General features: G+C 44.2%; 1 protein-coding gene across 1 annotated transcript; it reads right to left on the bottom strand.

The window, feature by feature from the left end:
* Positions 1 to 17,030: 17,030 nt before the first annotated feature.
* Positions 17,031 to 45,259, bottom strand: LOC120916521 (galactoside alpha-(1,2)-fucosyltransferase 2-like). The gene is made up of 2 exons (XM_040327536.1): positions 45,123 to 45,259; positions 17,031 to 18,315 (listed from the first exon to the last, which is right to left on the bottom strand). The coding sequence occupies exons 1-2, from the start codon at positions 45,145 to 45,147 to the stop codon at positions 17,225 to 17,227; spliced, it is 1,116 nt and encodes a 371-aa protein (XP_040183470.1). The 5' UTR covers positions 45,148 to 45,259; the 3' UTR covers positions 17,031 to 17,224.
* Positions 45,260 to 72,089: the final 26,830 nt, after the last annotated feature.

Here is a 72,089-nt window from a genome sequence, read left to right on the forward strand (position 1 = left end):
AGTTGGAAAAACTTCGTTTTTTGGACATGCTGAAAAACGTTGTTTTTTTCCATGCCGAAAAACGATTGTGTGTACGCGGCATTATTCCTCACTATCACGTATAGACCTATGCTTTTGCTCGTTTGCAGCTGACCTATTTATTTTGGAGGTTACTTATGCCCTCAGAAGTATATCAGACCACTCCCCATTAGTGTACAATTGAAGGCCCACAATCCTTCCACTGTGGCCAGGGCTACCTGGAAGTTAAATGCCTTCTGGCTTCATCTCTTCCCTTCCCATGAGCAAATTGTGTATTAAATTCTGGCATAATTATGTTGATGGTGGGAGCGCAGGTGCCTGGGAAGCCTTTAAGGCTGTGCTTAGAGGAATCTTTATTAGAGAGATTCAAGCTATCAAGCTGAACACGGGTGCTCAGAGGGAGGGAAAAGAACGGTTGGCAGGAGACTTGAAGGCAGAATTTATTGCCAATTGCCAATCTAATGGATAATAATAGGGAGGCATGGCTGTCAGCACAGGAGGCTCTTTATTATACCACTGCGGAGCAGAAAATATATTTTAATAGATTGGCCTTTTACGAGGAGGGGAGCAAACTGATCACAACCCTCTTTATCCCCAATACCCAACCAATCTCCCGTACTTAGTATTAACTGAGACTACACCAAAATTGGGGAAAATATATAGGCCGTAGCAGCCTTCCTTTATTAACAACTTTTAAATTAACATAAATATTAAAACTCTGTTATCCATTCCACCTCGTGTTGATCTCTGCAGGAGCCTATTCCATATATCTATAACTATGCATTGCCCTCTCTAACTCAAACTGGTTGGCTCAGAGACAAAACTGGTGACCGCAGGGCACCGAACCAATATTTTTGTGATAACCTCTTCTCTCTGGAACTCCCAATATCCAGACCAATCTCACCGACAGGTCCTAACTTCTGTTACAAGGGAACCAATCCTCACCCGCACAGACCAAACACCCGCTGCCACGACAACTCTCCATCGATTCCTGTGCAGTAAAACAAAGCAGACACAAACTACACCGAAGACACACGCACACACAAAAAACATAACCATAGGGGAGGGTGGGCGGGAACTTCTCCTACTCCGTGTGGTCACGAGGGCGTGCTCCTCCCCCTTTTATGACCTCCCCTTTTCCCCCCACCTACTCCCAACCAATCCTGCTGTTTGTAACAAAACAGCTAACTCAAACCCCAGGAAAACACCATCCCATCCTGCTGCTTGTAACAAAGCAGCACAGCTCACCAGGGAAAACACTGTTCCAGTTAACCCCGGCATGCCAGCCCTTCACCTATTACACTGTGTTTCATTTCTCCGGGCTTTTCTTTCTCAGCAAGTATCCCCTTCCATTGGTGCGCACACATACCGGACTAGTGACAAACTCCCCAGACCAGATTATGTCAGAACTAGTAGATTATTACTCCTCCATATATGTGTCCAAACAAACATATTTCTTAGAATCTCTGAATGAATATCTTGACACTGTTCAACTGTCCGGGATGTCTGCCTCCTCCAGCAGGCAATTGGATGCCCTCTGACTTTGGAGGAATTACAGTTGGTGACCAGTTTGTTCCCCAATTCTAAGGCCCCAGGAGATGATGGGATACCCATCGGTGTACAAACAATATGCAGATAGCATACTACCTAAACTGTTGAGATTGTTTAATGAGGAGATAGTAGCTGCCTTCCCCTCAGTGGCGGTGCGTCTATAGGGGGCGCTGGAGCGCCGCCCCCTCTGGCTCTCGCACTGCCACTGATAATAACATAGATTCATGCATTGCATGAATCTATGTTATTGTTGCCGGTTGCTGCCGACTATTCAGATGGCCGGACGGCGAGCGCCGGCCACCTGAATAACGGCAGCTGGTTGACTGTGTGGAAGTGCCTATCAGAGCCAGCTTTCCGAGTACAGCCCTCCGGCTCCCGGAAACGTATCTATGGGACGTACGGGTGGTGCATTCCTTAGATAAGACTGACAGGCATCTCAGCCAATCAGGTTCACCGGTTCTGGTTACTGTTAACCTGATTGGCTGAAGCGACATTGAGGGCGGGACTAGGGAGAAGACATTGATGGAGCGTGGAGGGAGGATGGCTGACCCGAGAAAGGTAAGTTCTGGGAGACAGGGGGGGGGGAAGCAATCTGGCAGTTTTTAAGGGGGCACAATGGCATGGTACAGTGGCGACAATGGCATAGCACAGTGGCGACAATTAATTGGCACAGTGGCTGCGTTTGGCATGGCACAGTGGCAACAATGGCATGGCACAGTGGCGACAATGGCATGGCACAGTGGCTGCGTTTGGCATGGCACAGTGGCGACAATGGCATGGCACAGTGGCGACAATTGATGGGCACAGTGGCGACAATGGCATGGTACAGTGGCTGCGTTTGGCATGGCACAGTGGTGACAATTAATGGCTCAGTGGCTGCATTTGGCATGGCACAGTGGCGACAATTGATGGGCATAGTGGCGACAATGGCATGGCACAGTGGTGACAATTAAAGGCACAGTGGCTGCGTTTGATGGCATGGCACAGTGGCCACAATTGATGGCACAGTGGCTGCGTTTGATAGCATGGCACAGTGGCGACAATTTTATGGCACAGTGGCCACGTTTGATGGGCACAGTGGCGGCAATTGATGGGTACAGTGAGGCTGCAATTGATGTTTTTTTTTTTCATTTGTTTGCACCCCCCCAAAAATTTTGAGCACCAGCCGCCACTGCTTCCCCTGTCTTTGACTAGGACCAATATCCTATTGATATTGAAGCTAAATAAAGATCCCCTTGATCCAGGTTCTTATATCCCTCCTGCAAAATTACGTAAAGATGTTGGCAAAGGTTTTGACAGCTAGCATTTTCAGAGGCATCTTCCATATTTCTCTTTCAGAAGGTTCCATCTAAAAATGTAACTACTTAAAACTGCTGATCTCATAAAAAAAGTTTTAGGAAAATTGCATTCATGGAAAAATAATGAAAAATATCTATTAAAAAAAAGGATCCTCACAATTTTTTGTTTCATAACTAGATGTAAATCAATATTGGAAAAAAAAATGTTTTCCTAGAAAACTCACTGACCTTGGAAGCAGCAGCTGCACATTAGTTTCCTTTTCTATCCACTGATTTAATTAAAACATGCAATTGCATCTATTTCCAGAATTTCAGTTGGCAATGTTCAAAGTCTTAAGCCTCGTACACACCCACGGTTTTCTCAGCAAGAAAGCTGCTGGGGGAGCTTTTTGCTGATAAAACCGTGCGTATGTATGGTTTCTCGTCGTTAAAACTGCCGGGAATCTCGACGAGAAATATAGAGAACCTGCTCTCTATTTTTCTGGTTGGGATTCTCGTCAGTGTTTTCCTTATGCCTGTATCGTGTATGCTTACCTGGCCCCGGTAAGCCCGCGCATGCTCGATGAGACTTCGACGCATGTGCGGTAGCTTACAAGGCATAGTGTAGGGTGTAGCAAGATAGCGGCGACGGCATCGAATGTGACAATCGCATGCTCGTCGTAGTCAATGACGTCACTGCGTTCTTACCATTCAAAAGAATGGCGGTTCTTTTGAATGTTGTGTGTGTACACTCAGCGAGCAAGAAAGCTTGCCAGGAATCTCGCCAGGAAAACCAAAGTTTTTCTCCTGACGAGATTACCGGCCGTGTGTACAGGGCTTTACAGCTGCTTTGAATCTATACAGAAAAGCTGCATGGAGTAAACAGTATTTACCACAACTTGCTCTCTGTCTTTTGTACCCAATTAGGCCCAATTGGCCATGGTCACAAATTTCAATTACAGTAATCCCCTTTTATAATATACAGTATATTCAACTTGGTGTAGTTATTCATTTTCAGGTCATTACAGAGGACAAGGGGATACTATTTACAGCTGGAGGAAAAGAGATTTAACTTCCACATACAGAAATGTTTCTTTACAGTAAGAGCTGTGAAAATATGTAATAGACTCCTTCAAGAACTACTTCTGCCCCCCTCAGCATTCCTGGATGCATTCCCAAATGCACAAAATATTACTTGATACTAACATTTATATGTAATAACACTTTTTGATTCATGCAATATACTGTATAATTGGCGCCTGGAGGATCAGATATTTTTTTTTCTCCTGCTGGAGCAACTTGGATCATACTTCATAGTGTTTTTTTTTTGCCTTCCCCTCGATCAACTGTGGGTATAGGATTGTGTACATGGAGGTAACTGTTCTGAACAAATTGTAGTTTGTTTAATGAATAGGAGGGTCTGTGTATATTATGCTCTCTAGGGCAAAGTCAGCATCTGTGTTACCTTAGTAGTGAACAAGTCAAGGATATTGACCTGAAGGTCTGTTGACTTCCACCATGTAATCATGTGCGAGTAAAAACACTGTTTTTTTTTTTTGTGTGTAATTGGTATTGTTTCCCACATTTAACAAGCTATGAGAAAATTCTCTTTCAAAGTTAACAGCCTATTTGTTCTTAGTAAATCATTGCCATGGTTTTCAGCTTGTATACACACACAAAACATTGAACTTGATGGACTGGTGACTTTATTCAATCTTACCAACTATGGGCCAGATTCAGGTAGAATCGCCCTACTCTGCGGCGGCGTAACGCATTACATTACGTTACACCGCCGCAAGTTTTACGGGCAAGTGCTTGATTCACAAAGCACTTGCCTGTAAACTTGCGGCGGCGTAGCGTAAATCCGCCCGGCGCAAGCCCGCCTAATTCAAATGGGGCGGGGACCATTTAAATTAGGCGTGTTCCCGCGCCGAACGTACTGCGCATGCTCCGTTCCTAAAATTTCCTGACGTGCATTGCGCTAAATGACGTCGCAAGGACGTCATTGGTTTCGACGTTAACGTAAATGGCGTCCAGCGACATTCACGGACGACTTACGCAAACGACGTTAAATTTCAAATTTCGACGCGGGAACGACGGCCATACTTAACATTGGCTAGACCATCTAGAGGGCAGGTTTATCTTTACGCCGCGTATCTCTACGGAAACGACGTAAATTTACAGCGACGGGCAAAGCGTACGTTGGTGAATCGGCGTAACTAGTCATTTGCATATTCTACGCCGACCGCAATGGAATCGCCACCTAGCGGCCGGCCTAGAATTGCAGCCTAAGATCCGACGGTGTAAGTCACTTCCACCTGTCCGATCTTAGGGAGATCTATGCGTAACCTGATTCTATGAATCAGGCGCATAGATACAACAGTCGTATCTCAGAGATACGATGGCGTATCAGGAGATACGCCGTCGTATCTCTTTTATGAATCTGGCCCTATGTACCTATGTATAGGATCAGGAAGTACAACAAACTTCTACGAAGCATACATTCATTTGTGAACTTTGGTAAAAGCTTTATACGGCCACAATGTGGCTCTTAATTGCCGGGAGGCCGTCTATATACGGCCTCCAGCCACTGGGGGGCACGCGAGCGACACCGGCGGCGCTCACGCACGCCCGCCGCGTCAGTCAGGTGCCGATGTGCGTGCCTGGCGGCCGCGATGTCCGCCAGGCACCCGCGATCGGCAGTCACGGAGACAGGGACGTGGAGCTCTGTGTGTAAACACAGAGCTCCACGTCCTGTCAAGGAGAGGAGACCGATGGTGTGTCCCTTGTACATAGGGACAACCATCGGTCACCTCCCCCAGTCACTCCCCTCCCCCCACAGTAAGAATCACTAGGGAATAAATTAACCCCTTCCTCGCCCCCTAGTGTTAACCCCTTCCCTGCCAGTCACATTTATACAGTAATCAGTGCATATTTATAGCATTGTTCGCTGTATAAATGTGAATGGTCCCAAAAATGTGTCAAAAGTGTCCGATGTGTCCGCCGCAATATCGCAGTCCTGACAAAAATCGCAGATCGCCGCCATTACTAGTAAAAAAAAACAAATAATAATAAAAAAAAATGTCATAATTCTATCCCCTATTTTTTATACGCTATAAAGTTTGCGCAAACCAATCACTATACGCTTATTGCAATTTTTATTTTTACCAAAAATATGTAAAATAATACGTACCGGCCTAAACTGGGAAAAAAATAGATAATTTTTTTATTGGATATTTATTATAGCAAAAAGTAAAAAATATGGTGGTTTTTTTTCAAAATTGTCGCTCTATTTTTGTTTATAGCGCAAAAAATTAAAACCGCAGAGATGATCAAATACCACCAAAAAAAAGCTCTATTTGTGGGAAAAAAAAGGACGTAAATTTTGTTTGGGAGCCACGTTGCACGACCGCGCAATTGTCATTCAAAGCATGACAGTGCTGAAAGCTGAAATTTCACCAGGAAGGGGGTATATGGATGGGAATCATGTGGGGACAAGGGTACAGAGGAGCCAATGAGGCAACCAAATTAAACCCCGTCGGATACCCACTTATACGACAGATGTCCGAGCCAAAAGAGAAATAGATAAGAGTTTATTTAAAGAAAGAATACACAAGGATATTAAACATATTGGGTAAAGATGATTTATAAATACATCAAGGTAATAAATACTGAAAATAACATAATAAACATCAAAAAATATATTTTTCTTATCAACAAGAAAGTCTAATGAGCCCCACTACGGGGCAGGTCAGTATATTGGCCAAAACATAGTGTACCCCAAAGCTAGAAAAACGGGGTAATATTTGGATACCAGAAAACCAATCAATGGTCATCATAGGTAGGGAAGAGGACACGGTGGAAAGTCAGTGAGAGGGAGAAATTACTATACCATCAGCTCACACCAGGTGGAGTCAGTTAAGTAGTAAATCAAATTTATAAAAAGGATTTAAAGCTTATATATTCGTTCAAGCCCGGAAATTTCACAGCATCTAGTAAATGTATCCACTTGGTTTCGAGCTGTAAAAGAGTCTTATCAATGCAACCACCTCGAGCATGCTCCAAGGCCGCAAAACTGATGGAGTTGGTATCAAAGTCGTGTAAACATCCTACATGTCTGTTTAAGGCCGTGGTCATCAAGCGCTTAAATAGGGGATTAACGTGATCTTTGATGCACTTAAAAAAAATCATTTTCACTTTCCTTCCTTCAGTATTTGGCTTTTCATTTTAAGCCCATACAACCTATTACTGGCTGCTTGCTGTTCTTAATTCTTATTAATTTTTAATTGTCTGATTTCAATTTTTATACAGATACATACACCTGTACTAGAAACCAGTGCAGCGTCCCTGCCCTCTCTTTATTTAATTGCAAGCCCCACTTGGTATGCCTTCATAAATTACTAATGCTGTGCTATATATAACTATTTGAATAATTTGTCTGTACAATGATTGTTAGAGGGCTTTTTTTCCCCTAATGTTGAACTTTTTCATTATATAGCCACAACCAGAGGGCTCCCGGATCTGAATTTGCTCTCAGGCGATTTGGGTTTCCTAATTGGTTCACTGGGCAGCTTCGGGTAGGTTTCTAACTTTTCTTCTTACCCTCCAGGGTTTTTAGTGCTTGACTGCACTATGTAGGGTTTTCTGTGGGGGTTTGGGATTCTTTGGGGTCTGTATTTGGGTACCTTGACTTTCACTGCTCCGCCACATTTCCCAGCCAAACTATTTATATTAAAAACCATGAAAAATATTATATTGATGTATTTAATGAAGAAATTGATAAACAATTTTTGTTTCATCTCTTCAGAGCAACTCATTGTGATGGTCACGTCATAAATCCCCTGATGAAGCCAAAGGATTGGCGAAACTAGTTGGGAAGACCTGACCACTGGCTTGTATCCTAATGTTCTGCTCCCACATTATTAATGTATTGCCCATATGTTTGAACTGATCTTTTATCCTTGTGTAATCAATAAACCTTTTTTATTTTCATATATCTGCTTTGTTTGGTTTCTATTTTGGCACCGCAATAATCCCATACTCCTCCATTCCCTCTTTTTACTCAATTAAGGGATGAGGTGCTGTATCTTTATTTGGACTATCGACCACTAATTACCCATTTCTCCAAGTGGTGAAGACAGCCGCACGAAGGCCATCTACTGTCTGGAACTGTTGTCCATTTTTGTAAACTTCCCTTGCCATCAGGGGCGGACTGACAACTCATGGGGCCCCCGGGCAATAGAAGATTATGGGGCCCCTGGGCTTACAGATGGCCACCACGCCAGGAGGCAGTGCAGAGGCGGGGCAGCTAAAATCTCGGTATTTTCACAATAAAAGCATGTCGGTTTCGGACATATCAGGGACAGATGTAAAAAAAAACAGATTTTTACATACTGTCCCTGGTTTTACTGAGCCTGGCAACCCTGATGGGGCCCCCTAGTGGCATGGGGCCCTCGGGCAGTTCCCCGAGTGACTCAATGGTCAGTCCGCCCCTGCTTGCCATTCATCCCCAAAGGTTCTCAATAGGATTTAGATCAGGGGAACACGCAGGATGGGCCAAAAGAGTGATGTTATTCTCCTGGAAGAAGTCCCTTGTCCTGCGGGCATTGTGTACTGTAGCATTGTCCTGTTGAAAAACCCAGTCGTTACCACACAGACGAGGGCCCTCAGTCATGAGGAATGCTGTCTGCAACATCTGGACATAGCCAGCGGTCGTTTAACGCCCCTGCACTTCCTGAAGCTCCATTTTTCCACTGAAGGAAAAAGCACCCCAGACCATTATGGCACCCCTCCACTGTGGCGCATAGAAAACATCTCAGATGGGATCTGCTTGTCATGCCAGTAACGTTGGAAACCAGCAGGACCATCAAGGCAGGGCCGGCCATATGATGGGACCGGGTGGTACCATGGGTACCAGGCGGCACTTTTAGGGGGGCGTCATATGCCCGCCAGCCAGCCCGTTCAGCCTGCTCCACTGCCTGTGAGGAGCGCGGCGCCGGGCTGCCTGAGAGGACACTCGCAGAAGAGGGGGGAAGCAGTGAGTGGCGCAGACGCCGCTGCCTGGAAGGGAGCCCGGCGCCCTTGCTATCAGCGTTGACATGAGCGAGCAAGCAGAACACTGAACGGCGGGGGGGGAGGGGCTGAGGAGCAGTCAGCAAGTGAGCGGCAGGGGAGCAGAGAGATAATGTCATCTCTCACTGCCCGCGCTGCATCACGGCAGTTCTGCCCTCACTGTGTACTGCAGCTGCAGGCAGCAGAGAGATTACAACATCTCTCTGCTGCCTACCTTTATTCTGGGACACAGCAAGTGTGGCAGGTGGCAATCCGCAACGTGTGGCAGATGGTGATCCGCAACGTGTGGCAAGTGATGTGGCACATGACCATCCGCAGCGTGTGGCAGGTGGCAATCCGCAGCTTGTGGCAGGTGGCAATCGGCAGCGTGTGGCAGGTGACGTTGTGGCAAGTGGCAATCCGCAACATGTGGCATGTGATGTGGCAAATGACAACCTGCAACGTGTGGCAGGTGACGTAAGTGACCATCCCCAACATGTGGCAAGTGACAATCCACGTGTGGCAGGTGACAATACGCAACGTGTGGCAGGTGACAACCCGCAACGTGTGGCATGTGATGTGGCAAATGACAACCCACAACGTGTGGCAGGTGATGTAAGTGACCATCCGCAACATGTGGCAGGTGACAATCCGCATCGTGTGGCAGGTGACAATCCGCAACGTGTGGCAGGTGACAACCCGCATCTGGTGGTGGAGTCTGAAGCAAAACTGTAAGTACACATCACACATCACAAGTTGTATGAGACATGAGAGCCTGAGAGGGACTTGCCTTGCCCAGCCCTGATTAACCACTTAAGGACAGGAAGGATTAGCCCACTTAATGACCGGGCCATTTTTTGCGATATGGCACTGTGTCGCTTAAACTAACTATTGCGCGGCCGTGCGGCATTGTACCCAAATAAAATTAATGTCCTTTTTTTTCCCCCACAAATAGAGCTTTCTTTTGGTGATATTTGATCACCTCTGCGGTTTTTATTTTGTGTGCGCTATAAACAACAAAAAAACGACAATTTAAAAAAATATATATTTTTATTTTTTATTTTTGCTATAATAAATATCCCCAAAATGTATAAAAAAAAAAACAATTTTCTTCAGTTTAGGCCGATATGTATTTTTGGTACAAAAAAACCCCACAATTAGCGTACATTAATTAGTTTGCGCAAAAGACATTGTGGCCACCGGCAAATTTATACTCCTGGATACATATATAGCCCTGACAGGTCCTTTTATACGGCTATATGCATGTATAGAGCCATGACAGGCCCTCGTTATACTCCTTTATACATGTATAGAGCCATGACAGGCCCTCGTTATACTCCTTTATACATGTATAGAGCCATGACAGGTACTCTTTATACTCCTATATACATTTATAGAGCCATGACGGGTCCCCTTTAGTTATCATGATATAAAATAATGAATGTGGGGGCCTTTTGGTTGGTGTGATTTTTTTGGGGGGGGAGGGGGGGCAACATTTCATTCTTGGTCCCAGGCAGCACAATGTCTTGGGCCGGCACTGCATCAAGGTTACATTTTTTCTCATCAGAGAATAAAACTTTCTTCCACCTTTGAATGTCCCATGTTTGGTGCTCTCTTGCAAAGTCCAAATGAGCAGTTCTGTGGCATTCAAGAAAACAAGGTTTTTGAAGACGTTTTTTGTTTTTGAAGCCCTTCAGTCTCAGATGCCGTCTGATGGTTATGGGGCTGCAGTCAGCACCAGTAAGGGCCTTGATTTGGGTCGAGGATCGTCCAGTCCAAACGACAAAAAAAAAATTCGAACATGCTGCATTTTTTAATGTCGTTTTTCAAAATGTCGTTTTTCGTGTTGTAAAAAATGATTGTGTGTGGGCAAAAATAACGTTTTAAACCCGCGCATGCCCAGAAGCAAGTTATGAGACGGGAGCGCTCGTTCTGGTAAAACTACCATTCATGTATGTAACAAACAAGGAACATTACTACATAGTCTTTCAATAAGCTATGAGTTATTAGTGTGATCGGGAGGTTGCCCTCTGAGGTGCGTTCAGGAATGGGAAAGGGAATTGGAGAAGTCCTTCAGTTCGGAACAGCGACAATGCATATACAGGCGAACACACGAAACATCAATATGTGTGAGAATACAAGAGACAAACTATAAGATCTTCACAAGATGGTATAGGACACCAGAAAAGTTAAGCAAAATTTTTGCAGAGGTATCAGATACATGCTGGAGGTGCCAGGGAAGCAAAGGAACGATGCTACATATATTCTGGGAGTGCCCAATGCTAAGGAGTTTTTGGGCAGAGATTAAAAGTGCTTTACAGTTTTGCTCAGATTATGAGATTCCGGAAGATCCGGAATTCTATCTTCTGCATTTAAACCAAATACCAGAAAAAGCCTATAGGGAAATGATTATATGCCATCTATTAGATGCAGCTAAGGCCTGTATAATGAAGAGGTGGAAGTCACCAGTTCCACCAACAGCGGAGATGTGGATATGTAAAGTTAGGGAAATAAGCAAATTAGAAGAGTTAGTCCTGACAACACAATATAAAAGGGAAAAATATTTAAGAACTTGGACTCCCTGGAAGTCCTATATGGACCACAGGGGGGAAGGTTAAGGGGGATAAGGCTGAATGGTATAGAAGGAGCCCGGGAACTTGGATTGGGTATATGTGGGATTTAATGAGAAACCACAGGAATATGGAGAAGGGTCGGAGGAGAGGGAAGTAGGGTGGGTTGTTTTTTTTTTTTTTTTTCCTTTCTTCTTCTTTCTCTCTCAGGGATGTTTGGGAAGGGGAGAGATACGTAAGACAACAAGGTTAAAGGGGATGTATAATAATAAGATGGACTGTGACTGTTGTTTTGTAATAATGTTCTGTTATGTATTTTTTTTTTATATATATATATGTGTTGTACTGATTTGTTTTAAAATAAAAAAAGAATTATAATCTAAAAACAAAAACAAAAAAACTACCATTCATAATGGAGTAAGCACATTCATCACGCTGTAACAGACAAAAAAGCACGAATCGTCTTTTACTAACGAGGAATCAGCTAAAAGCAGCCCAAAGGCGAATAGAACTTCCCCTTTAGAGTGCCGTTGTACGTGTTGTACGTCACCGCGCTTTGTTCATCATTTTTCAAAAACGATGGTGTGTGGGCATCGTCGTTTTTAATGATGAAGTTGGAAAAACATCGTTTTTTGGACATGCTGAAAAATTAAATTTTTCTTCATGCCGAAAAACGATCGTGTGTACGCGGCATAATGCCCTGTACACACAATAGGTTAGTCTGATGAAAACGGTCTGATGGATTTTTCCATCAGTTACCCGATGAAGCTGACTGATGATCAGTCGTGCCTATACACCATCAGTTAAAAAACCGATCGTGTCAGAACGCGGTGACGTAAAACACAACGACGTGCTGAAAAAAATGAAGTTCAATGCTTCCAAGCATGCGTCGACTTGATTCTGAGCATGCGTAGATTTTTAACCGATGGATGTACCCACAGACGATCGTTTTTTTCTATAGGTTTTTTATCCATCAGATCATTTTAAAACAAGTTCCTATTTTTTTAACCTATGGATAATAAACCGATGGGGCCCACACATGATCGGTTTGGTCTGATGAAAACGGCGCATCAGACCGTTTTCATCAGACTAACCTATCATGTGTACGCAGCATTACAGTTGTCAACAAAACAAGAACGATATGTTTGCAATAGGGACATGGGTTCTGGTATTAACTGTCTAAAATAAAAAATCCCCTCAGTTTTTAGGGATATAACATTTTTGGGTGAAACTGGTTTATAGATCTGTTTAACAAGGAATACAAGCTTAAAGCGGAGTTCTACCCAACAATGGAACTTCCGCTTTAACACTCCTGACCCCATCACATGCTACATTTGGCATGTCATTATTTTTTTGTGGGGGGGAGCATGTACCTAGTTTTGACAGGTACCCAGCTCCCACTTCCGCCCATGGTGCCGCACAGTATCCCCCCCCCCCCCCCGCAATCTTCTGGGACTTGCCACAGGTCCCAGCATGCGTCGACTTGATTCTGAGCATGCGTAGATTTTTAACCGATGGACCTAAACTCAAAAAGTGAAGATTTACTAGGTTTTATGAAACATCTATGTTAAAGTGTTCGTTTAGCTAAAATGTTCCTTTGGGATTAGAACCCCATCAAGTTTTTATTGCTGGCTGTGTCCCTGCTGGGTAGAGTCACTGTATTTGTCCTGGCTGGTAACCATTGTCACAGACAGCAAGTGATAGAAAATACAACATTTCAGAGTTGTCCCCAGAACAAGAAGCAAGTGGAGATCTTTCAATGAGAACATGTGTTCTAGAATAACATTGAAAACTAAAGATTTTTGTAGAAATTTCCTCTAATTTCCTGTTGCATCTTTAGGGCGGCATGTGAAAAGAAAGCTCCCCAACTTGATACAGACAGCAAAAAGTAGGGCTATTATTGATTACAATTTTCGTTTTCGATTAATCTGATTTTTTTTAATCGATTAATCGACTAATTTCGCACATACATTTTTCGGATCACCACCATACATAGTCCCCACTGTAATATCCACAGACATCTCCCCCACTGTAATATCCACAGACATCTCCCCCCACTGTACTATCCACAGACATCTCCCTTACTGTAATATCCACAGACATCTCCCCCCACTGTACTATCCACAGACATCTCCCTTACTGTAATATCCACAGACATCTCCCCCCACTGTACTATCCACAGACATCTCCCCCACTGTAATATCCACAGACATCTCCCCCCCACTGTAATATCCACAGACATCTCCCCCCACTGTAATATCCACAGACATCTCCCCACTGTAATACCCACAGACATCCCCCCACTGTAATATCCACAGACATCTCCCCCACTGTAATCCACAGACATCTCCCCCCACTGTAATATCCACAGACATCTCCCCCCACTGTAATATCCACAGACATCTCCCCCCACTGTAATATCCACAGACATCTCCCCCACTGTAATATCCACAGACATCTCCCCCCACTGTAATATCAACAGACATCTCCCCCCACTGTAATATCCACAGACATCTCCCCCACTGTAATATCCACAGACATCTCCCCCCACTGTAATATCCACAGACATCTCCCCCCACTGTAATATCCACAGACATCTCCCCCCACTGTAATATCCACAGACATCTCCCCCCACTGTAATATCCACAGACATCTCCCCCACTGTAATATCCACAGACATCTCCCCCCACTGTAATACCCACAGACATCTCCCCACTGTAATACACACAGCAATCTCCCCACTGTAATATCCACAGACATCTCCTCACTGTAATATCCACAGACATCTAACCCACTGTAATATCCTCAACCTCCCCCACTGTAATATCCACAATCACCCCCACTGTAATATCCACAGACATCTCCCCCACTGTAATATCCACAGACATCTCACAACTGTAATATCAACAGACATCTCCCCCACTGTAATATTCACAGACATCTTCCTCCACTGCAATATCCACAGACATCTCCCCCACTGTAATCCACAGACATCTCCCCACTGTAATCCACAGACATCTCCCCACTGTAATATGGTCCACATCTCCCCCACTGCATAGGAAGATTAGTGCTAGCTTTGTCTTACCAGAGAAACTGGCCAAACACATGCAGTTGAGGCCGGGTGATGACGTCAGCGCGCGGCTCTAGGCTCACCTAGGCCGCCGCCGGGTGGACCAAGATGGCCACCGCTCCGGGAGCTAGGCCGAAGCAATGGCCTTTTCTATAGCCGAGGCAGCAGCGGAGCTCCGCGGATCACGTGTTGTGCCAATCCGCATATGGTGACCCGATCACAGATCATTTAAGATTCGTTGCACCACTAGTACCGATCAAAAGAATTTTGATCGATTAAAAAACATAACGATTAATCGAGGAATTAATCTTTAGTTTACACAGCCCTACAAAAAAGTAAATTGACAGGGATTTTAACCCTTTTGCACTATATAAACAAATGTAAAAACATTTTGACTGTACACACACTTTTTTGTAAGTACCCAGTAAACCTGTACCTGAAAGTGTCCCTTTTGTCTTGACTTCCTTCTGAAAAAAAGCAGTGCAGTTGCTGCTATGAGAAGGTATCTAGACACTCTGTTGCCCTGTAGCTGTAGGCACAGATACAGTATATTCAGAAGGTCAGTAATATTATTTTTATGTTTATGTCAGGAAGAGGTAATTTTAATGCTCATGACCCATATTCAGCTTCAGATTTGATGAACTTTATTGATCAAACCAGATAGATCAAGTGGTAAATGTTTACATATACCATATGATATTATGATACCTAAATATTATTTCTAGTAATATACCTTACACATCAGACCCGAAGGGTTTGGTATGGACTGGGGAGGGGGGGGGGGGCAACATTGTTTTTTTAAATATTTTTTTAATGTATATTCCCAGGATCTGGCAATACATTACAGCCGTTCTAAATTAAATTTTTTCCTTTAGAAATGTAATGTTGCTGCGGTACCTCACTAATCATGGGAAAAATACACTACTTTGCAGGCAGACTAAGGGGACCCCCTTAGTTCATGTGACCTGCTGGGCTGCATGCTCAGATAAAGGGTCTGGTATGAATTTTTGGGGGGAACCCCATGCCAATTTATTTTTTATGTTGGTGTGGGGTTTTCCCTCAAAATTCCTACCAGACCTATGGGTCTGGTGTTTATTTGTGGGGGGGCCCACGCTGTTTTTTTTTTCCCAATACATTTTGCATTGCTAACATTACACACCCCACAACCGACACCAGGAGAGGCTACAGGAGCAGGTGGTCTTCTTTTCACATGTCAGATCAGTTAAGATGGTAATCCAACTTAAATGCGAATTCCATTATAGTCTTTGCGCTGAAATCGCATCCAAGTCAGACTAAAGTAGTGCAGGAACCTTTTCAAAAGTTGGACCGACTTGTGTTGGATCAGTTAAGACGGCTTCTCATAAGGAAACATTGAATTGGAAATGTCATGCAACATGTGCTCTCAAAGTCCAAGTGCATGTCGCACCAGTGTTAACCGGGCCTTAGAGGATTTTACCGAAACTTGCTAATAAACTTGCTACTTTCACATTAATGGCATTCTTACAAAAAAGCATATTATATTAAAATATAAATATATATATCTATATATATAAAAATAATTTATAAAAGGAAGCATAACCATATGGGGATTAAATGCATATTTAGAAAACAAATACATTAGGATGGGAGAACATTTTGAATGTATGATCTGGTATTTTAGAACAAAAAAAACGAAAACTAGTACAGAAAACAATGGGCTAGATCCACATACATTTACACTTGCGCCGCGTATCAGAGATACGCTACGCCGCCGTACCTTACCTGGCGTACTTTCAAATCCACAAAGATTTTGCGCCGTAAGTTACGGCGGCGTAGTGTATTTCTGGCGGCAGATTTCAAATTGGGCGGGTTGGGGGCGGGTTTCATTTAAATGAAGCGCGTCCCCACGCCGAATGAACTGCGCATGCCTCGTCCTTGAAATTTCCCAACGTGCATTGCGCTAAATGACGTCGCTAGGACGTCATTTTTTTTAACTTAGACGTGAGTTACGTCCATTCCTATTCACAGACGACTTACGCAAAAAAAAAAAAAATTCGAATTTCGATGCGGGAACGACGGCCATACTTGACATGGCAAGTCTATCTATACGCCGCAAAATACCAGCTTTAGCTATATGCCGGAAAAAGCCAACTACAGATGACGTTAGAAAATGCGACGACCGCGCGTACGTTCCTGGATCGTCGTAATTCGCTAATTTGCATACCCGACGCGGAAAACGACGCAAACTCCACCCAGCGGGCGCAAAGTATTGCACCTACGATCCGAAGGCATACGAAGCCGTACGCCTGTCGGATCGAACCCAGAAGCCGTCGTATCTTGGTTTGAGGATTCAAACTAAAGATACGACACGGGAAATTTGAAAGTACGCCGGTGTATCAGTAGATACGCCGGCGTACTTCGTCTGTGGATCTGGCCCAATGTTTTTAGCAAAGAGTCAAGTGTTCATTTTCATTCTGCACACTATATTGGGAGAAAAAAAGTTATTGGTTGCGCTGAGTGATTTCTCTGACCATTATCATCCTCTGATGTTCATATATCTGGTACATAACAGTGTATTAAAATTATTGTATTGTCTTACCAGATGGTATTACAATAATTAATACAATTCGCATTCCTTTTTTTATATTGTATAAAACACAACTGCTTTTCCAAAAGAGATGCAATTCCCAAATACTCTTGGTATTGAGTTAAACGCCAATTCCTAAACTGATGTTAAGGTCTTTCTTTTTCAAAAGTGGAGAGAGGTCTGCAGGAATCCCAATCCATTCTGGAAGGAAAGCAGCTTCATACTTGAAAAGTTTAAGAAAAGGAGAGTCGGGCAGAGTGTAGTTTGTTAAATAGATGGTTTCACCACCTACTAAGTAGCCCACCCAAACACCAAAGGTCCCTATAGTCATGATGGTGTGGTTACAATGTGCCAAGAGGGCAAAGTCCCGTCCTGGGGATCCCTCTTGACCATCTCCAGCAAAGTGAACATCTCCCAGTGAATTATTAATGTTCTCCTTACACCAGTCCATCCCGTTACTGGTTACAATAAACAGTGGGTTTTCATACTTTTTTCTAAAATAATCCATGGCTTTTTGCAAATATCCTTTGTCAGCAACCACCCCTTTCCATGTGTTGGGCATAACATGCACATAGTCTCCTCGACGGACATGTATACCTACAAAAGTGACATTTTTCCTGTCACCACGCGCATTGTTCAGATATGCATAGGATTCTTCTTTAATGAAGTCATGGAATGTAAATTCTCTGAAAATTTCATCTTTTATGTGGTGGTAAAATGTAAAGGAACATGGGTAGCCACCAAGATGAACATATTCTCCTTCAATATGTCGGTATTCATCAGACATCCAGTCATGAAGTCCGTAATTCCTCCATTTAACGCGGTTAGCTACATCCCGGTGAAGCACTGGCAATTTTATCTTAAACAGCCTTGCTAATTGATTGTGCATCTCTGGCAAGATGTATGCTTGTCGGCCATTCATCCTAGCAAGAGAGTAAAGTGAAGCATACTCTCCCATTAAATTACCCAGGCGACCAATTGCATTGACAGTCCACATACCAGTCAACGATTTTGGTTTCTCCACAACTATTGTCTCGTTAGTGGGCAGTTCTTCTTTTGTAGAAAGTGGCTTGCTTTGTTTCATAATGTCCATAAACACATTGATGTTCATGTTGCTTGTAAATATGCAGGAAAACTTCATAATGACAAGGAAAACAACAGTAACTCCTATGATCCAGAAGAGAAATTTGTTCATTTTGCTAGGGGACTTAGCTGGAGACAAATTAAGAAAAAGTACACATTAACAAAAAACAATAAAAACAAAAACAAATTATACATGTGAAAGGCAAAGTCTGCAGACAAGTATGATAGCTAACCCAATTTAAAGTACCGTACATGTAAATTCAATTAACAAGGCACTCTATACCCGTCTATCAAGAATGAGATGTATAATAGAAGACTAAAAAGCTTTTCAGGAGTTTAAATATTGGTCATGTGTATACAGTACTCGACAAGGCTATGGGGAGCTGGAAAGCCTGTAACATCATTGCTGTGTCCTATGCTGGGCTACCTAGTATAACAGTGGCAGGAGGTGACAGTGTGCAGAAACTACAGGTATGCTGTGTCAAGGTTGACAATGCCCCTGCTGCTTTGTAATGCAGTTAGCAAGCATTGTTACCCTAAAAGAATTGTCAATAGGCAGAAAACCAAACTGATGAAATACTAATAATGTATTGTAAATTAAACATGAAAGGTGCTTTTAATACTAACAGGGGCATGGGAAAAGCAGAGTTTTTGTACTTACTGTAAAATATGTTTCTTGGAATTTGTTAAGGGACATGTAATTTAGATATTCAGGGATAACTTGGCTATACTGCAGACTACATGAAGATTTGTACATTGGCAACCAAAATAACAATTGACTATCCAGGTATAACTTCTCCCACTAACAGCATGCTTCAGTTTTGTAGAAAAGCTGAACTAGGTGTAGATCAAAAGCACAAGGGAGGTAGGACTTTTGTCCTTTAATGAACTACAAAAAATCGATTTTAGAGCAGTAGTAAACTAGCACATATGAAATACCTACCTTAGAACAAAGCCCTCTAGTGGCGCTCTGTCCAGCTGACAGGGCTTCCATCGTCACACGGTCTTCCTTCTGGGTTTGCATGCTCTGGCTGTCTGATAGGCCACGCCGTGATGATGTCACTCCCACGCATGCGCGCGGGAGTCATTGACCGCGGCACAGAGCTCTGAAGGGACAGCATAGGTAAGTCGTCCCTCATAGCTCCCAACTGTCCCTGATTTCGAGGGACTGTCCCTGATTTGGAAGAAAGTTCCTCTGTCCTTTCCTCCTCATTTGTCCCTCATTTTGGTCTGATCTATATAGTTGTATATAAAATGCACTATTTATCTTTCAAAAAGTGTTTCACACATCGAAATCCTAAATTGTAAAAAAAAGCATTGACTAATATTTTTATTGTATAATTCTTCTTAAAGGGGGCATGGCAGGGGGTGTGACCTATGCCTACATACTTTTGCTAATAGGTGTTCCTCCTTCCCATCTCAAAAAGTTGGGAGGTATGTGTCCCTTCAGAGCGCATGCGCCAGTGACATCACTGGCTGCATGCAGTGTGAATATTTCCTAAACCGTGCAAATTTAGGAGATACTCACGGTAATTTAGTAAGAGACATGGCGAGTTTGTTGAAGAATGAAGAAATAAAAAAATAAAAAAATGTCACATTTAATTTTTTTGCATACTGTCACCAATGCAGTACAGTGTGATCATATAAGGGCAAGGCAGTGATCAGTGACACTGACTGATGACAGTATGTAAAACAAATAATTAAAAAATAAATAAATAAAATATATATATATATATATATATATATATATATATATATATATATATATTTTTTTTTTCAATTGTATTTTCTTTATGCATTCTTTATACACACTGTGGCCAGAGCAATACAGTGCTACTGGGGAAGTGATCATTATTTTTTTTGTTTTTACACATTATAGTTGTTTATACCAGTGAATTCCACTGGTATAAGCAACCAATTTTACTGAATTAAACTCATTCATTCAGTGTGTTTTGTTGTGATTAGCTGTGTTTAGACAGATGGTCTGTGATTGTCCCCATCTGTACCATGTGATCACTGTGACCAATCACAGCTAGCAACACAATTGTACACAATGGATGGCATGAAAGGAAGTCATCCATTGTTTACAATTGTCATGTTATCTGCTGTGATTGATCACAGTGATCACATGGTACCGACAGTGAGACGGTACACTGATCAGTCATTGGCTAGCCCCACAGCTACCTACGAGGCTCGATCTGGGTGGGAGTCATATAACGTCCACCCGTATCAACGAACCTTCCGCCCGGCCATTATTTTGCTATAGGCCAGGTGGGAACAGGGTAAAGAACAACCATTTCAGTTCTCTGCATATTGGAAAAAATAAACAGAAATGAAAAACTAGACTAAAGCTCAACCACAGTGTATTAAAATCTGTACTGTATTCCTAGATAAACTATATATGTGGGAGACCCAGCAAATCACTTGACAGATGTAAGCATTAAAGTAAAAATAATGCTTTATTGAATAACCTAGAACATAAAAAATAAAATACTGTCTAACTTGTAAAACCATAATTGGCCAATTATTAAAAACCCAACTATAGCAGCTGCAGGAAAAATTACTTATGTATTATGCATCCCCCAAAAAAAAGCAGTGGGGGCGTAGTCTATATAAACTGTATAGCTGTATTACATAAGAAAGACCTCTCCTCCATATTAGTATCTACTGACGAGTCGTTACACGGTCCTCTGCCACAGGATCATGTAACTACACAAACACTTTGTAAAGTTCCAAGAAAGATTACACAGCTCGCGGTGCTAGGATCTTTCAGCTGAGCCGGCCGCACTGTGAGGTACTTGGGTCAGGACGCATCCTCTAATTGAATCATCAATTATTCAGCTCCTTCCTGCAGTGAAGACAGCACAGGACCATTCCTGGACCAGTAGGTCCCTCAGAAACTTCTGGGCCTACTTTCAGTAGCGGAGCCTCGGGCCAGCAGGCCCCGAGACCAAAAAGGTTGCTAATAAATCCCTGAGGCCAGGAGGGTCACCAGGTCAGGATCAGAAGAACCCCGCCAGAACGGCGTCTGCCCTTAAGTACCCCTCCCCAGAATGCACAGCGGCGGGAACCATGCCACTGAGCTGTTTCTGGGCAAGAGGCACCCAATACACCCAGCCCATTGCAATTTCAACAAGGACCTCAGCAGTCAGGTAGAAGATGCGCAACACAGCTGAGCTGGAACAGAGACCCATCATTTGGCATGAAATTCTGAGCTAAACTACTGATCAGTTCACTAAATTTACAAAATAGCGCCTACTTAACAGGAGCAGGGCGCTACATGTATATTTGTTGTTTGTACCCAGAGAAACAAAAGTGTGTACCTAAAACATAATTAGAAAAATTAACAAACAAATAGAAAACCTACATATACACAATCCTATACCAACAGTTTATCCAGGAAAAGCAAAAAATAAATAAATAAAAAACAATCTGCTTCAACTGAGGAACAAAAACTTTCCTGATCCCCCACAGGTTTTACTCATTGATCCATGTGACAAAAAAATCAGGCAATCACAATAACCATGTGATCATTAGCAGGGACTCCCATTTCCTGATTGTTAGTAGGAGACCAACAGCTTAGTCTTCATGCTGGGCTGAGCATGTTACAGCACACGTTGCCAGCACAAATGCCAGTGCACATATATGTGGCACCTCGGAAGAAGACAGCATGAACGGGTTGATAAAGGATATGTGTAGTGTACAGACAGGTTCTGTAATAGAGATTTGCAGAACCAGTTAATAAAAATGTAACCTGGATTGTAAAAACCTCTTTCTTTGTTGCTGCTGTAACATCCTTCTGCAGTGTGGACAGGCTTCAACAGAATATTCATTAATGCAGAAGTGCAGCAGCCATCTTTAATGAGACCTCTTTACAATGCTCAGCTATAGATTGTCTGCAGTGCAGGGGCAGCCATCTTGGATGGGTTTCGAGACAGTGATTGGTTGATGTAACAGAGCAAGGAATGGTGTAGACTAGAGGCTGCTGGGAGCCTTAAAGCTGGAGATTTAAAAAAAAAGAGACTGAGCTTCTGCTGCTGGATGAACACATCACTGCCATAGCTGATCACAATCAGGTAAGATCTTAGAGACGTAAAGAGAGGATATCTTAACGATGATAAAATCTACTTTCGAGTTAGTACTTAGGTCTGAGTGTCTGGATAAGCCTACCTCAAGAGTTTATTCTCATCTTAATTTAACCTCTATCCTGCCATTAGAGAGTCTTCGAGCCAGGTGGATTCGAGATATACCAGATTTGAGTATGGAGGACTGGAGCTGTGTGTGGAATTTCCCTTTGAGATCTCTGGTTTCCCTGAGGGATCGAGTTATCTAATTTAAACTCATACACAGAGCATATATCACGCCTTATAGACTTCAAAAGATAAATCCTGCTTGTTCCTCTAAGTGCTGGAGGTGCAGAGCAGCTCGAGGGGATTTCACACACATCTTCTGGACCTGTCCATATATACATTTTGGATGGAGGTAGTGGATCTATTAAACTCTATCACCTCTGCTCCTTTACTGGTTTCAATGTCAGTCTGTCTGCTGGGCTTAGTAGAGGATATTACCTCTATAGAGACCGAACGAATATTTATTAATGCAACATCATTTTATGCAAGAAAATCTATTGCATTATATTGGAAGAAACCTCATCCTCCTACGCTTATATATTGGAAACAATTAATAAATAATAATCTTCAATTGTATAGAGATACTTATAGGAATAGGGGTCGCCCTAGTAAGTATGATAAAGTTTGGGCAAAGTGGTTGAATAAGCCATAGACGGCATCTAATATAGAAGGAGGTAATGATTCATAGAAGGGAGGTTCCCGGTATGGGATATTTGTGCTTAGAAATTATGGTAATAATAGTGATAATTAGGGTTGAGCGAACCCGAACTGTAAAGTTCGGGTTCGTACCGGACTTTTGGATTTTTGGTACCCGAACCCGAACAATTTGCTGTAAGTTTGGGTTCGGGTTCGGTGTTCGGCAATGTAATGGATCGCTGCAGGGCAGCCAATCAACATTTGTTTAACTCGTTGTGTGACCTAGAAGCCATCACAGCCATGCCTACTAATGGCATGGCTGTGATTGGCCAGTGCAGCATGTGACCCGCCTCTATATAAGCTGGAGGCACACAGAACAGCACGTCACTCTGCTTTAGATAGGGTAGGGAAAGGCTGGCGCTGCTGCTGCTCTGAGGGAGGGAATTAGTCTGTCCTGCTTCAGAAATCAAATTACTCAGCGATCTACATAGCACAGCAAGTCACTCTGCTTTAGATATTTATGGGAAAGGTTCCTGCCTGGTTTTGCTTTTAGGGAGAGAAATAGATAGGAGTCAGTCCTGCTTCAGAAATCAAATTACACCAGCACTGCATATGTTACTGTGAGATACACCCTTTAGATACTTTAGGGAAAGGTTCCTGCCTGGTTTTGCTTTTAGGGAGAGAAATAGATAGGAGTCAGTCCTGCTTCAGAAATCAAATTACACCAGCACTGCATATTTTACTGTGAGATACACCCTTTAGATACTTTTCTCCTATTGTGCTATTCAAAAAACATCCATTTAGGGGAAACAAATATATTTTGCAATGTTTCCTCCAGTGTTTGCAGTGTTTTCTCCATATCTGTACTTGTGAGATAAACACTTTAGATACTGTTCTTCTATTTTGCTATTCAAAAAACATCCATTTAGGGAAAAAAAATATATTTTGCAGTGTTTTCTCCAGTGTTTGCAGTTGCAGGGAGAGGACGTGGTCGATCTGTGCCAGCTACACGCACAAGTGAAACACCTTCCTCAGGTGCGAGTAGGCGACAGAGACTGCAGCGGTATTTTTTTTTTTTAAAGGGTAAATTTTATTGTACATACCAGCAACAATACACATAAGTATATTACAGTACACATTATAACCAAGCCACATTAGCAGCGAAAAACAGTGTGAAACAAGTACAGCATGTACATCCAGTTTTATGAAAGTATACAAATAGGAACAAACAGTTTTAACAAGACATCCTCCAGACCTTCCCTATGTAATTATCATGGATCGGTATCTAAGACCTATCCACCACCCAACATATCATCTGATATCCCCAGTCCATACTTTACATATTGCTTCTATTATACCTCCACCTCTCCCGACACTTTCTCCAGCCACTCCGCCCACACTTTCTCAAATTTATTAGGACATCCTCTAGCGATGTAGGTCAATTTGTACAGCGGTAAAGTATTATTTACTAGCTTCAACCAACCCTGCAATGTCGGAGGTGAGGGGTTCCGCCACTTGAGAGCCAGAGCCATTTTAGCATAGAAAAACAGGATTCTAAGTAGCGTCTTCTGCGAATTGGATATATCTTCCTCCTCCAGATCCCCCAATAGGCATCTGGCCGGGGAGTATATATTTGGGAGGTCCAGCTCATTTTCAAGAAATGTCAAAATCTCTCTCCAAAAGCCTTCCACCCTGGGACACCGCCACACCATATGGAAAAAGTCAGCCTCAGCTGCATAGCAGCGAGGGCATTCCGCTGAAGTCCCCCTACCCATTCTATGTAATCTCAAGGGAGTAAAGTATATTCTGTGCAGAAAGTTAAAATGAGTCAGTTTATCCCTAGCAGAAATTACCGAAGGCACTAGCGTAGCGGGGCGTTAGGAGAATTTGTTAATCTGGACCCACCCCCCCTGGCATTACAGATGTGGAATATCTTATAGGACAATTTCAACAGCCCTGCCCCCTGACCAGGGTAGGGTCCATTCCTATACAACACATTGAGCAATCCTTCATATGATCCCATCTGTGCCGCTTGGGTTGCCACCGATGCAATGTCCAGATTTGGAAAGCCCCACCAATGCACATGTGTCAATTGGGCTGCCAAATAGTAATACTGCAGGTTCGGTAGTGCCAAACCTCCCATCCTGACCGGCAAATAGAGTGTGTCCAGGGACACCCTAGCAGGCTTAGGTCCCCAAAGAAATGCAGAGAGCATTTGATTAATGCCTGTAAACCATCTCTTAGGGATATAAACCGGTGCGTGCCACAACAGGTACAAAAACCTGGGCAAATAAACCATTTTGAATATATTAATCCTTCCAAGGAGGCCTAGTGGTAGTTTTGCCCATGTCTGCAGACTGTCCCTCAATCTCACCTTCATAGGTGTTAGGTTGTTAACTACATAGGTACTGATTGGGAGCTGAACCTCAACCCCCAAGTATCGAAATTTAGAGACCACTTTCAGGGGGGCCCCCGGGGGCAGATCCAGGGCACAGGCAGAATTTGAAAGGGAAAATAATGGATTTATCCCAGTTGACTTTGAATCCTGAGAAGTTACCAAATATAGCAATTTTGTCCAAGGCTGAGGTCAGCGATCCCCCCACCTCGGCAAATACAGGAGCATGTCATCAGCGTAGAGGGAAGTTTTTTCCTCGTGCTCATTGATCATGCACCCCTTGAATCTAGGGCCGAACCCCAGCCGCCCAAGGACCGCCATGAGATAGGGCCATTCAATAGAATCAAAAGCTTTATGCGTATCCAGGGAGAGGACCACCCGAGTATCCGGAGTGGGTCCCTCGGATTGTAGGATAGTAAATAGTCACCGCAAATTTATAGCCGTCGATCTTTCGGGTATAAACCCTGTTTGGTCCGGATGCATAATTGAGGCAATCACTTTGTTTAGGCGTTTGGCAAGTAATTTAGCTAGGATTTTTGCGTCCACATTAATTAGGGATATTGGTCTAAGATTCGCAGAAATCATGGTCCTTGTGCGGCTTGGGGATCAGAACTATAAGTGCTTCCCTCAAAGACTCGGGGAGCCTTCCCCCTCCATAAGCATCCAAATACATTTTGAGTAATTGGGGAGCCAAGCTTTCCTCATATGTGGCGTACTATTCAACTGTGAACCCATCCATACCCGGGGTCTTGTTTGGAGTGAGGGACCTTATTGCTGACATAACCTCCTCTGTTGTAAGAGGGAGGTCTAACTCCTCCGCCCCCCCCCCCTTGACAGCTCCCGGAGGGGTATTGGGACTAGGTAGTTCCGGACTGCCTCCTCATCATAATCTACCCTGGAAGCATATAGATCAGAATAAAAATCTACAAAGGCCTGGGATATATCCGTTTGTGACACACAAAGTCGCCGCTGGGCATCATATATACGAGGGATAGAGGTAGGTGCCTGATGCGAATGGGCCAAATATGCCAACAGTCTACGGTTCTTATCCCCAAATTCAAAAATACGTTGGGCTTTATAAAGTAATTTCTTCTGTGTTTTTTCCACAAGTACCAGATCTAGCTGCCGCATGCTCTCTCTCCAAATCTTATGGGTGACAGGATTGGGATCCCTAATATAATCGACCTCCGCATCCGTGGCATTCTGTTCCGCCTGCAGCGGTATTTTTGGTCGGGCCTAATCCGGCTCTACGAATGTTGAGGCCAGGAGCAGAACAGGCGGTAGTAGATTGGGTTGCTGACAGTGCCTCAAGTTCCTTCACATTGTCTCCCAACCAGTTTTGTGCTTAAAGATCAGAGTTGGCACCTGCAGCCGATGTCCATCAGTCTTTCACCTCACCCCCTTGCAAATCAGCCAAGCAGTCTGAGCCCCAAATCATGCAGCAGTCTCTTCTGCTTTTTGATGACTCTGTTAGCATGGTTTCCCAGGGCCATCCACCTAGCCCTGCCCCAGAAGTGGAAGAGATTTAGTGCCCAACCACTTATGTTTCAAGATGAGTACATGGGGGGACCATCACAGCATGTCTCGGATGATGAAGAAACACAGTTGCCAACTGCTGCTGCTTTCGCAATTGTGCAGACCGACAAGGAGGGCAGTGGGGAAGACTGGGTGGAAGATGATGTGAAAGACGATGAGGTCCTCGACCCCACATGGAATCAACGTTATGCAGGTGACCTGTGTAGTTCGGAGGAAGAGGCGGTGGTCGCACAGAGCCACCAGCACAGCAGAAGAGGGAGCAGGGTGCAAAAGCGGAGCGTCCGTCCCCTAGACAGTACGCCTGCTACTGCCCAACGCAGCAAGGGACCAAGCACACCAAAGCCAGGTCTAAGGAGTTCCCCAGCGTAGCAGTTCTTCACACAATGTGCTGATGACAAGACACAAGTGGTTTGCACGCTGTGCAATCAGAGCCTGAAGCGAGGCATAAATGTTCTCAACCTGAGCACAACCTGCATGACCAGGCATCTAAGTGCAAAGCACGAGCTGCAGTGGAGTGGACACCTCAAAAACCAAAAAAGGTCTCTGGCTCCTGCTTCCTCTTCTGCTTCAGTCTCGGCCTCTTCATCCACCTCTGTAGTGACAGTGGCACCTGCCACCCCGCAAACAGAGGATCTGCAAGCAACACTACCACCTGGGTCACCAAACATCTCCACAATGTCTCATGGAAGCGTTCAGCTCTCTATCTCCCAAACACTGGAGCGTAAGAGGAAGTACCCCTCTACCCACCCGCGATCCCTGGCCCTGAATGCCAGCATTTCAAAATTCCTGGCCTTTGAAATGCTGTCATTCCATCTGGTGGAGACGCAGAGTTTTAATAGCCTGATGGCATTGGCTGTCCCACAGTACGTTGTGCCCAGCCGCCACTACTTTTCCAGGTGAGCCATCCCTTCCCTACACAACCAAGTGGGGGACAAAATCAAGTGTGCACTGCGCAACGCCATCTGTGGCAAGGTCCACCCAACTACGGATACGTGGACCAGTAAGCACGGTCAGGGACGTTATATCTCCCTAACAGCACACTGGGTAAATGCAGTGGCGGCTGGGCCTGAGGCAGATAGCAGTTTGGTGCATGTCCTTCCACCACCAAGGATTGCAGGGCGCTTCAGTTTGCCTCCTGTTGCTAACTCCTCCTACTCCGCTTCCTCATCCTCTACCGCCTCCTCATCCGGTCAGCATAACACATTCAACACCAACTTCAGCACAGCCATGGGTAAACGACAGCAGTTTTAAAACTTTCCTGTTTGGGGGAAAAACCCCACACCACGCAGGAGTTGTGGAGGGACATGGAACAACAGACAGATGAGTGGTTGGCGGCAGTGAGCCTCAAGCCGGGCCTGGTGGTGTGCGATAATGGGCGAAATCTCATAGCAGCTCTGGGCCTAGCCGGTTTGACGCACATCCCTTGCCTGGTGCATGTGCTGAATTTGGTGGTGCAGAGATTCCTTAAAACTTACCCCGATATGCCACAGCTGCTGCAGAAAGTGCGGGCCGTCTCACCCTGCTGCTGCTCGCCTGTCAGCGCTGCAGCGTAACTTCGGCCTTCCCGCTCACCGCCTCATATGTGACGTGCCCACAAGGTGGAACTCCACCTTGCACATGCTGGCCAGACTGTGCGAGCAGCAGCAGGCGATAGTGGAGTTTCAGCTGCAGCACACACACGTGAGTCGCTCTGCGGAACAGAACCACTTCACCACCAATAACTGGGCCTCCATGCGAGACCTGTGTGCCTTGTTGCGCTGTTTCGAGTACTCCACCAACATGGCCAGTGCCGATGACGCCGTTCTCAGCGTTACTTTCCCAGTTCTATGCCTCCTTGAAAAAACGCTTCGGGCGATGATGGAAGAGGATGTGGCACAGGAGGAGGAGAAGGAATTGGGATCATTTCCAAGGCTTTCAGGGCAGTCATTCACAAGTGGCTCCGAGGGTGGGTTCCTGCACCAACAAACGCCAGGTACACAATTGTCCAGCAAGGGCATAGTTCTGGAGGATGTTGAGGTGGAGGATGAGGAGGAGGAGGAACCATGTTCACAGCAGGGTGGCACACAGACCAGCTCATGGCCATCACTGGTGCGTGGCTGGGGGGATACAGAGGACACAGACGATACACCTCCCACAGAGGACAGCTTTTCGTTGCCTCTGGGCAGCCTGGCACACATGAGCGATTACATGCTGCAGTGTCTCTGCAACGACCGCCGCGTTGCCCACATTTTAACTTGTGCTGATTACTGGGTGACCACGCTGCTGGATCCCCGTTACAAGGACAATGTACTGTCCTTAATTCCCTCACTGGAGCGTGATCGCAAGATGCGCGAGTACAAGCACACGCTGGTAGACGCGCTGCTGGTGCAATTCCCACCCAACAGCGGGGGCACAGTGAAAGCACAAGGCGAAGGCAGAGGAGGAGGAAGAGGTCGCTAACGCAGCCGGGGCACCGCCAGCACCTCAGAAGGCAGGGTTAGCATGGCCGAAATGTAGAAAAGCTTTGTCAGCACGCCACAACAACCAGCACCACCAGCTGATATTGAACGTTTTAGCAGAAGGCAGCATTTCACCAACATGGTGGAGCAGTATGTGTGCAAACGCCTACATGTACTGAATGACGGGTCTGCCCCCTTAAACTTCTGGGTCTCCAAATTGGGCACATGGCCTGAACTTGCCCTTTACGCCTTTGAGGTGCTGGCCTGCCCTGCAGCCAGTGTATTATCTGAACGTGTATTTAGCACGGCAGGGGGCGTTATCACAGACAAGCGCAGTCACCTGTCCAGAGCCAATGTGGACAAGCTCACGTTCATTAAAATGAACCAGGCATGGATCCCGCAGGACTTGTCCGTACCTTGTGCAAAATAGACACATATACCAGCCTTACCCAGCCATTCTTGTACTTTTGATCTTTCTCCCTCTTTTGGGGTGTACCCTAATTTAAAAAATAAATAAATTAAAAACAAAAACCGGTGTTGGCTACCTTGTCCTCCTCCACCGCCGCTTCCACCTACACCGCCACATCCACCGCCACCTCAACCTCCTATACTCCATATGGACCTCGTCCTCCTAGGTCAAGATAAATATTATTATTTTTGTATGTATTTTATGTTATTGTAAGTTATTTCCCTATCCACATTTGTTTGCAGAGTACTTGCCATGCTCTTATCAACATTTTGCTGCCATTTGCAGCCCTCTAGCCCTTTCCATTTGTTTTTTAGAGACATTTAGGTACTGAAAAGTTCAGGTCCCCATTGACTTCAATGGGGTTCGGGTTCGGGGTCAAGTTCGGGTCTCGGACTTTTTTCCGAAGTTCGGCCGAACCCGTCAAACCCAAACATCTAGGTGTCCGCTCAACTCTACTCAGAACCAAAAGTACATTTTCCACATATAGATTTATTAAGAGACAATCACAGAGCCAATGCGTTTCAGGAGTCAGAAGACACTGTCTCCATCAGGGCTTGAAGTGAAAAAAATATGTATTGGACTGGATGCAAAGTATAGAGAAGTAATACATCTGGAACTTTCTGATAGTATTGGCACAAAGTATTGCTGCAGTAAGTTTGAAAAAGATATTTTAAATGATTCCAACAACTTCACTGTCATTTTTTTAAATTTTACCACAGTCCATTTCATTGATCTGTAAACTAAAAATGCTGTGGGTATATTTATAAAAATATCTTTAATAATCATCTTTTAATAAGGACTTTACTGGACTTTATGCTAATATCACACAATCTTTTGTGATTGTATTGTTTATTGCGCTGCACTTCCTACTATTAAATATTTCCCTTTTGTTTTTTTGTGAAAAATCTTGTCCAGCTTGCATTTTTTAATAAGGGGGGGGGGTATTGTTTGTTTTTGCGCTGATTACACTTTACTATTTTGTACATTAGTTCTGTGCAAATGGAGTAATTTAAATGCTCTTTTGTCTCCTCTACTGGAAGAATGTTGTTCATAACAGGCATTCCCCACTGTTAAGTACACAATAGGGTTTATTTGCTAAAGCTAAAAAGCGCAAAATCAGGCTCACTTCTGCATAGAAACCAATGAGTTTCTAACCCCAGCTTGTTTAATTAAGCCTGGTAATAAATCTCATTGGTTTCTATGCAGAAGTGAGCCTGATTTTTCACTCTCCAGCGATAGTAAATAAAATCTGCTCTGTATATGCACGGACACGGCCCACTGTATTTTTTTTTATTTTTTTTTCGGATTGGATTGGAGATAGGATACAAGTCGGTTTATGTCTGCCACTACTTAGAGGTGAATGAAGGGTGCAATTGGTCGGACTGACCATGTTAAAGGGGCACATGTCTTTCACACTGATATGCTGCAGTTTACCCGCACCGCAGTGTACCTTTGGATATCCTGCACTTTGCAATAGACATATTGGCCCGGATTCAGAAAGGATATACGACGGCGTATTTCCGGATACGCCGTCGTAACTCTGAGCTGCGTTGTCGTATCTATGCGACTGATTCATAGAATCAGTTACACATAGATTTCCCTAAGATCCGACCGGCTGCATATTTACGCTGGCCGCTAGGTGGCGCTTCCGTATATTTATGCAATGAATATGCTAATTAGGTAAATACGCCGATTCAGAAACGTACGTCCGCCCGGCGCATTTTTTTACGTTCGGCTTTTTCCGGCGTAAAGTTACCCCTGCTATATGAGGGGTATCCTATGTTAAGTATGGACGTCGTTCCCGCGTCAAATTTTGAAAATGTTACGTTGTTTGCGTAAGTCGTTCGCGAATAGGGCTGTATGTAATTTACATTCACGTCTAAAGCAATGACGATTTGCGGCGTAATTTCGAGCATGCGCACTGGGATTCTTTCACGAACGGCGCGTGCGTTCGTAAAAAACGTAAAATACGCGGGGTCACATGAAATTTAAATAAAACACGCCCACATCATCCAGATTTGAATTAGGCGGGCTTACGCCGGACCACATACGTTACGCCGCCGTAACTTAGGGCGCAAGTTCTTTCTGAATACGGAACTTGCGCCCTAATATACGTTACGCCCGCCGATAGATAGGTAATTCTATCTGAATCCGGGCCATTATATTCTGCAGGTTTCATGCACTTTCAGAAAGCTCACCAAACTCGCAGGTAATAACAGAAGTCTATGGCTCAGTGCAGGTAAACTCAGTGCAGATCAGTTTGAAAACAGCCCAGTAACCACTGCAGAAGAGCTATGCCCATAGATTTTAGTAATAAAGTGACCTTTAATAACAGTATTCTATTCCATCCCAGAGCAGGAGGTCGTGGGCCACATCAGTGGGCTCCGCGGGCCACAGGTTGGGCACCCTTGCCTTAGGCCATCCTCCTTGTCTTCATGCCTTTGCAAAGTGCATAAGGATGTCAAACAGAAACTTTTAGTACCATATCCAACATCCGAAACAACATACTGCTAAAAGTTCAAACTTCGCCAGATCTAGAGCCAGTGTGACAGAACCCTGGAAATTACAACCAAAATCTAAAGCACAGGGTTTAGGTTAAGCATGGGAAATACCCCAATAACCCTAGAGCTACACTGGCAAATAACTTGAGACTAAAAATGTCATGTGATTGGTGGCCAAGTTTCTGTCACAGCTCCTTAGGGCCAGATTCAGGTACATTTACGTTGCGCAGCGGCGGCGTAACGTATTCCATTTACGTTACACCGCCGCAGGTTTACAGCGTAAGTGCCTGATTCACAAAGCTCTTACCTGTAAACTTGCGGCGGTGTAACGTAAATCCGCTCGGCGCAAGCCCGCTTAATTCAAATGGGGCGGGCACCATTTAAATTAGGCGCGTTCCCGCACCAAACGTTCTGCGCATGCTCCGTGTGAAAATTTCCCGACGTGCTTTTCGCGAAATTACGGCGCCCCAACGTTTTTTTTGAACGGCGACGTGCGTTACGTCGTTTCGTATTCCCGGACGTCTTACGCAAAAAAAATAAAAAATTTAAATTCGACGCGGGAACGACGGCCATACTTTAACATGGCTGTTCTAAAGATAAGCCATGAAAAAGCAGGCCTATGTTTGCGACGGGAAAAACAGACTAGCGACGACGTAAGAGATTGCGACAAACGCGCGTATCTTCGTGGATCGCCGTAACTAGTCATTTGCATATTCTACGCCGACCGCAATGGAATCGCCACCTAGCGGCCGGCCTAGAATTGCATCCTAAGATCCGACGGTGTAAGTCAATTACACCTGTCGGATCTTAGGGCTATCTATGCGTAACTGATTCTATGAATCAGCCGCATAGTTACGACGGGCGGATCACAGAGATACGACGGCGTATCAGGAGATACGCCGTCGTATCTCTTTTGTCAATCTGGCCCTTAGTTCTTTTAACCCCCGGCAGAATATTAGTAGATTATGGTGGGGGGGGTGATCAGAGGTGAAGAATTTCAGAAAAGGCAAAACACAGCATCACAAGGCATACATCGTCTCAGTGTAGGTAAGTAAGGTCCATTGTGCTGATTTTTTTTTGTTTTAGATAAACTTGGACCCATAATTAAGAATGATTTCTCCAGTTTACATGTAGCTCCAGACCAGATGTAATCTGAAGTGCAATTCACCAGCAATTCTTGGGAAAAGAAGGTTCTAAGAAAGTTTGTTTTTCTAATGAATGAATGAATGACTTGTATAGCGCAACGCATGCGAACTAAATAGCCTCTGGGCGCTTTTTCCAGCCAGAATCTGCTTGGCTGGTGCGGTCATTTTTACCCTGTAGGATCGTGACACGCAATGGGACACACAGTCATACACACATATATACATATATGCTGGGCCAATTTGGACGAGATCCAATTTACCTACCAGCATGTCTTTGGAGTGTGGGAGGAAACCGGAGTACCCGGAGGAAACCCACGCAGACACAGGGAGAACATGCAAACTCCAGGCAGATGGTGTCGTGGTTGGGATTCGAACCAGCGAACCTTTTGCTGCTAGGCGAAAGTGCTACTCACTGCACCACTGTGCTGCCCTACCATTAGTCATTAGTGGGGTGGATTCAATATTGAATTTTCTCGTCACTGTGGTTGAAAACAAAAGGAGCAGGATGGAAAACTTTTCTCAAATGAACTCAATTCTATCAGTGTTTGTGTTTCATTTGTTAAAGTCTATTCTTTCCAAAATCAAATGTTAAAAACAAACTACATGAATGTTTAGAGAATGTTTGTATCCATTTTCCCAAGACTTTTCCTAAAAAATGTTAGTTTGAAACCCTTTCTGTGACCAGCTTTACACTCAGTGTCATCTTAAGAGCATTATAGGCCCCCGGGCAATACAGTGCACAGGGGCCCTGTCTACACAATCACGCACGAGAATTTACTGATAAAAATCATAAAATTTACTGGCAGAACCACATTTTTTACTGCCAGTGCAAAAAAAGTACCTAAAATTGCAGTTTTCAGTGCTGAACAATGCAAATGTCAGTATTTAAACTATAAACATAAACAGTAGTTAGTGCTATTAGCAATGTGTTTAAGTTAAACAAAAGTAAAAAAAAAATGTCTTCATTGACATGAAGGTCAGGTTACTATAACCCAGCCAGCACAGAGTTTCCTCTTACATCAGAGTCTGCAGGATTCCCCTTTACAGTGAAAGGGAACTCTTATGTAAAGGGGAACGCTGCAGATCATGATCTAAGGAGGGAACTCTGATGTGGAGAGGGGGGCTCTGGTGACCAGAGACCACCTTATATCAGAGTCCACTGCTTTCTCTTTCCCACTTACATCAGGGTCCGCAGACTGAGTTCCCCCTTGCATTGTAAGGGGGAATCCTGCAGACTCTAATGTAAAGGGGAACTCTGATGTGGGGGGCACTCTGGTGAGTAAATACACTAAAGGTAAGCGGGGTCACTAATATAGGAGGGGGAACCTTTACATCAGTACCCCCTTACATTTTTTTACATCAGCAACCCCCCCGCACTCGTGGAGGACCGGATCTTCTCTGTGATTTCCGCAAACTGGGCATGGGCAGTTCTAACCCGTCACTCTCCACAATTTTTTACTGGAGTTGCTGGGCAGCCGGTGGGGCCCCCCAGGCAAGCGGGGCCCCCGGGCAACTGCCCAGCGTGCCCAATGGAAAAGATGGCCCTGTTTACACTGCAACAAAGTGTAAAAGTGTCTGTATGACAGCCTAACTCCAATCCAATTTGTATGCAATTTTTGCCACTAACACAAAAAATAAAAAATAAAAAAGACATACATTTGTACTGCCATAGGAACTGCAATTGTAAACATTAGTTAAAAATATGCATGTACTATATATAAAAAAATCATACTGTACATTTGATTGAAATATTTATATGTACAAAATTAACACAATGAAAATATTTATTGATAAACAAGGATGGTGGTAAGGAATGCATTTAGATATTTCAATATTTGGGCTTATATTTTGCCAGTAATTGGGATAAGATACAGTATATACTCTTGAATAATAAAATTCACAAAAATCAATGATCAAAAATGGGTAACCCTGGTGGACAGTTACCTCATTACCCTGATTATCAGTGCAGTCCCAACGGTGCCCACCAGTGTTATCTATCAGTGCGGCCAATCAGTGCCCACCAGTGTCACTTATATATATATAGTGCTGCCTACCAGTGCCATTTGTTATTGCCACCCATCAGTGCTGCCTATCAGTGTTTAGAAAAATAAAAAACAAAGTGTATATCATTATATAAATGTAGTGTTGTTTAAATATAGAATGGTTAGGAGGCTGTGGAGTAGAACTGCAGCTTGAGTAAGTGGTTTATTCAAGATACTGTACATATTAATTTAACATTTGAAATGATTGTGTTCCTACTCTGTTTAACCACTAGGCTACCGCCCGCCGTCAGATGAAGGCAGGACGATAAGCCTCTCGTTCTGGGAGGACGTCATATGAACCCCCCCACCTTCCTGAGCCACTGGTGGGGGGGGGGGGTTACCCGCCGTGTCACAGGGAACCCGATGCGTGTGCCCGGTGGCTGCGATGTCCGCCGGGCACCCGCGATTGCCCAGTAACTGAGCAGGACCATGGATCTCTGTGTGTAAACACAGAGATCCACGTCCTGTCAGGGAGAGGAGACCGATGGTGTGTCCCTTATACATAGGGACACCGATCGGCCACCTCCCCCAGTCAGTCCCCTCCCCCTACAGTTAGAATCACTCACTAGGGTACACGTTTAACCCCTTGATCCCCCTCTAGTGTTAACTCCTTCCCTGCCAGTCACATTTGCACAGTAATCAGTGCATATTAATAGGACTGTTCGCTGTATAAATGTGAATGGTCCCAAAATAGTGTCTAAAGTGTCCTATGTGTCTGCACAATATCACAGTCATGATAAAAATTGCAGATCGCCACCATTACTAGTAAAAAAAATGCTATAAATCTATCCCCTGTTTTGTAGCCGCTATAACTTTTGCGTAAACCAATCAATATACGCTTATTGCAATTTTTTTTTTTTTTTTTTTTTTTTTTTTTTTCCACTTCAGACTCAACCTCATATAGTGTGCATTATATGCTCATGTTCTGCGTACCAGCCCATTGCATCTCTATATTGGTTTTGCATCATAAGTGTCTCTTCTTTTATGTGGAAGTTTGCTTTTTTCCTCCCTCTTTTTTTTTTTTTTTTTTTCCTTTAAATATAAGTATTTATATGTTATTTATTTAATATCATTCCTCGTGCTTAAGAGGCGCAAAGTATTTGTGATTATAATTATCCCCCCCCCAATCCTTCCCCCCCATCCCCCCCTATCTCACCTTAAACAATCTCTTATATCTCTAGTTCTTTCTAATTTTCTTCTAATGCCTCTTTTAAGTATCTATCCTTAATTTTTCTGCGTAACTCCACGATTTCTTAAAAGTCCTCCATTTATTCCATTTCGTGATTTGTAAAATGTTATTGCCTTCTATAGCCTCTTTTAGTTCTTCCATTTTGTATGTTTCTTCAACCGCATCTATCCATTCCCAGATTAAGGGGCACTCCACCTCTTGCCACTTCCTTGGTATAAGTCTCTTAGCGGCGTTGAGTAGGTGCGGTACAAGCGATTTCCTATAGCTCTTTATACCTTCCTCCCCCCCATGGAATAGGATGACCCATGGGTCCATCTTTATCTTTTTCCCCGTGATCTCTTCCACACAGGTCAAAATTTGTTCCCAATACTTCTTGATCTTAGGGCATCCCCACCAGAGATGTGCCATATTTCCTGATGTTTTACATCCCCTCCAACACTCTCCTGTCTGTTCTTCATTATACTTTTTTATCTTATCCGGGGTCATGTACCATCCGGATATACATTTAAAGCACATCTCCGCAGTACGGCTATCTACCGCTGAGGAGTGTGTCAGAGCCAACATTTTATCTATTGTGCCCCTATCCCGCTGTGTTCCCAGTTCCCTTTCCCATTTTCTAATGAATGGGGGTATATTCTGCTCATCTATCTTCAATAGAATTCTGTATAACTTTGAGGTAGTTCCTTTAGATCTTTCCGTGGAACATATTTTTTCTAAGTCTGTTAACTGGTCTCCCGTTCTCAGTGGTCCTGGGAGATCCTGAACAAAATGTTTAAGCTGCTGATACCTCCATTCGTTGATTTCCATTAAATTATTTTTAAATTTTAACTCTTGTAGTGTTATTATATGGCCGTCCTTCGTTATATCCCTTAGTTGTACAGTGTCCTGTTTAATCCAATTACCCCCCACTTGTGTTTTACCTGGTGCAAAATAATCATTATTTTTTAGTGCTATAAAAGGTGAATTATGTTCCTTCTGAATTTTTTTATACACCTTGTCCCATATTTTAAGTGCATTTTTTGTTATTTCATGTGCGTTTTTATCTAGTGTCCTAAATTGGGGAGGGTTCCAAATTATCTTGTCCAACCTCACCTGTGCTAATTCATTTTCTAATCTTACCCACCTTTTTTCTTTGTTGGCTCTGGCCCACTCCACCACCCTTGTTATAACCACCGCGTCATAGTATCCTTTAACATCCGGTACCGCTAAACCCCCCTTTTTTTTTGGTTGTTTTAGGGTCTGGAGTGATATCCTATGTTTCTTATTTTTCCATATGTAATTCATAATTAATTTTTTTAATACTGAGAATAGTGTTCTCGGGAGGGCTATGGGAATCATCTGAAATTTATATATGATTTTAGGTATAATAACCATTTTGCAATAATTGATTCGTCCTATCCATGATATTGCTCTATTTTCCACTCTTTTTGTTTCTGTCTTGATGTCATTTAATAGGGGGATGAAGTTTATTTTATACATTTTTTTTGTAGAATTTGCTAAGAGTATCCCTAGGTATTTAAGTTCTTTGACCCAGGCGAAATGGTACTTCACTTTCAAGAGTTGCTCTTCCCATTTACTTATATTTATACTCATAATCTCCGTTTTGGTGAGGTTTATTTTGAAGTTCGCAATTTCCCCGTACTCTCTGCATAGGTTTAATAGGTTTGGTATTGATGTTTTGGGTTTATCTAAATAGAACAGGACATCGTCTGCAAATGCAGAAAGTTTGTATTCCTCCTCTCCTATTTTAACCCCTTTTATTTCTTGGCAGTTCCGGATCCTGACCAATAGAGGCTCCAATGAGAGCACAAACAGGAGCGGCGACAGAGGACACCCCTGCCTTGTACCATTTTTCATTGAGAAAGTTTGGGATAAACTTCCGTTTATCTTTATTTTGGCTGTGGGCGACACATAAAGTGCTGCAATCCAATCTATCATTCTCTGTCCGAACCCCATGTCCTTCAGGGTAAGCAACATAAATCCCCAGTCTACTCTGTCGAACGCTTTTTCTGCATCGATCGACAGAAGTAGACCTGGGGACCCTACCGCCTTCATTCTCTGGAGTATCAAGAGTGTTTTTACTCCATTGTCTCTACCCTCTCTACCTTGGACAAAGCCCGTTTGGTCCGGGTGTACCAATTTTGTCATTTCCTGTCTTACTCTTCCGGCCAGTACCTTTGCGTACAGTTTTATATCAGTGTTTAAGAGAGATATCGGCCTGTACCCTGAGCAGCTTCCCGTGTCTTTACCTTCCTTTGGAATAACCGTGATGGTTGCCTCTGATGCTTCTTTACTTAATTTATACTCTCTTCCAAGGCCATTAAAATACTGGCATAGTTTTGGGAGGAGAATCTCCTTGTATTTTTTGTAATACATCACAGTGAAGCCGTCAGGGCCCGGGCTTTTACCGGCTTCTGTACTTGTTAATGCTAGTTTAATTTCATTTTCCGTAATGGGCCTATCCATCTCTTCTGCCTCCATTTGTCCAATTTTCGCTATTTCTGCTTCCTTTAAGAATGTAGCGATCTTATTTTCTTTTTCCCCTTTTTGCCAGTTCTTTTGTTCTACCGAGTATAATTTTTCATAGTATACTCTGAATGTTTCTGCAATATCTTTTGTTGTATGTGAAACCTCACCTTTTTCGTTTTTGATTTTATCTATATAATTCCTAGATTTCTTTTTTTGTACCATCCGAGCTAGATGTTTGCTTGTTTTATTCCCCCACCTGTATCTTTCCCTTGCTATCAAGTTAAATTCCCTTTTTATATCCTGATCTAAAAGTTCTTTAAGGTCATTTCGCTTATTTACTAGGTTTAGATATAGGTTTCGTTGTTTTCCCATTTTCTTATGTTTCTGTTCAAGATTAAAGATCTCCTCTATTAGTTTTTCCCTTTTACTATTCTCCTCTTTCTTCCTCCTTGCTCCTTCAGAGATCAAGATCCCTCTTATCACCGCCTTGTGAGCATCCCATAGGGTTGCTTTAGAAATTCCTTCTATCTCATTTGTTTTAAAATACTCTTCTAATTCTTTTTTAACCCTCAGGGAACTTTTCTCTTTGATTATTAGCTCCTCATTAAGTCTCCAGTTTTGATAGGGCTTTTGATTCCCTGAGATTTTTATGGATATGCTGATAGGGGCGTGATCCGAGATCGTCATGGTTTCTATTCTTGTCTCGACCACCATTTCCAGTATTCTATGGTCTACCAGTATGTGGTCAATCCGAGAGTAGCTCCCGTGGACCGGGGAATAGAACGTGTAATCTCGTTGGCTTGGGTTAAAGATCCTCCATGTATCTACTAATTGATTTCTATATAAACTTTCCTTAACCTTTCTTAGTTGTTTGTCTTGGGTTTCTGTTGTCTGGTGAGTCTTGTCTACTTTCGGGTCCATACAAAAATTTAAGTCTCCTCCCAATATTAACTTTCCCCTCCTAAAATCTTTTAATTTCCCTAGTATTTCCAACAGGTATTTCATCGGGGAGGTATTTGGGGCATATATATTTACAAGGGTGTATTCCTCCTCCTCCAGATTTCCCCTTAAAAAGAGGAATCTCCCTTCCGGGTCTGTCATTCTATCCGTCAGGACGAACCTAGTTCCCTTCGCTATTCCGATTGCTATCCCTCTGGCTCTTTTGGAAATGGTATCTCCATAGTACCATCTGGGAAAGTCGGGGGAGTATATCTTTGTATTTGACCCCAGTGTAAGATGGGTTTCTTGTAAGAAGGCAATGTCTGTCCTATACCTTTTCAGCTCCTTTAATATCTTATGTCTCTTAGTTGGGCTGTTAAGGCCTTTTACATTATAAGACAGACATTTAATCACTGGCATCTTTGTTTACCTTTCTTCGGGTTACTGTCTCTTCTGATTGTTTTGGTGAGATAGGGTTTCTTCCCTCCCCGCTTCCCATGCCTCCCCCCCTCCCTCCAACCCACCCAATCCTCCCCCTCCCTCCCATCCCCTCTTCCCACCCTGCCCAACCCTCCCTCCCTCCCTCCCATCCCCTCCCCCTTCCCTCCTTCCTCCCTCCTACCCCCCCTATCTGGCCTATTGAAGACCTTTGAACCATCTTCCATGTCATGGTTCAGAACATTCCGGGTGGGGTCTGGGACCACCCCCCCCTCCGGTTCTCCACCCAGGAGGGGGGGGGAGGAAGGGACCTGTCCCAAGCCGGAAGTCAGAGGGGAGACCAAGAAAAAAAAAAAACAGAAAAAGGCTAACTGGGAACTTCTACCGCAGTCCAGAAGAGAAAAAGGTACTACCAGAAGGGGAGCTGAGGAAAAGAGGACGGGGGGGGGTTCCCACCCTCCCCCCCTCCCCCCCTCCTCCCATCCCCCCCTCCCCCCCTACCCCCAGCCCGGCAGGTCAGGGACCTGAATATCCAACTTCCTACAGAATTCATTCAAGTCCTCGGGGAATCTTAGTGTCGCCGATCTCCCCTCTTTTGTTCCAATTAGGCAAGCAGGGAAACCCCAATTATACTTGATCTTCAGATCTGTCATCTGTTTTAAGAGTGGTTTTAATGTCCATCTCCTTGCCAGGGTTTCTGGGGCCACGTCGGTGAATATCTGCAGCTCCGTTCCTTCGAACACTACCGGGGGTTGTCCCCTCAGCTTTTTCCAAATTGCTTCTTTATCTTCATAAAATCCGAACCTTATTATGACATCTCTTGTTCGCTCGGTAGTCGCTCTTTTCGGATTTCCTACCCGATGTACCCTTTCAATCCTAATTGGGTTGTCTATTGTTCTTTCTAGTAGTGGATTAAATATCGTCTGTGTTATTATCCTGAGGTCCTCTCCCCTCTTCTCTGGTATCGACCTTATCCTTAAGTTTTGTCTCCGGCTTCTATTTTCCTGATCCTCCAATTTATAGAGAATATGTCTCTGTTGAAGTTGGATCTGATCCATCTGGGCTTTTAGTGTATTTGATTCCTGTTCTTGTTTCTCTATTTGTTCCTCAACTGTTTCTATTCTGGAGAGCATGTGACCGAAGTCTGTCCTTAAGTTCTGTATTTCACTTTTTATCACGTTTTCCAATCTTAACAGCATCTCCGCCATTTCTCCCTTTGAGGGGGCCTGAGTGTCCGTGCTTCGTTCATCCATCCTGCTGCTTTCTAATACGCTTCCGGTGGGCCCCTCCTCTCTTAGTTCTATAGATGTTTCTCTGGACATATCACTCTGGGGTTTCTTATTTTCAACTTTTTTTGTTTTGTTCACTTGTTGTTGCTTTGTTGCACCCTGGGCTCCAGGGACACGCGGACTTTCCCCTCTAGTTACGAATGGCCTTATTGAGCTTGTTGCTGTTGTGTTGCTTGGAGTAGTTGGGGGTCCCCCTTTTGTTGATCTACTCGTCATTCTGCTCATATTAGTCTCCTTCTTTCTTATTCTCTTCCCCAGCTTGACCTCTTAATTCCCCAATTGATACAAAAACCAATATAAAGGGAGGGACCGATATAGAGTGCTATGCTGGGTTGTGCCAGAGGTCTACTTTGTAGGGATTCGCTATTTTGATTTTATTTTCTCCCCCTCTACCCCCTTTTTTTTTTTTTTAGCTCTTAACCTACTAGTATTATTTCAGCAGTTCTGACAGTTTAAGCGATGCTTATCAATATACCAATATATCCGCTCTTGATCAATTACAACAAATAGTATTTGTATATGCATTGAATATGGGTAGACAGAGTTCCCCTATTTACCATTCGGTTATAGTGCGTTAAAGAGGGGGGCAGGGTACCTCCCCAGATCTTTCCCTTTTCCTGCTGTTTAAGGTCCGGGGAATTTGGAAGATTCCAGAGAAAAAGGAGTAAAAATAAAGGTCCCACACCAGAGGTGCCTGAAAATTCCCCAAAAGATATGGGGCGTATAAGTTCCCCTCAATCAAATGCAAGGAAACAAAGTTAAATAAATAAATAATTTAGAGAATACGAATGGACAGGCTTCAAGCAGAACATGCAGGTAAAATTTTGAGTATAGAAGGTATAGAAGGTATATGCCAGTTTTACCTATTTTAGGAAGTTCATATGTAAAATTAATAGTCCCCCCCAATCGAGTAGTATAAGAAAGTGCTGTAACAATCAGTTATTCATAGTGACATCTCTTATCCACCTCTCTATATAACTTCGCTTAGCATACACAGCTGGTTATCTCGGGGTTCCTGTTAGCTTCCCTTATTGGTCTTCCATTCTCTTGTGTTCAAATGTGATAAATTGTTCTACATCATATCATGCAATGCAGCTCTTAATTTAATTTCTCGGGGAAAGAAAACAAAGAATACCTCTCTCCTCTCCATGGATCTGCATTAAATTGCTGTTTTCAAACATTCCAATTTTTCTTCACAATTTAATTGTTAGCATTGAATGTACCTCATTGTCTGGATCGGCTGAGAGGAGGGATGCAGATGATATCCTTCCATCCAGGCTCAGCATACACGCTGTCTCGGCATACTCACTCTTGTGTTGGCTGGAGCCGTTGCAGTCGACAGGTGCCGTCCTCCCACTACTTACCCCACGTCCTGTATCTATTTACCGGTGCTGCGGCGCGGCACGATACTTCACCGCCCGCAGCCCTTAGCGTCACAAGGAACGAGTGGGTCCGGTGGTTCAGTGGAGAGCCGATGGGCAGCATGTGCGGCGTAAGGAAGTTGCTGTCTCCCCCTCTCGTCCGGCTCAGTCCGTCCCTCCTCCTCCTAGCGGTCCCATCGCTCTTCGCTCCCCCGCCCGTGAATGCATCGCGTCATCACGTCCTCACGTGGACGCGCATCTTATTGCAATTTTTTAACCAAAAGTATGTAAAAGAATACGTATCGGCCTAAACTGAGAAAAATATTATTTTTTATATATTTTTGGGGGATATTTATTATATAGCAAAAAAAAGTAAAAAATATTGCATTTTATTCAAAATTGACGCTCTATTTTGTTTATAGGGCAAACAAATAAAAAAACGCAGAGGTGATCAAAGACCACCAAAAGAAAGCTATTTGTGGGGAAAAAAAAATATAAAAATTTAATTTGGGTACATTTAATTTAATTAATTGAGGAGATCAAAAACCACCAAAAGAAAGCTATTTGTGGGGGAAAAAAATATAAAAATTTAATTTGGGTACATTTAATTTAATTAATTTGGGTACATAAAAATTTAATTTGGGTACAGTACAGTGACAACTTCCTGCGGAGCTTACTTAGGTGGGTGCAGACTAGGATCCAAACATTCTTGAGCTAATGACTATTCAGGATTAAGGTATGATCTTCATGACCGCGCAATTGTCATTCAAAGTGTGACAGCGCTGAAAGCTGAAAAATGGCTTGGGCAAGAAGGGGGTGAAAGTGCCCAGTATTGAGGTGGTTAAAGGAAAGAGACACCATTTATCAATTATGATAATATTGACTACATTAAAACATTCCTTAAAAGATGGACTGAGGGAAGATTCCATTGAATAGGTAAAGATTTCCAGATTTTTTGATAGTGACATTTTACGGGGCTTTGGGTGGTAAGACTTGGAAATGAAAGAGCTATTCTAAAGGAAAATGGGCCAAATACCGATATCAATTTGCAGTGTCTCAATTATTTGAAAAGAATACTATGTACTTCTTGATTTTATGTAATTCTCTGTATTTAAATATGAATGTATATTTAAATATTATATAGTATATAAACAAGGACGGGTCTTAAACAGAAAGGGGCGTGACCTTGACAGGAAGAAGTGGCTCATATTTAAATTAGGGGGTGCACAAGTTTAGTCAGGCCTAGGGCAGCACAAAACCTAAATACACCACTGCCCACCACACAGATTACATACCACATAAATCTAATGATAAAAATGTTTCACCAATTCATCCATTATTTATGTAAAATGTATTCTAACATGAATTCAATGTAAATTAATTTAAATTAGTTTGTAATGTGTGTGACAAGTTTAATGCAGCAGGTCTTTAACCAGACAGGTACCAGTGGCTCTCAAGCAATTGTCTTGGGATATAAAAAGAACAAAATAATACTGAATAATAATATTAGAAATGATGATAAATATATATATATATTTTTGTTTTACCAAAAAAATCAACCAAGTAATGTGGGCAGATGGCAGTGTCATAGAACTAAGGCCCCATTCACATTGGCAATAATAATAAAAGAAAAATAGAGGACATTTCTAAATGCATATAAATCCAGAGTTATCATTCAAACAGTATTTGCCTACATTTAGATGCAGCCAATTTAGCTGCATTCGGAGAAAATAGAGTTCTGTGTTTGCATTAACCAATTAAATGCATGTGAATAATGCTAAATCTTCGTTAAAGCAGGAACATCTAAATGCAGAAAAAAAATATCTGGGAAGGCATAAAAAGTTGTTCCTACTTCCCAAATAACTTCTTCTGTGTTAAGAAAAGCTAAATGCAAAAGTTCCAGTGTGAATATAGTCTAAGAGTACGGATAGAGAGTAGTACATAAGCAAATGTACTCACCTAAAATACCAGGATGCCACTTCATGTCTCTTCAACTATACAACCTGTTTTCTTCACTCCAGTCAGCCAGAATAACGAGAAAGCACCTGCTCCATAATTACCTACTAGTATAAGGAAGAGGGGAGTGTGACAGGTAAGCTGAACCTTGAGAGATCGTGTCATTCGGGGTGTGGCAACCTGTATTCCTGCTTCTCCAAATCACAGAATCAAGCACAAATTGTCTTTGGGATTATCCATCATCTTGTTAAATATAGATGAAATGTGATTGTATTCAAGATAATATAAATGATGCAGCACAGAAAACCTAAAGGCTTAAAAGGCACTTAGGAAATCATCTTCATTACAGGGCTAAGATTGTGTAATTTGGAGGGTGGTCAGATGGGTAGGTAGAAGCTTATCCTTTTCAGTATTGGGGGATGAGCTCAGGGGTGATTGGATCCTATCCTGAACCCACCTGAGCAATCCTGCCAGGAAGCTATTACCTGTACTGGGTCAATCATATGAGGCCAGGCAATTCCCCACCTCAGATACAAGAGACATACACGTGCAGGTGCTGGGTGGGAAATGCCTTGGTCAGTACAGTGACAACTTCCTGCGGAGCGTACTTAGGTGGGTGCAGACTAGGATCCAAACATTCTTGAGCTGATGACTATTCAGGATTAAGGTATGATCTTCGGGTCCAGGTTTACCAAGATTTCGACCCAAACTCAAGCGGTTTGCTGAACAGGTGAACTAAATGGATGGATGTGGCCAGTTGTAATAATGTGACCTGACACAACCTAATCATAGCAGTGACAAACCTCCATCCCTATAATATGTTTAAACAAAAAATGAAGGGGGAAAGAATTGGACTTTATATGAGACATGTCACCTAATAAATATCTAGTTTTTATTGATCATTAAATTGTTTTTTAATTCCAAATCAAGTTAAAAATGATCAATCTTTGGTAAACGACATGATATACTGTTAATAACAGTTCACTTGTATACACATACAATTATTATACAAAGTAAAATACAACATGATTGGCAGTACAATTTCATAGATCATTCATCCATTAATAATAAACATAAGCAAACTTGTCTGGGTATGAGTTCAAAGTGTACTCGACGCACGTTTCATGGCTCAAACCACTCATAAGGAGTAAAATGCTCTGAAATTAAATCAATTACATATGTATAAATATAGGATACCCTTTAAAAAGAACCATCTCTAAAAAAAAGGTGGGTCTATAACTTACAAAATGGTCCAATACCGACACCCAAACTATATTTAAAGGAAGATGGGGGGACAGGGATGGGGATCCTCCCCTGGGCTGAGGTGAGAAATCCCATTCAAACCGGGGATAGCAGCCAGGTGAAGACTAGGTGACCATATCACAACTAGGGATGAGCCGAACACCTCCAGTTCGGTTCGCACCAGAACAATGCGAACAAGCAAAAAATTTGCTCGAACACATGAACACTGATAGGGAAAGTCATTAACTTAAGGACTTTCAGTAACGTTGACTGCTGAATCCAAATTCATTTCAAAAGGATGTATTTAATATACAAGCAAGCAGATAACTACAAGCCTGGAGAACATCATGTGTACATGGTAATACAATCAATAAAAGTGTTCTACTGAGGCTGGCAGCTTCTGACCAATTTATACATTTTAAAGGGGGAGGCACCTTAAATGGGCCTATTCTGAAATACTGACAATTTGTTAGTATTTTACATTCAAAGACAAATGGTCATTTAGCATCTACATGTCATTTCCTAGATTCTCTGGCAAAATGCCAGATAAACCTCTTCACATGGGGAGGTGTGAATGACATTTGTTCAGGAACAAAAGTAATAGTGGCTACGTCCTGTTACTTGCTTAATCAATTTCTGAACATAGTCAAGTTACATTTTTCCACAATATGATTTCTAACAGAATACCCATATATACACACAATGGGCCAGATTCAGGTAGCTCGGCGTATGGTTGAGCGGGCGTAGCGCATCTCATATGCGATACGCCGACGTAACTCTGAGAGGCAAGAGCAGTATTCACAAAGCACTTGTTCCCTAAGTTACGGCAGCGTAGCGTAAATGGGCCGGCGTAAGCCCGCTTAATTCAAATTAGGAAGGTAGTGGGCGTGTTGTATTAAAATTATCCATGACCCCATTTAAATGAATTCCCGAACGAACGGCGCATGCTCAGCATCACGTTGCATATACTCCCTAAGATACGTTGGCTCAATGCTTTCGACGTGAACGTAACCTACGCCCAGCCCCATTCATGTACGACTTATGCAAACGACGTAAAATCCGACAGCTGTTCCGACGTCCATACCCTAACATGACTTACCCCTGCTTTATGAGGGATAACTAAACGCCGGACGTACGCCTTATGTAAACGGCGTAGCTTACTGCGACGGGCAAAAGTACGTTCGTGAATCGGCATACCTAGGTCATTTACATATTCGACGCGTAAATCAACGGAAGCGCCCCTAGCGGCCAGCGTAAATATGCACCCAAGATACGACGGCGTAGGAGACTTACGTCGGTCAGATCAGGCCGAAATTCAGGTGTATCTTGCATTGAGAATAAGGCGCATAGATACGACGGCGCATTCTAGAACTTACGCGGCGTATAAGAAGATACGTCGGCGTAAGTCGTTCGTGAATCTGGGCCTATATATATATATATATATATATATATATATATATATATATATATATATACACGTAGTCAGATACATACATACATACATATCTTTATATATATATTTATATATATATATATATACACATATACATACATACATACATACATACATACATACATACAGAGCGAATCAGAAACACATGCTTTGATAATCGTGAATAAATGTTTGATAAATAAATGGCTATTCCATTTACCCGATCAATCCCATCTCTTGTTCAAATTAGGAATTGACCACATAATTAACAAAACATAACAGCACTATAACAAACAATTCATACATTAGTTATGGGCAGTTAGGCCGCGTACACACGATCGGTTCATCCGATGAGAATGGTCTGAAGGACCGTTTTCATCGGTCCAAAACCGATCGTGTGTGGGCCCCATCGGTTAGCTTACCTTCGGTCAAAAAAATAGGAACTTGCTTTAAAATTGAACCGATGGACGCCTAACTGATAGGTCAAAACCGATCGTTAGTATGCAAAAGCATCGGTTAAAAACCCGCGCATGCTCAGAATCAAGTCGACGCATGCTTGGAAGCATAGAACTTCATTTTTTTCAACACGTCGTTGTGTTTTACGGCACCGCGTTCTGACACGATCGGTTACTTAACCGATGGTGTGTATGCGCGACGAACCATCAGTCAGCTTCATCAGTTAACCGATGAGAACGGTCCTTCAGATTCTCCTGCTACTGCTGCGCAGTGGTTGGATCGAGAAGAACAGTCGATCAGGGAGGCCCATGTCAGGCGTCCGGCTGACCCGTGATACATATAGCAGCACTTTTGTCTACCAAGTTTGTTTTTTCCACGCTACCTATGATAAGGCGGGTTATGTTCGCTTTGGTTACTCTGGCCTCTATTTTTGCTGTTGAGAAGTTTCTAAGACACTGTTGTGCGCTTCCACTGTTGCCCCCAGTAAGGTCTGACGCAGGCCTTTGAAGAACCCTTTGCACAGTTTTTCTGGCCATGTTGGCCGGTCTACATTTGTTTTTGCTGACTGGAGATTTCACCATGACCTTGAACTTTGTTATTGTTTTCTACTTTTTGCTGACTTTTTTGTCCTCTCTGACCCATACCCTATATTACTGTAACTGTTTTTTTGTCTCCCACAAGGATACCTGTCACACAAGCTTGCTCCTCTATTGTCCCATAATGAGATGACTTTGGTTGTTTTTCTTGTTTGTCGTTCTGGCTACTATCTCCTTGACTTCCCCATGCAGGTGTATTTGCATCCTACTCTCATTATACTGAATATAACATGTCTAAGTTAACTAGATGTCTTTCATGGAATGTCAGGGGTCTAAATAATCCGGTGAAATGCCTGGCCGTGCTGCACACGATCAAGAGATTGGGTGCTGACGTGATTTGTTTACAGGAGACTCACCTCCCTCCAGGGACCACTCCAAAATTTGCTGCCCGACAATTTTGTCACCAATACCATGCTACTCATTTGGTGTACTCGAGGGCGGTGAGTGTTCTGATTCGTAGGGGTACTCAATACTCTTTTATAGATGCTAAGATTGATCCAGAAGGTAGATATGTTTTTCTTTTTTGTACCCTCCTGGGGATGAAGTGTGTATTGGCAGGAATTTATATTCCTCCTCCGTTCTCATCTAGTGTCCTTAAAAGTTGGCAGAGTTTATGTCACGTCTTCCGCGTATCCCTGTATTGGTCTTGGGGGACTTTAATAATTATCTGGACTATGAAAAGGACAAATTTAGGCCTGGTGTGGGTACAGATGCACAAGGGAGACGGGGTCCCACACCTTTTGCTCGCCTAGTGGGGGAATTGGGTCTCACGGATGTGTGTAGAATGCATAACCCTGATTCCAAAGTATTTTCGTGTCAATCGGCCTCTGTCGGGGGATAGATCTGGGTTTGGGCAATGATCTTTTGCTGCCAGTAGTGGAATTGTCTCAATATCATCCGAGGCAAACCTCGGATCATTCCCCGTTAACGGTAGATTTGAGGTTGGGAGCGAGGGCAGGTCTGGAAGCCTCTGGAAGCTTAACCCATTCGGGCTGTCTCTCATACCAGACTCTGACCCTGTCCCATTACTCCTGACAGAGTTCTTTAGAGACAATATAGGCTCGACTGATTTACAGATGGTGTGGGATACAGCTAAAGCCTATGTGCAAGGTCAATTCATTAAAATTATATCCCGTATCAAATCTAATACTAAGGAATGGGAGATGCAGGTCTTAGATGAGGCCCACCGCTCGGAGACAGATTATGTGGCAGACCCTACATATTTTAATAAAAGGAAGTGGTTGGTATCACAATCCATGCTCAAAGATCTATCCCTTCAATTAGCAGAAAACAAACGGTTCTTTTTGCAACAAAAGCACTTTGAGGAGGGGGAGAACACGGGTCATATGCTGGCACTCCTGGCTAAGTCGCAACAGCCCCCTTTGCATATTGTGGCCATGACAGATGCTAGGGGGGGGGTATGTTACTCTACGCAGTCCATTATGGGCTGTTTTACCAACTTTTTTCAAGATGTTTATACATCCAAGGTCCGACCTTCTTCTGAGGAGCTTCACTCCTTCCTAGATAGATACCCTAAACCAGGGGTCTCAAACTGGTGGCCCTCCAGCTGTTGCAGAACTACAAGTCCCATGAGGCATTGCAAGGCTGACAATTACAAGCATTACTCCCACAGGCAGAGGCATGATGGGACTTGTAGTTTTGTAACAGCTGGAGGGCCGCGAGTTTGAGACCCCTGCCCTAAACCGAGTCTACCCGCCTCTGACGTGGCATTGCTTAATGCTCCTTTGACTAAGGAGAAACTCCTGGAGGCACTGGCGCACGCTCGGAATGGGCAGGCGCCAGGGGCGGATGGCCTTCCTTCCGAGGTTTATAGTCACTACTCTGATCAACTTATTCCTATTCTTTTGAGGGTCTACAACACAGCCTTTGTAATTGGAACGCTTCCCCCCCTCTATGAATGAGGTGCTGATAGTGGTTCTGTTGAAGCCCGGGAAGGATCCTCTTTCCCCGGATTCGTACAGGCCCATCTCCCTACTGACATTTGATGTGAAGATTGTCCAAGTGCATTTATCATGTGGTGCACAGGGATCAGTCTAGCTTTATACCAACCAGATCCACCTCTCAAAACCTACGTAGGTTGTTTCTTAATATGCAGGTACCCATCGATAATCCAGGTAATAGGGCCATCTTCTCCTTGAATGCGGCTAAAGCGTTCAATAGTGTTGAATTGCCCTATTTATGGGAAGTTTTGAGTAGATTTGGGGTGGGTCTGTCTTTTCTAAAATGGGTTCAACTGCTTTTTCAGTTCACCACTAGCAAGAATGAGAATAGATGGAGAGGTTTCAGACCCCTTCCAGCTCTTTAGGGGTACACGGCAAGGGTGCCCGCTTTCACCCCTGTTGTTTGCCCTGGCTTTAGAGCCCCTAGCGATACACATTAGAGCCTCACCGGTTATTACAGGTTTTACCAGGGGAGCCAGACAAGAGGTAATTTCCCTATTTGCAGACGACACCTTGATCTATCTGGGGGACACTGATGTTTCTTTGAGGAACGCGATGACTTTGATTGCCGACTTTGGAGGCCTATCGGGTTTCAGCATTAACTGGAACAAGTCGGTGCTTATGCCATTGGATCCCCTGACGAGCCCCTTACCTGACTGCGCCAAGGACATATTAGTGGTAAAGAAATTTAGATACTTGGGGATTCAGGTGACTCCAGATCCGACCCAATATCTTTCTCTGAATTTGGCACCATTACTTCATAAGTTCAGAGCAAAATGTTTGGCTTATCCAGATTGATGCGCAATTTAAGGACCTCTCCACGTTACAGCTGGCTAAGGATCAAGGGGGTATGGCAGTTCCGCATGCCCGTTATTACTTTGTGGCCTCGCAGACCCAACACCTGGGTAACTGGGGAGGTATAGATGATGGTGATCCAATTAGGGCACTGCTGGTCCCGCCTGGGTCTGAGCTTCCGGTTATATCCCATTTGGAAGCAGGATTTATGCATTTATCGCAGGCCCTCCCCACCATTGTCCTGTTGAACAATTTGTGGAAATACATTCGGTCTATCCTAAAAATTAAAGGGGTGTGTTCATTTACTCCTATTTGGATAAATTATTACTACAAGGAGCTTTTCAAGCTCAGGGACTTCCGCTCTTGGGAAGTGGCGGGAGTTCATTATATATCCCAGCTGTTTGTGGGGCCAGTCCTTAAATCATTTGCCGACCTTGGGGATGAGTTCTCTATTGACAGGAATCAATTCTACAAATACTTACAGTTGAGACATGCTATACAGAGTGAGGGCAGACTGTCCCCAATTTCGATGATAAAGCACCCCTTATTTAATGATGTTCTGATAGCGGAGGAAAAGAAGGGTATGATTTCAAGAATCTACGCCAGACTACTCAATGCCACACATGAGGCGTCCACCCTGGCATGTAGGAAGGGTTGGGAAAAAGATTTGGGTCCTATCGATGGTGAAACCTGGGAGCTGTGCTTATCGTCCGCCCCATTGGTGTTGGTTTCTGCGGCACATAGGCTTTCAGACTTATTCCTGCTACATAGGGTCTATAGGACCCCCTCCCGGTTACACAAATGGGGTTTAAGGGATTCCTCGTTATGTCCAAAATGCAGTGCACATAATGGCGATTTGCTACACATGATGTGGAAATGTCCAAAGCTTTTTAGGTACTGGCAGTTTGTTATTTCCACCATATCTCAGGCTTATGGCTTTCTGGTGCCGCATGAACCCGTAGTGTGCTTACTGGGTGCCCTGGAGGTACCCTCTCCTTCCCCTGTTCTTCGCCTGTTGTATGTTGCCCGAAAGGCTATAGCGAGATTGTGGATTACTCCTAGGGTACCGAGGGAGGGTCAATGGGTGGAGATGGTGAATAGATTGTTGATACGGGAGAAACTCACATACCAACATAGAAATGCCCTTAAGAAGTTTTATTCCTTGTGGCAGCATTGGCTTGATACACCTGGGTTGGGACCAGCTCAATTAGTTATGGACAGGTTATTGCAAATGTAATGTGCCAGTATCAGTGGTGGGATGGAGAACATTATATTGTTTCGGTGTTTATTTTCCACAGAATAGCAATGGTAGGGTCATGGTGGAATAGTTTAATAGGATGAGTGAATTGTATATGGTCTTATGATGCATGCAAATAACAAGAATGTGTCAGTTTTATGGACTTGGTTATCTGTACTATGGTACCAATGCACTTTTCATATTGTGTCAATGTTTAAGGTTGTGTAGTCATGTCTGTAGCACCTGACTACCTTCATTTTATTTACGATATAATGCAGAAGGAATTCCTGGTGCTCAGCTACTTCCATACAGGTGGGAGATATTTTGATTTTTGCACTGTTTTTTGTTGAGCAATGTTATAGACACTGTGGGCCAGATTCATGTACCTAGGCGCATCTTTGTGCGGGCGTAGCGTATCTTATTTACGCTACGCCGACGCAACTTAGAGAGGCAAGTGCAGTATTCACAAAGCACTTGCTCCGTAAGTTGTGGCGGCGTAGTGTAAATTGGCCAGCGTAAGCCCGCCTAATTCAAAGTAGGAAGCAGGTGGGCGTCATCTATTTAAATTAAGCGTGACCCCATGTAAATTAATGGCCGGTCGAACTGGGCATGCACGCGCATGCTCAGAATCACGTCACATATACTCCCTAAGATACGTCGGCGCAATGCCTACGACGCAAACGTAACTTACGCACAGCCCTATTCACGTACGACTTACGTAAACGACGTAAACAACATAAATTTAGACGGTCGTTCCGACGTCCATACCTTAACCACTTGCCGTCGCCGCACCGTCGAAATATGTCCACAAGGTGGCTCTCCTAGGCGAGAGCACGTAATATGACGTCCTGCCTATTAGCCGCCCCCCGCCCCCCGCTCGCCCCCGACTCCCGTGCGTGTGCCCGGCGGGCGCGATCGCCGCCGGGCACACGCGATCGCTCGGTACAGAGCGGGGAACGGGAGCTGTGTGTGTAAACACACAGCTCTCGTTCCTGTCAGCAGTGGAAATGCTGATTTTCTGTTCATACAATGTATGAACAGAAGATCAGTGTTTCCCCTAGTGAGGCCACCCCCCCCCCCACAGTAAGAACACACCCAGGCATACTTAACCCCTTCCCCGCCCCCTAGTGTTAACCCCTTCACTGCCAGTGGCATTTTTATAGTAATCTAATGCATTTTTATAGCACTGATCGCTATAAAAATGCCAATGGTCCCAAAAATGTGTCAAAAATGTCCGAAGTGTCCGCCATAATGTCGCAATACCGAAAAAAAAATCGCTGATCGCCGCCATTACTAGTAAAAAAAAATATTAATAAAAATGCCATAAAAATACCCCCTATTTTGTAAACGCTATAACTTTTGCGCAAACCAATCAATAAACGCTTATTGCGATTTTTTTTTACGAAAAATATGTAGAAGAATACGTATCGGCCTAAACTGAGGAAAAAAAATGTTTTTTTATATATTTTTGGGGGATATTTATTACAGCAAAAAGTAAAAAATATTCATTTTTTTCAAAATTGTCGTTCTATTTTTGTTTAAAAAAAAAATAAAAAACGCAGAGGTGATCAAATACCACCAAAAGAAAGCTCTATTTGTGGGAAAAAAAGGACGCCAATTTTGTTTGGGAGCCACGTCGCACGACCGCGCAATTGTCTGTTAAAGCGACGCAGTCCCGAATCGCAAAAAGTACTCTGGTCTTTGGGCAGCAATATGGTCCGGGGGGTAAGTGGTTAACATGACTTACCCCTGCTTTATGAGGGGTAGAGTTACGCCGGTCGTACGCCTTACGTAAACAGCGTACATTAATACGCCGGGCGCAAGTACGTTTGTGAAACGGCATATCTAGGTCATTTGCATATTTATAATGGGAACGCCGAATGCGTCCAGCGTAACTATGCGCCCACGATAAGCCGGCGTAGGCAAGTTACGTTGGACCATGTTTTTGGACGTATCTTGCTTTGTGAATCGGCGTAAAAATGCGATGGCGCACATTTGAAATTACGGCGGCATATCTGGAGATACGCCGGCGTAGAAGCTCTCTGAATCTGGCCCTGAATCTATATTCCTTGCTACATGGCAACTGTGTTATTTGATATGTATGCTGTATTTTCCAATAAAACTTTATTCTTGATTTAAAAAATCCACGCATGCTCAGACTAAATTAGGGGACGGGAGCGCTCGTTCTGGTAAAACTCGCATTCGTTTTGGAGATGGCACATTCTACATTTTTTAAATTAGTGCCTCGTTTATTGCAGCGCATTTTTTTCTTTGTTCTATTGCTAGAATAAAGACGTATGTCCTTTGTTAATTACACATTGTATTTCGGAAATGTTTGAGGCCCCGTACACACGACCGAGGAACTCGACGTGCCAAACACATCGAGTTCCTCGTCGAGTTCAGTGTGGAAGCCGCCAAGGAGCTCGGCGGGCCGACTTTCCTCATTGAACAACGAGGAAATAGAGAACATGTTCTCTTTTCGGCCCGACGAGTTCCTCGACGGGTTCCTCGCTGAAAAGTGTACACACGACCGAGTTTCTCGGCAGAATCCAGCTCCGACCGAGTTTCTGGCTGAATTCTGCCGAGAAACTCGGTCGTGTGTACGGGGCCTGATGGCTATTCACCGGAAAAACACACTAGACAAGTATTTAACTTAAATTAAATCTCCATTTATTCTGGATAAAAAAAATCAACATGAAAGGCAACAATTGACCAATCAGCTAAATATATGCAGACTTTGGACACCAAAGGCACATTCCACCATGATAAACAACAACATCAATAACATCAGGAGTCCCTCTAATTTGGGTCACAATGTGCTCCCCAATTCCCAGATATCAGAAGCAGCAGCAGATGTCATACATGACCCCAAGCTGTGGTACTACAACAACCTCAGTTTTCTGGCAAATTATCTTGAAGCCAGAGAATCACTTTCTGTTCTTCCTTGCAGCCTTCCTTCCACGGCTCCCTGCAGCGTTCCTTCCACGGCTCCCTCCACGGCCCCTTGCAGGTGTTGAGAATGTGGCAGCAGGAGGAGGAGACTGGGCCGGGTCACTGAATTCTGTGGTCTCAGTCAGCAGGTCCCTCACTTTTTTGTTAAAGTCACTCATCAAAGCACTTCTAAGGATTTCATCATTCACTTCCTCATTTGCAGTCTGACAACATGCAGCAACATGCTCACTTATTCTTTAAAAGAAAATATCAAATGTCTCCATAGGCGTGCACACAGGGTGTGCCAGGTGTGCCCAGGCACACCCTAATCACCCTGTACAGCACAGATTCTCTCTACTGCCCTGGAACCCCCCCTTCCCCCCACAGTGCTACCGGCTTCCCTCCTCTCCTTTCCCACCAGCTGCTGCTGCAGGCACTCACAGGGGGATGTTTTAGGATGAGTGGGGAAGGGGCCAGTAAATATGTGATTTACTGGCCCCTTCCCTTTATGAGTGAACACAGTAAATGGGCTTTGGGGTGCACACCTTAATCCGATAGGCTGCGAACACCAATGCATGTCTCATTTGCACCCTGTGTTGTTTGCAGTAGACTAGCCCAGTCACCCCTCTTGTATTATTGTTGTACTTGTGTACAGAAGGTGTTAATCCATTCCTCACCCTCTTTCACATCAATATTTGGTATAGGTTCTTTAAGACGGCCACTGCTATTAATAATTTGATTCGTGATTTGGACACCCAGGCAGTGGCGCCACTAGGGTTGGTGTCACCTGGTGTGGTAATAACTGTTTCCAAATATTTTTTACCCTACTGTTTGCTCTCTGTTCTCCTTTCTTCCCCTTTTCTCTCTCTCCCTATCAATCTTTCTTGTTCGTTCTATCCCTTCTTCTTTCTCTCCATTTTTCTTTGTCCCCTCCCCCCACCTCTCTTTCTCCAGGACCGGAATTCACATCTCAGGAGCCTATAGGCCAGGGGCGTACCTAGAGCATTTGGCACCCGGGACGGATCCAATATCTGGCACCCCCCCCCCTACGTTAAAATGTAAAAACACCCCACTGTGCGCCCTGCATCCTTCAATATCTCTTTTTTACTACTGTGTACCCCTCTCTACAACTGCACCTCTGGACCCCTTTACATTACACAGCCACCTGCACCTTTGCACCCCTTTATATTACACAGCCTCCTGCACCACTGGACCCCTTTACATCACATAGCCCCCTGCACCTCTGGACCCTTTTACACTACACAGTCCACTGCACCCCTTTACTTTACATAGCACCCTGCACCTCTGGACCCCTTTACATTACACAGAACCCTGCATCACTAGACCCCTTTACATTACACAGCCCCCTGCACCACTGGACCCCTTTACATCACATAGCCCCCTGCACCTCTGGACCTCTTTACATCACATAGCCCCCTGCACATCTGGACCCCTTTACATTACACAGCACCCTGCACCTCTGGACCTCTTTAAAATTACACAGTACCCTGCATCACTGCACACCTTTTACATTACACAGCACCCTGCACCTCTGGACCCCTTTACATTACACAGCACCCTGCATCACTAGACCCCTTTACATTACACAGCCCCCTGCACCACTGGACCCCTTTACATCACATAGCCCCCTGCACCTCTGGACCCCTTTACATCACGTAGCCCCCTTCACCTCTGGGCCCCTTTACATTACACAGCACCCTGCACCTCTGGACCTCTTTACATTACACAGCCCCCTGCATCACTGGACCCCTTTAAAATTACACAGTACCCTGCATCACTGCACCCCCTTTACATTACACAGCCTCCTGCATCACTGGACCCCTTTACATTACACAGCCCCCTGCACCACTAGACCCCTTTACATCACATAGTCCCCTGCACCTCTGGACCCTTTTACACTACACAGCCCTCTGCACCCCTTTACATTACACAGCACCATGCACCTCTGGACCCTTTTACATTACACAGCACCCTGCATCACTGCACCCCTTTTACATTACACAGCCCCATGCACCTCTCGACCCCTTTACATTATACAGCCCCCACAGCTCTGGACCCCCTGCATGTTACACAGACCCCCTTCAGTTCACACCCTCTTCAGTGCAGACACCCCCTTAGTGCAGACACCCCCCTTAGTGAAACCCCCCCTCAGAGCAACCCCCCCTCAGTGCAAATCCCCCCCCCTCAGTGCAAACCCCCCTTAGTGAAACCCCCTCAGTGCAACCCCCCGGTGCAAACACCCCCAGTGCAAACCCCCCCCTTAGTACAAACCCCCCCTCAGTGCAAACACCCCCCCTCAGTGAAATTCTCAATGTCGGGAGGGTGTCACCCCTCTAGCGGGTGTCACCCGGGTGCGGACCGCACCCCCCGCACCCCCCTAGCAACGCCTCTGCACCCAGGTATGCACAACAAACTCTGTACATATCATATGCTGAACACATATGGTGAGCAATTTGTAGTGCTTTCATCTTTTGAGTGAAAGCATGTGGATTTCTTTTAGGGTCAGGCATGGTTTTTATACCAATCCTAATAATTTCCCCAAATCTCTAAATATAGTCATTGCCTGTTTAATGGAGTGATTCGTGTCCCCGAGGAAGAGGAGAACATCGTCCGCATAGAGTGCGACTCTCTCCTCCCCTGTCGGTCTCACGAATCCCTCCATTTTTGTATCTGCTCTTATTGCAATGGCCAGTGGTTCCATTACCAGAGAAAATAATAGGGGTGACAATGGGCACCCCTGCCTTGTGCCCCTCTCTAACTGAATCTTACCTGAATAGTCATTATTAACTCTGATTCTCGCACTAGGACCATTATAAAGTATTTTAATCCACCTAATAAACACTGGGCCGAACCCAAAAACTTCTAAAGCATGCCACATGTACTCCCATTCCACACTATCAAAAGCTTTGGCTACATCTAAGGACATTACTGCTCTTGTTCCCTTGTTCTCTCTTGGTATTTGTATATTAGGAAATACCCTCCTATTGTTCATACCGGTCGACCTGCTCGGGATAAACCCAGTTGGATCTCGATGTACTAGTCTTACAATAATTTTATTTAATCTGGTTGCCATTACTTTGGCCAATATTTTAGCATCTGCGCATAAAAGGGAAATGGGTCTATATGATGTGGTCTCTAACGGGTCCTTCCCCTCCTTATGCAATACTATTATTGTTGCTTCAGTCATCGAAGTGGGCAGTTTCCCCTCCTTCAATGCCCAATTCAACACTTTAAGGAGTTCTGGGAGCAGTATTTTCCCATAATATTTATAGGTTTCCACAGGGAGCCCATCTGGTCCGGGTGATTTCTGATTTGCCATTTCTACCACTGCTGTTTGTATCTCTTCAAGAGTTATTGGGGCCTCCATTTGCTATTTTTCTATCTCAGTAAGGGTTGGTATCTCTAGGTTCTTAAAAAAGAGTTCCAACTCCTCCGCTCCCACCGCACCCTGCGATTTATATAGCTTGTCATAATATTCTCTAAATGTGTCTGTAATTTCTGACACTCGGTAGATATTTCTCCACTCGTTTTTTTTAATCGCAGTTATTGTGGATGGGGAGGAGTTGGTTCTCACTAAGTGTGCCAGCATTCTCCCAACATTTTCACCTTTCCCAAATGCAACTTGCTTCTGGAATAATTTCTTATTCTCTGATTTTCTTATCATTACAGTTTTATAATCTTGTTGCTTATTCAACCATATTCTTTGCTTATCTAATGTTGGGTCTTCAATATATTCTCTTTTGGCGTTCGCTAATTCCTCTCTTATCCTATTTTCCCATTCTCTTGATGCCTTTTTGGTTTTTGCTGAATACATAAACCCCTGAGGAATGCTTTCAATGCATCCCACATCACATCCGGTGTTGCAGTTCCTTCATTGAACTCTATAAACTCTTTTAGTTTCCCTAATGTCTCCTCTGGTTTCCCTAATAATTCAAACCACAACGGACTGATTTTTCATATCCTATTAGACCTCTTCACCTCTAAGCTCACAGTTATTGTTACCAAAGAGTGATCCGATACCCCTCTGGGCTGGTATTCAATTCCCTTTATGGTTTGAGATGCTTCTGCATTACCTAGTACCAAATCTATCCTTGAAAGTGTATTATAGGAGCTAGAACAACAAGAATATTGTAACACCTCTGGATTTCTCTCTCTCCATACATCAAACAATCTTGCTTCCTGTAGAAACAGAGACAACTGACTCTCAGAGATATTTGGTTTGTTTCCCTTTGGAAATCTGTCCCTATCTTTATTTATAACCTCATTAAAATCCCCCACTGCTATAATTGGGATAACCGGCTTATCCATCATAAAATTCATTAGTTTATACATAACTTCCAGTTTAAATGGCAGTGGGATATATATATTTGCTAAAACATATTTCTTGTTCTCAATTACACAGTAAAGAAAAATATACCGCCCCTCTCATTAATACCGATCTGTCTACAGGTAAACGACACTCCCCCTTTAACCATAACAGGCACTCCCCTTGAATAAGAGGTGTGTACTGAGTGGTATTGATATTGAAATTTCTTACTCTGGACTTGTTTCTTGATTTCATTGGTATAATGTGTCTCCTGCAGGCAGATCAGTCCTACCTTATATACATCCAGCATATCAAATACTGCAGCTCTCTTAACTGGAATGCCCAATCCACGGACATTCCAGGATCCAATTCTCAATACTCTAGATTGCATAGGGACCATCCAAGTAAAGGAAAAAAAAACAATAAAACGTGAAATCTATAAAGCCGAAGGCTTCCTAAAAAGGCACCCATGACTACCGTGTCACATCCTATAAAATAAAGGGAAAAAAAACAAAAACATTCTTGAATCAATCTGTGCACGTGTGCTCCTAATTTTTGTTTTATCTACAGAGGGTATAGCCCTATGACTTCCCCACTTTTAATACTTATTTTACTCATACATTTCATTGTGCTCTTGTGAGACATCCGTATAGATATGCTATAATTTCTTAATTTACTTGTGTGTTTTATCTTCATTTTATAAGAAACCAGTGTATTTTTTTGGGATACTTTACCCTCACTGTGTTCAAACCCGTCTATGTTTTTTGAAATAATACCTTACCCCCCCTCCCACCCACCTTTCTATTCTCCCTCCCTCCTCCCCACTCCCTCCCCCACCTTCCTAGGTAATCCCCAGGGGCTTTTTTGTGATCGGTCCATACATCCCCAATCCTCTCACTACCATACCCCCCCCCCCCCGCCCATGATGTCTATAAAGCTTGCCCTCCGCTTCTGTAGAGAGGGTGAGAAGTCAGGATATAATGAGACCCTAGATCCTTCATAAAAGATGTTCCCCTCTTCTCTACTCTTTCATAGTAATGTTACTTTATCCCTGTAATTCAGGAATTTCATTACCATTGATCGTGGGTGTCCGCTAGAAGGGGGGGGGGGTTTAGCCGGGAACTCTGTGTGCTCTTTCTATCGAAAACTGTTGTGTGAAGCATTCTCTTCCAAATAATTTTATAAACCAGTTTTCCAGGAACTCTGTTGGATTAGTCCCTTCACATTTTTCCGGTTGTCCCACTAGTCGCACGTTGTCCCTGCGAAGCCTGTTTTCTATTTCATCCATTTTCTCATCGGATTTGCTCATTTGTTCTTTCATTATTTTGACCTCTTGTTTTACTGGGTATAATTCGTCCTCTATTTGGAATATCCTTCCCTCTGCCTCCGTTACTCTCTCATTTGTTCTTTGGAGCTCCTGTCGCACTGCAACCAATTTTTCTTTGATACCCTTTATTTGCTCACACAGTTCCCCCAGGGTCTGTTTACATGCATTAACCACGAGGAACACATCGCTTAGCATGGGGGTACTCGCAGTGGGAAGGGGGTTTGGTGCTGATTCTGTCTCCACCTCTTTATTGGCTACTACTGTGCTTTTACCGATCGTGTTTTTGGTTATAATAGTCGCTATTTGTCCTTGGCTCTTCGTGTCTGTTGTTTTTTCCAGGGCTGTCGATCCTGTCTTAACAGGTGTATGATCTGCTGTACAGTTGTGTTCAAAATTATTCAACCCCCCAATGCTGTAAAGGGTTTTAGGGAATTTAGTGTACATTTGTAATTGTATTCAGAATGAAATCCTACAAGGACTTCTTAAAGAACCATATGCAACTAATATGACATCAATTGGTTTTGTAATACAGTAGTAAATGTTTATTTTGTGAATTCTTCATTTACACAATTATTCAACCCCTTAAAGACTACTACTCTGAAGAACAGAGGTTCATTGAAGTGTTTTCAATCAGGTATTGAAAACACCTGTGGATGTCAGGGAGCTGCAATAAAGCCTAATAAGCACCAATCAGGCAGCTTTAAAATGACTGTGATACTCAGCTCCTTCTAGACATTTACTGGTGTAGTTACAAACATGGTGAAGTCAAGAGAATGGTCCGGGAAGACAAGAGAAGAGGTGATTACTTTTCACAGGAAGGGCAATGGCTATAAGAAGATTGCAAAGATGTTAAACATACCAAGAGACACCATAGGAAGCATCATTCTCAAATTCAAGCCAAAGGGCACTGTTGAAACGCTACCTGGTCGTGGCAGAAAGAAGATGCTGACTTCGACTGCTGAGCGCTACCTGAAGCGTAGAGTGGAGAAAAGTCCCCGTGTGACTGCTGAGGAACTGACAAAATATTTGTCAGATGTGGGTACTGAAGTTTCTGCTCAGACAATACGGCGCCCACTGCGTAATGAAGGCCTCCATGCCAGAACTCCCAGGCGCACCCCCTTGCTGTCTCCAAAGAATAAGAAGAGTCGACTGCAGTATGCAAAAATCATGTGGACAAACCACAGAAGTTTTGGGATTGTGTTATGTGGACTGATGAAACAAAATTAGAAGTGTTTGGGCCCATGGATCAACGCTATGTTTGGAGGAGGAAGAACAAGGCCTATGATGAAAAGAACACCTTGCCTACTGTGAAGCATGGCGGGGGGTCAATCATGCTTTGGGGCTGTTTTGCTTCTGCAGGTACAGGGAAGCTTCAGCGTGTACCATGAATTCTCTTCAGTACCAGGAGATAGTGGATAACAATTTGATGCAGTCCGTCACAAACCTGAGGCTTGGGAGACGTTGGACCTTTCAACAGGACAATGATCCCAAGCATACCTCCAAGTCGTTTAGAGGGAGAGTTTTTTTTTTATTTCTTGCACTTTTTTTAATACAGTCTCTTAACCAGGCATGTTTCTTTAACTTCTTTGACTTTTAGCAATATGCAGTGTACCACGTGCGATATGAAATGTGAGTGCTATATGCAATATGTAGACTTATGATGGTCATCCACAGTTTTATTTTATTTACTCACGTAACCTTGGGATGTTTTTTTTTCTTTTTCCTTCTTTGGCTCTCTCCGTGCCTCTCAGGGATTTGCCCAGGGCACCGTCAGCACTCTGTCTCACTCCAGCACCAGAGGCAGCATGTCACATAGGAAGCAACAGTAGGTAGGAGGCAGTGATAGACAGCCAATCGGCGGCACCGTGTGATGAGCGTGGGGCGGCAGCTCCAATCAGCAGTGCCGTGCGATGTTCTAGCAGTCTCTCCCCGTCAGCCCTCCAACAAGCGCACGACCAAAGCAGCCGACCAGAGATGCCAGGAGGGGGGCACAGACGCAGCTGCCCGGCCCCCCCGCAAGTAACAAGGGATGATCCACGGACAAAGGGGCGCCCACCACGACCTGCGCCTCCTGCTCGAAGACTATGCAGAGTAAGTAGGAGCGGGATGGTATCAGAGCGGATCAGCGCAGGTCAGGTCCGAGCGGGTCTCGGGGCATCCAGGGGCATCCAGATCAGCGTCTCCCGGTCATCAGCAGAGGAGCATAGCTAGCGCCGTCGGGTGCAGGGAGACACACACCTCACTCTCACACGCGTCTCACCCCTCCATCCGGTCACCGGTTTTAAAAATACTTGGATAGTAGTTTTTACATTCATTCCAGAACTTAGGGTCAAGCTTCCCTTTTAGAGGAATAAACCCTTGTGTGACTCGGTTCCATTTCTTCAGGGGACGGACCGTCCCTGCTCCAAAGTTATATATCATACAATCTTTGTCAGACCAGGAAGGGTTCACAATGGGATCACACAGATCCGCTTTTGGGGCGTACACAGTGGTACAATTCCCCATCTTATACAGTGATAAGACTTCCTGAGGAATTAATCTATCACTAAGTCCCCACATCACACAGACGCAGTGAACCCAGGTAATAGCAGGAACTGTATTGTCTGGCCTCCAATCCTGGCCAAGGCTCTATACCAGACTATACACTGTAATTAAGCCACACTATGAGGTCACATAGACAGTTCAAGAATGTAAAAAGCACTCCCTTAGACAAGTCACTCATGCAGGATACACACACAGCATCACATATTCCAAAAAATGGTGCAGTACAGTAACCCCAAAAAAAAATTAAAAAAAATTTCAATAGGAGAAAGTTCTAGAGTATAGAATCTGACAGTTCAGTTTCCCTAAAGTCTTCCACATCAGTTTATAGGCACTGTGCAGAATAGGGGAGATAGTACTTCTGCTTATTGCGTGAGAATCACACAGAAGAGAAAGAAGACAGTTTTTTCATGCGAGACTGGTACTTATGATTCAAGCAGCACTGTTTTTTAAGCAGGCCGTCACACTGGGCAATAAACCAGGGCCTTACCACACATAGGGCCAAATTCTCAAAAACTCTCCGTAACTTAAATTTCAGCAGTTAAGTTACACTGACTTAAAATTTCTACCTAAGTGCCTGATCGTCAAAGCACTTAGGTAGAAATTACACGCTGTGTAACTTAAGTGCCGCCGTCGTAAGGCGGTCCTCCTCTCCTGGGGGCGTTTAAAATTTAAATGAGGCGCGCTCCCGCGCCGGCCGTACTGCGCATGCGTGTGACGTCATTTTCCCGACGTGCAGCGCGCGAACGTAATTAACGCCGGTCGGCTTTGAGAATTTCGACGGGACACTAAAGTTGCGACGGGTGAAAAAAAAAGACGCGCCGGGAAAACAAATAATTATAAAAAAAAATGACAGCGTCGCTCAGCATGCATTCCTGAGAGGGAGAACTCCATGCCAATTTTCAAAGAAAAAAACGGCATGGGTTCCCCCCCCAGGAGCATACCAGGCCCTTAGGTCTGGTATGGGTTGTAAGGAGACCCCCCCACGCCGAAAAATTGACGTAGGGGGTCCCCCTACAATCCATACCAGACCCGTATCCAAAGCACGCTACCCGGCCGGCCAGGAATGGGAGTGGGGACGAGCGAGCACCCCCCCCCCTCCTGAGCCGTGCCAGGCCGCATGCCCTCAACATGGGGGGGTTGGGTGCTCTGGGGCAGGGGGGCGCACTGCGGGCCCCCCCACCCCAGAGCACCCTGTCCCCATGTCGATGAGGACAGGACCTCTTCCCGACAACCCTTGCCATTGGTTGTCGGGGTCTGCGGGCGGAGGCTTATCGGAATCTGGGAGTCCCCTCAAATAAGGGGGCCCCCAGATACCGGCCCCCCACCCTAAGTGAATGGATATGGGGTACATCGTACCCCTATCCATTCACCTGTAGGCAAAAAGTAAAATGTAGTAAACACACAACACAAGGCTTTTTAAAATATTTTATTATTCTGCTCCGGAGGCACCCCCCTATCTTCGTTATTAGCTCAATTACCAGGGGGGGCTTCTTCTTCCACTCTCCGGGGGTCTTCTCCGCTCTCCGGGGGTCTTCTCCGCTCTCCGGGGGGGCTTCTCCGGACTCCGGGGGGCTTCTTCCATCTTCTCCCCTCTTCCGCTCTTGACTCGGCGAACCCCGGTTCTTCTGCAGCTCTCCGGTGCCTTCTTCTTCAGCGCTGGCTGCCTGCTATGTTTGTGTGTTAGCTCGATTTCAAACAGGCAGCCGGCGCGGTCTTCTGTGGCGTCAGGGTCTTCTGGTCTTCTGTTCTTCCGATGTTGCCTCGTCGCCTGTTGTCGCTGTAATGATGGAAGCGCGCCTTGCATCACATTTATATAGGCATCACCGTCCCATCATGCTCCGGTAGGTACCCACGTGGCAGTGCGCCCCCCTGCCCCAGAGCACCCAACCCCCCCTTGTTGAGGGCATGCGGCCTGGCACGGCTCAGGAGGGGGGGGGGCGCTCGCTCGTCCCCACTCCCATTCCTGGCCGGCCGGGTAGCGTGCTTTGGATACGGGTCTGGTATGGATTGTAGGGGGACCCCCTACGTCAATTTTTCGGCGTGGGGGGGTCTCCTTACAACCCATACCAGACCTAAGGGCCTGGTATGCTCCTGGGGGGGAACCCATGCCGGTTTTGAATTTAAAAATTGCCGTGGAGTTCTCCCTCAGGAATGCATACCAAATGCCGTCGCTGGAATGGGCCTTTACAAGGTTTGGCTAACTTTCCACATTGTAAAACCAGCCCTAGTTTTGCGCAGGCAAATTCGGAACTTAGGCAGAAATCAAAGTGCTGAAATGCTTTGAAAATCTGCTTAAGTCCTCATTTGCATACGCAAAGCTGGATTTCAATGAGAAATGCCCCCAGTGGCGGATGCGGTACTGCATCCTAAAATCTGACCGTGTAAGTGTCTTACACATGTCAGATTTTCTGCCTAACTTTGGAAAAAGCCTTTTGAGAATCGTTTCCAAAGTTAGGCACAGAGATACGCAGGCTGAACAGCAGTTAAGTCTGCGTATCTCTTTTGAGAATTTGGCCCATAGTACCTTATCAGCCACAGCCTATGAATGATCCCTGAGTCCGAAAACCCAAACTTCTGACCTGGCTAGTCGCCTAGTCGCAGGAAATGCAGAAATTCTAGCTAAACACTCATTGCACCTGAAATAGGGCAAACAGACCATACTGATACAAAGGACCGTAATAAGCACAGATAGTATGAAAAGTAAAAAGAAATGTTAAAAACAGTCAAGGTTCTTTAAAAAGAGTACTTCTATATTACACCGACTTACAGAAATCAGTACAGCACAAGGGGAAGTCACAGTAAGCAGAAAGTTAGCTTACCTTAGCCAGCCAAAGTGAATTCCCAGTTTGTGTTGTCCTGTTCCGTGTCTCAGCGGTGTCCTGTAGAGTAATTCTTTCCAGCTTCGAAGGACCATTTGACAGGGAAAGTCTTTAACTTAAGGACTTTCAGTAATGTTGACTGCTGAATCCAAATTAATTTCAAAAAGATGTATTTAATATACAAGCAAGCAGATAACTACAAGCCTGGAGAACATCATGTGTACATGGTAATAGAATCAATATAAGTGTTCTACTGAGGCCCCGTACACACGAGAGGATCCATCCGCTGAAAAATCTCAGCGGATCGGTTTCAGCGGATAGATCCCCTGGTGTGTACGTTCCAGCGGATATTTATCCGTGGATATTTCCGATTTCCAGCAGATAAAAATTTGTAAGCATGCTAACAAATCTATCCGCTGGAATCGGCTCCAGCGGATCGATCCGGTGGTCTGTACAGACTCACCGGATCGATCCGTCCGAACCCATCCCTCGCATGCGTCGTAATGATTCGACGCATGCGTGGATATCCTTATATGACAGCGTCGCGCACGTCGCCGCGTCATCATCGCGGCGACGGCGCGACACGTCACCGCGATGGGAATTCAGCACGGATTTCGATCCGATGGTGTGTACACTCCATCGGATCAAAATCCTCAGAGAATTTATCCGCGGATGCGGTCCGGCGGACCGTATCCGCGGATCAATCCTATCGTGTGTACCAGGCCTGAGGCTGGGAGCTTCTGACCAATTTATACATTTTAAAGGGGGAGGCACCTTAAATGGGCCTATTCTGAAATACTGACAATTTGTTAGTATTTTACATTCAAAGACAAATGGTCATTTAGCATCTACATGTCATTTCCTAGATTCTCTGGGAAAATGCCAGATAAACCTCTTCACATGGGGAGGTGTGAATGACATTTGTTCAGAAACAAAAGTAATAGTGGCTACGTCCTGTTACTTGCTTAATCAATTTCTGAACATAGTCAAGTAAAATTTTTCCACAATATGATTTCCAACAGAATACCCAAATATACACACAATGGGGTAGATTCAGTAACATCTGCGCTTTTTTTACGTAGGCGCAGGGCACCGTTTTTGCCCTGCGCCCACGCAAATTTTCTGCACTACCCGCGATTCACAGAGCAGTAGCTCCGTAAATTGCGTGTGCGCTCCGGCAAAATGCCCGACGTAAGCGCGCGCAATTTAAATGATCCCGTAGGGGGCGGGAATCATTTAAATTAGGCGCGTTCCCACGGTGATCGTAGAGCGCATGCTCCGTCGGGAAACTTTCCCGACGTGCATTGCGGCAAATGACGTCGCAAGGACGTCATTTGCTTCGAAGTGAACGTGAATGGCGTCCAGCGCCATTCACGAATCACTTACGCAAACTACGTAAAGTTCAAATTTCGCGGCGCGGGAACGACGGGTATAGCAGGGGCAGCCTTACGCGAAAACCGCCGTACGCAAACGACGTAAACTGCGTACGCAGGGCTCGCGTAACGTTGTGAATCGGCGTTAGTATGCAATTTGCATACTATACGCTGAGCACAACGGGAACGCTACCTAGCGGCCAACGCAAGAATGCAGCCTAAGATATGCGGGCATAAGAGCCTTATGCCACGCATATCTTAGGCTGTAGTCGGCGTAACAAGCTCTCTGAATCAGGAGAACTCGTTACGCCGGGGCAAGTAAGCAATTGCGCTGCGCAACTATGGTTACGCAGGCGCAATTGCTCTTTGAATCTGGGCCAATGGGGCCAGATTTAGGTAGATCGGCTCATCTTTGTCTCCTGTGTCTAGGGGTGCTTGGTGAAAGTTGTAGTAACAGAATGTCCACGACAGGTATCTTTTTTAGTGCTCTTTTTTACCCAGCCGGGTAAAAACAATAAAACTTGTTGAAGAGTAGAGGTTTAGTAGAAATTTAAATAGCAGATCTAGATGTCAGTAAAAGGGAAACAGTCCTGCTCCCACGTGTAATGTCTCTTTCACCACTTAGCCAGAGTGGGTATAGCGCACCTGGACAGGCCTCTCTCACCAGAATGTCACTCGAACCTTAGGAAAAAGTCTGCCACAGTCCCTCCTGATAGATGAACAGCAGAGTTAATCCTCCTTAGCAGACTTGGCACCTAGATCTCCTTCAGGTAGTTTTGAATTAGGGTACCGACTGACAGTCGGCTAACATTCAGCCTCTCAGTGTCCGGTTCCCCTTGTCCCCGATGGATGGTCAGGCCCCTATCGGAACACCAGCCTCTCTTGGTACTCCTCAGGCAGACTCTCCACTGTATGGCCTCCTCAAACTGGACGGACGGCCCAGGGCGGCGTGAAGTGGCTACCCTTAATGTGGGAGCCACATGAGGAGAAGCCCAGGAAAATGGCGTCTGCCTCATAAATACTCTCTCCCAGCATACACAGCGAGGCCAAACCCTCCTGATAGGCTGCTGGGCAGGAGCACCCAATCCTTGACTCCACTGCTGCCACCTGCCGACCTGGGGTAAGATCAGCACCCCAGAAACGACAGAATGGACCCACAGCACAGCCAAAGCTGAGCCAGAGACTCAAATTTGAACAAATCAAACTGGTCAGAGTTATCTAACTCTCTGACCCCCTCTAAATTTCACATAGCACCGGTTTTGAAAAGTAACCAGGCGCATCAAAAGTAATTGAAAAAAATTACAGGGGTCCCCCCCAGCCCATTACCAGGCCCTTTGGGTCTGGTATGAATATTAAGGGGAACCCCTGCCATTTTTTTCAATGACTTTTATCTGTATTGCTGGGACCCGACAATCCATTAATAGCCGGAGTAGTTTTAAATTACTTTTTTTTCCTTCAAAAATGACATTTTGTGCAGGGAACCATAATAATAATAAAAAAAAAATGTGTGAGGGTCCCCCCAAATTCCATATCAAGCCCCTCAGGTCTGGTATGGATATTAAGGGGAACTCCACGCCAAAATAAAAAAATGGTGTGGGGTCCCCCCCAAAAATCCATACCAGACCCTTTATCTGAGCACGCAACCTGGCAGGCAGAGGGGGGACAAGAGAGAGCCCCCCCTCCTGAACCATACCAGGCCACATGCCCCCAACATGGGGAGGATGCTTTGGGGGTCTGTGACCCCTCAAAGCACCTTGTTCTCATGTTGATGGGGACAAGGGCCTCATCCCCACAACCCTTGCCCGGTGGTTGTGGGGGTCTGCAGGCAGGGGGCTTATCGGAAACTGGAAGCCCCCTTTTACAAAGGGGACCCCCAGATCCCACCCCCGCCTATGTGAATTGATAAGGGGTACATTGTACCCCTATCATTTCACAAAAAAAGTCAAATTGTTAAAAACCACACAGACACAGCTTTATAAGTCCTTTATTAAAAAGAAAATGAAAAAAAGATTCCAGCGATGTCTCGATCTCCACTAGGTCAATGGGAAAGCCTGACGTTTCCCCTTGCATCAGAGGGGGCGGGGTCACGTGACGGGTGGCCCCGCCCTCAGCTACATAAGAGCTGTCAGCCTGGCCGCGGTCATTCTCGGGGTGTCTCCGGTGGAGTCAGCATCGTGTGCATGTTCCTCGCTAGATATCATCGCTGGAGCGTGGAGATCACCTATCGCTGGATACCGAGAATTTATTCCATCGCTGGAGTGGAGATCGAGACATCGCTGGAATCTTTTTTTTCTTTTAAATTTTTTTATTTTTAATAAAGGATTTATAAAGCTGTGTCTGTGTGTTTTTTAACAATTTGACTCTTTTTTTTGTGAAATGATAGGGGTACAATGTAATGGACTGGGGGGGGGGGGACCCCTGTCATTTTTTTCAATTTCTTTTCTCTGTATTGCCGGGACCAACAATTCATGAATAGCCGTCAGTTATTTTAAAATTACTTTTTTACTTCAGAAATTACACTTTGTGCAGGGACAATTCTAAGCACAACATGCGCTACTTTACATGCATATTTTAGACACCCCCCAGGTACGAAATTTAAAGGAATATTTCACTTTTATTGTTTCAGTTTAAGCATTATTAAAATCGCTGCTCCCGAAAAAATGGCAGTTTTTAAAACTTTTTTTTGCATTGATACATGTCCCCTGGGGCAGGACCCGGGTCCCCAAACACTTTTTAGGACAATAACTTGAAAATTAACAGTTAATATTAGCACTTTATAATTCTCCCATAGACTTTTATAGGGTGTTCTGCGGCTTTTCGAATTTGCCGCGAACACCCCAAATTGTTCGCCGAACTGGCGACCAGCCAATGTTCGAGTCAAACTCATGTTCGACTCGAACTCAAAGCTCATCCCTATTCTCCACATAAGAATAGACTTTACTGTATTGGATTTTACTTCATTTCTACAATAAAGACGCCTTTCAACGGTGTGTGACCATCCAGGATTCTTTTCCATTTACAAAATTGTGTAGAGTCAGCACCTGTAAGTTCACAGTAGGGCAAGAGCTATTGTGAAGGTTCAGGGGCTTTGAGAGCGGCAATCTCTTCCTTCATTGTATTCACCTGGACTTTTCCTCACCCCATTTGCCTGCTCAGAAAATCTCATGGCTAATGCCGCATACAGACGGTCGTTTTTTGTGATGAAAAAAAACGAAGTTTTAAATCATGAAATAAAACGACGTTTTTGAAACATCATTTTCAAAAACGAAGTTGCCTACACACCATCGTTTTTTCACAATGCTCTAGCAAAGCGAGGTTACGTTTCACCACTTTTTTCCATTGAAGCTCACTTCATAACTAGCTTCTGGGCATGCGCGGGTTTAAAAACGTCGTTTTATAAGTCGTTTTTTGCAACACACGGTCAATTTCTGTGAAACAAAAACGACGTTTTGAAAAACGACACAAAAAATTCGAGCATGTTCGAATTTTTTTTTGGTCGTTTTTTTGAAGACATAAAACGACGTTTTGCCCACACACGATCATTTTAAATGACGTTTTTTAAAACGTCGTTTTTTTTCATCACAAAAAACGACCGTCTGTACGCGGCATTATACTCTTACTGAATATTTATCATTGGAACAGATTCCTCTGGGTTTACGCATAAAAAAAATCCCTGGATTTGAACTTTCCAATTAGGAATCTAAACTGGAATGGACCAACACTCTCTCCACTTGCTCCTTTAAATGAATGCAAATCATTATAGATTCTAAACAAAAAGAATTGGATCGTGTACAGAATGAAATGGTTCTGATCCAGAAAGACTTATGGAACAACAGAGCATTAAAATATAAAGTGTAGCGCTGTGAATGTGAATAAATGGAACAAACCATCAATAAAAAAGTGACACAAGTGAAGCCTTATGCCCCGTAC

Source organism: Rana temporaria, chromosome 10, assembly GCF_905171775.1.
Source record: "Rana temporaria chromosome 10, aRanTem1.1, whole genome shotgun sequence".
Classification (NCBI taxonomy): domain Eukaryota; kingdom Metazoa; phylum Chordata; class Amphibia; order Anura; family Ranidae; genus Rana; species Rana temporaria.

Coding starts and splice junctions, on each gene's coding strand:
- LOC120916521 (XM_040327536.1), bottom strand. CDS start 45,147: ATGAAGTGGCATCCTGGTATTTTAG. Junction 18,316..45,122: donor GTGGCATCCTGGTATTTTAG/GTGAGTACATTT, acceptor ATTTGTCTCCAG/CTAAGTCCCCTAGCAAAATG.